General features: G+C 41.8%; 4 protein-coding genes across 8 annotated transcripts in view; 2 read left to right on the plus strand and 2 right to left on the minus strand.

Moving 5' to 3' along the window:
• Positions 1 to 2480: 2480 nt before the first annotated feature.
• On the plus strand, positions 2481 to 3861 carry LOC125985249 (cystatin-B-like). The gene is made up of 3 exons (XM_049747923.2): positions 2481 to 2645; positions 2727 to 2828; positions 3594 to 3861. The coding sequence occupies exons 1-3, from the start codon at positions 2562 to 2564 to the stop codon at positions 3717 to 3719; spliced, it is 312 nt and encodes a 103-aa protein (XP_049603880.1). The 5' UTR covers positions 2481 to 2561; the 3' UTR covers positions 3720 to 3861.
• Positions 3862 to 35623: 31762 nt separating this feature from the next.
• Positions 35624 to 39119, plus strand: si:dkeyp-117h8.4 (uncharacterized protein LOC572032 homolog). Its single transcript, XM_049749837.2, has 6 exons — positions 35624 to 35840; positions 36001 to 36064; positions 36145 to 36194; positions 36497 to 36566; positions 36962 to 38855; positions 38935 to 39119. Exons 1-6 carry the CDS (start codon positions 35763 to 35765, stop codon positions 38981 to 38983), a joined length of 2205 nt encoding a protein of 734 aa, XP_049605794.1. The 5' UTR covers positions 35624 to 35762; the 3' UTR covers positions 38984 to 39119.
• Positions 39120 to 40199: 1080 nt separating this feature from the next.
• Positions 40200 to 43897, minus strand: LOC125982063 (GPI mannosyltransferase 3). 3 transcript variants are annotated; one of them, XM_049742273.2, is made up of 12 exons: positions 43646 to 43892; positions 43424 to 43571; positions 43117 to 43234; positions 42926 to 43030; positions 42721 to 42851; positions 42501 to 42641; positions 42366 to 42417; positions 41534 to 41745; positions 41388 to 41452; positions 40933 to 41137; positions 40482 to 40659; positions 40200 to 40412 (listed from the first exon to the last, which is right to left on the minus strand). In XM_049742273.2, exons 1-12 carry the CDS (start codon positions 43752 to 43754, stop codon positions 40296 to 40298), a joined length of 1581 nt encoding a protein of 526 aa, XP_049598230.1. In that variant the 5' UTR covers positions 43755 to 43892; the 3' UTR covers positions 40200 to 40295. The 3 variants fall into 3 exon arrangements, with proteins under 3 accessions (XP_049598230.1, XP_049598238.1, XP_049598240.1); XM_049742281.2 differs by having other exon boundaries at positions 43424 to 43547; positions 43646 to 43890; XM_049742283.1 differs by lacking the exon at positions 40200 to 40412 and having other exon boundaries at positions 40513 to 40659; positions 40799 to 41137; positions 43646 to 43897.
• Positions 43898 to 64137: 20240 nt separating this feature from the next.
• LOC125980157 (cytoplasmic polyadenylation element-binding protein 4) overlaps positions 64138 to 71175 on the minus strand; it is an 11359-nt gene continuing 4321 nt past the window's right edge. Inside the window, exons 5-13 of one of the 3 annotated variants that reach the window (XM_049739257.1) lie at positions 68916 to 68966; positions 68737 to 68760; positions 68399 to 68575; positions 68225 to 68314; positions 68026 to 68144; positions 67496 to 67610; positions 67234 to 67415; positions 66809 to 67037; positions 64138 to 66172 (exon numbers count right to left, since the gene is read on the minus strand). In XM_049739257.1, the coding sequence (XP_049595214.1) occupies positions 66810 to 67037; positions 67234 to 67415; positions 67496 to 67610; positions 68026 to 68144; positions 68225 to 68314; positions 68399 to 68575; positions 68737 to 68760; positions 68916 to 68966 (986 nt within the window). In that variant the 3' untranslated portion in view covers positions 64138 to 66172; position 66809. Of the gene's footprint in view, positions 67038 to 67233; positions 67416 to 67495; positions 67611 to 68025; positions 68145 to 68224; positions 68315 to 68398; positions 68576 to 68736; positions 68761 to 68915; positions 68967 to 71175 lie in introns of all 3 variants that reach the window. The other 2 variants (XM_049739258.1, XM_049739267.1) reach the window with 2 other exon arrangements.

Here is a 71175-nt window from a genome sequence, read left to right on the forward strand (position 1 = left end):
CTTGTTCCCGAGCACAATTACACGGTACGGCCCGCTGCCTTGCGCGCTTGCTCTGCTGTACTCTCCGACAGGTTGGTTCCTGCTACCTGCCAGTTTGCCGCTCCGCGGTCAACCAACGACTGCGGCGCCGTCTCAGTCATCCGCTGGTCCCCACTCACCTGCCCAGCTGCACCAGCCAAGCCAGTGATCCAGCCTTCCACTTCCTGAGTAAAAGTTCGCCTCACACTTGGTTGCCCTGCCTCGTGAATATTAAATGTGAAATGAAAATGTTGTCATAGATGCCCATAGAAAAGGTACAAGCCTATCCTAGCATCCAGATATAGGTCCTGGAACCAAGGGATAGATTTGAAGCGAATGTTATTTTAAAGTCTTCAACCCAGTATTCCGTTGTAATCAGAGACATCCTTACCCAAGAGGGAAAGCTCCAGCAAACATGGACATCAATTGTCTTGGATTGTGAAGTATTCAAAGTCACTTGAAGAAGGAGAGATGAAATCTCCTGATGACTTTAGAAACATTTGACTGCACCCATTGTGTCCACAGAGATAGTGCACATATATATTTTGCAACTTTGAGCAAGTTATTAAATTATTCAGAAGACTTGGGACAAACGTTTTGATTTTTGAAGACAATTTAGGGTCTTAATTTTGAGCACTGGTTAGCATGCCCGCCTCACAGTTAGGAGGGTGAAACAAATGAGTTTCCCCTGACCTTATAGCAAGCAGCAAGCTCAACCTATTTAGCATTTCTGTCACATCTGTTAAAAATGTGAGGCGTCACTTCCAATGTGGGTTGATCAACCCTGTGACTGTTTTTTCTTTTGAATGAAGAAATAGTGTGTTGTGTCCTATACGTCCATGCTGTCATCCAGTGTTAATGAAAAAAAAAAAAAAAACATATATATTTTTTTTGTCTTCTGGGAGAGGTGGGTCTATACATTTCCCCCGAGTTCTTCGATGCATGTGGTGATTGTACTCGCCGATAAAACTCATAGCATTAAAGACATCTTTCTTTTTGGGACACACCTCCGCCGCAACAGCATTCAAACATTTCTTGACGAATTCTCAATCAGTGAATGGTTTACCGCTGCTCGCCGTCAGATGAGCTACGTGAAAGCTGGCCCAAACAGATGACTGGTTCAGCTGAGCTTGGCGAACAAATGCATTTTGCTAAGCTAACAGTCCACTTTTCAGCTTGAAGAGTCTCGCATTTGGCTTTGAAAGATATCTCCATAAGATATCCATATATTACAATAATAAATTATATGAAAGGTGTTGGTTATTAAATACAATTGAATAGTGTAAAATGTAAATAATTTGGCTGGATTAAGAATCAAAACCAGATCTGCCCCACTGAAGGCAATTAATCCACCTGGAGCAGTACATATACAGTATATATATATATATATATATATAGATAGATAGATAGATAGATAGATAGATAGATAGATAGATAGATAGATAGATAGATAGATAGATAGATAGATAGATAGATAGATAGATAGATAGATAGATAGATAGATAGACAGTGAGATTGAGAGAGAGACAGACAGACAGAGAGAGAGATAGAGAGAGAGAGAGAGAGAGAGAGAGAGTTGGAGGGTGTTGCTGAATGGTTGTGAAAGAACATCTGACACAATGACAGGGTGTAGGGAGTATGTGCAGCAAAGGTGTGTATGTTGGGGGAACAGGGTGTACTGATGATTCACAAATACATACTAAGCATGGAAAGCATCTTTTGTGTCGGCTGTACCGTATTGGCTCAGATATAAGACAACCCTTTAGCACACAATGCAAACGTTTGAAAAGTTTAGCAACATGTATTCATTTTTGCAAGAGAAATAAGATGTTTATTTTCACATTTGGTTGAAAGTTTTGTTCTTTGCGTGAATTGTTTCACAAAAATAGTTAGGTTACAAAAGACACATCAGAAAAAAACAAATCAAAATACTGTGTTTAGTGGGACTGCACAGAACAAATTGTTAAGAAACTATTAGGAATGACCTTTGGCATTTTTAACATGTTTTTTATGTGTTCTATACAAAATTTAGAACAAACCTGTGAGAGAAATAGTGAATTTACAGAACTGTATAAAAAAGTGTGTACTTTTTCTCAATGTCAATGTTCCTGGAATAGCATTCTCATAATATATATTACAATTCTTACAACGTACTGTATATATTGAAAAATGCAAAGGTATTCTCCACTTGCGAGTTAGCTGTTTAACTGTTTAAAGGACCTTGCCGTACACCACAGGTACGGGTTGAGGTAAGCCAGCCAAAATTAGTTATAGTGATAGTAAAGGTCAGCTCTAAATAGGGGAACAAGACGAAATAAGAGGAATAAACCAACTCAGGGCAGTGTCTCTGATCTCCACCCAGTGAATAAGCCGGTCACTGACGGTCAACTGTGTCGAAAGCAGCACTGAGACATAGCAGAAAAAGCATTGAGCCCTCCCCTTCAATTGCTTTTAAAAGCAGGTCACTTGTTTCTCTGGCAGTGTTGAACATCAACAAACGCACCACAGTTCACAGACTTCTGCTCTGATCCTCGTCTCTCAAGATGAACAAAGTCGTCTGCGAGCCAATGGGAGGTTTTTCAGATGTTAAAGATGTCGACGAAGACATTCAGAAAATCTGTGACAACGTGAGTATTAAAATTTGACACTTGCGTATAATGTTGTTTGCTTGGAAGGCTAAAATTGCAAATTCCCAAAATTCTTTCCAGGTGAAGTCTCAAGCTGAGCAAAAAACGGGGAAAACTTACAAAGTTTTCACTGGCATAATTTACAGATCACAGGTTGTGACCGGGAGAAACTACCTCATCAAGGTGAGCACAGCCCAAGTAATCCTATCATGGTTTGTTTTGTATTATTATGAATATTATAATTATTATAACTATAATACATATAAAAGTTGCTTTATATTCTTTTGATATAAATCTAAAATATGTTACTTTAAATAACTACATAATAGAATACAAGTACACAATACACAGTATACTATATTTCAGTGAATTAAAATGTAATATCAAGAGTACTGTATCTTTTTATTTTATAAATTGAACATAAAAATACAGACAAAACAAATAATATCCTACATGTTGCTCTTCTTAAAGAATTTGATCTTTTTTTTAACTTACTGAAAATGTTATTGATATACAAACAGATTTCCAAATACAATAAATAAAAATGCACTGAATTTACTCATTTTTATGGTTGCACAAAACAAAATAATTTGGACCCAGATACATCTTTAAGTAGCTGTAGCTTTTAACTCAATAGTAATTTTTTCAGTGTATATATTTTCTGCTTTACTTTTGAAATTTGATGATTTTCCAATTAATTGAACATTTTATCAGATGTGTAAAATTAAAATACACTATAGTAATATATTTTGAATTTTATTTTTTCAAGAATTAGTTCTGATTAAAATGCACATTTGATATATTTTGCGTTATAGTGTTTCTGGATATTGATGTCATGGCAGTTCATGATCTTTTTGACGATGTTTGTGTCCATTTGTCTGTTGAGGAAAGCTGTTCCTGAGGTGAGAGGCTTTCCTAAATGTTGGTGTTATCACACTCCTGTTGCAGGTGCACGTGGGAGGAGATGACCACGTTCACATTCTTGTCTACCAAGCTCTGCCATACACCGGGAAGGGGCCAGAGCTGGTCAGCATCAGGGAGTGCAAGACATCTGCTGACATATTGGATGTGTGACAGACACTGAAAGAAGCCGCCCGCGCTCTGTCTGCATGCTGAAAATAATGAATTGTAAAGCACAAAGACAAAAGAAAAACATGCTATGTACTGAAGATCATGACCATTCTAATGGCAATAAATATAATTAAAAAAACAACAACATTTCCCCATTAACTTATATCAGGGGTGTCCAAACTTTTTGCAAGGAGGGCCAGATTTGATAAAGTGAAGGGGCCAATAGTTTTTTAATTGCAAAAATTTCATGCAAATACACACTGTTATAAACTACTGCTTCGTGTGTGCGCCGTTTGATTGACAGCTCTGGCGTGCTCCTTTAAATTTGCCTTGCATTGTACGAGTAGCCATTACGCAACGGCACGGCGACTAACGGTCGCCAGCAAATGTATTTTGTTGTCTCGATGACTTATGTTTGGTGTGTTGCCGAAAGTATTTCATTTATGGTTGTTTAGTATAACGGAAGCGTTACGCGCAGTTAGTTATGTAATGTGTGCCGTCTACTAGTGTTGTGTAACATCAGAAGTTGAGCGTTGACTTACGTGCTGTATTTCTATCTGTTGCAGAACCACACATACACACACACCCCACACACCCTTCACACGCTTCATACATTAATCACACACACAAGAATCACATTCACACACCCAAAGACTAATGCAGTGACTGCAATTTAGTTGTTTTATCACAGTAGATTAATTTATTTACAAAAATGTAATAGACATTTTTTGCATGATTTGAATGAGGCAAAATAACATGTTTTACTGTAGAATATATTGTTATAATCATTTGTTTCAGATGTTATCATTTTCTGTATAAAAATTAAATTTGGTGTTCAAAAAGTATTTTTTCAAACTTGAGTCTTGAAAAAGAGGGGGTCGTCTTATAATCAGGGTCGTCTTATATTCAGGCCAATATGGTATTAACTGAAGTCTCTGTAAATTGTTTTGAGGATATTAAAAGGTCTGGTTGGAGCAGGTCTTTGGAGAATATCTTGATAATGGCATGATGATGATGCCGAAAAAAGTGACTATAACAAGAAAAGAAACAAAGGGCACCAGCTATCCTTTTTTCTATCCTGAAGAACATCATTATTGTCCTTTAAAAACAGGGAGCACATCTCAACTCATTCTAACCTGTGTCCTTGGACATCTGCCTTAAAGGTGGGTGAATGTGAATAACAGTCCAGACATTAATTTTAAGAATGTCACGTGTCGTCCCCAGCCGTTCCACTATGTGTTTGTTGCCATGGTTTCTGTCTGTGTGGTCGCCCCTCCCCTCCTGTGTGCCCATGACTAGTTTGATTATTCTCACCTGCCTCTTGTTACCTGTCGTGTATATAAGTCCTGTCTGACCCTCACATCATTGTGTTTTTGTTGTCTTGATGTCTTTTTGGTTCATGTTGTCGTTTAATGTCTTCACGTCCTTTGTGTCACGTCTCTGTCGGTTAATCCTCTAGTTATTTAGTTAAGTCATGTCAGTTTTCTGAGTCTGTTAGTTTTTGTCTTACTGAATAAACCCTGGTCCAAGCTGCATTTGGTCGCCCTGCTCCATCCGATCCATGACAAAGAATACACAAAGAAAATGGAATTAAACTGCGTAAACAGGTAAGGTCTAAATAATTAACAGACATGACGTGGATCTTAACCGTGCACTTCGTAAGTATAGTGCGGCACCCACACTATCCTGATGCTTTATGTATGATCTTAACGTATTCTGTAGAACTGCTGAACAACATACATTTGTGATTTTTATAAGGGACCCTTAGGTCAGATGTTCAAGTTTAGGGTTTCAAAAAACAATGAAAAATGAAATGATCCAAAACCTCATGCTCATTTTGGCTCACAGATTTTTCTATCTAACTTAAGTAGATAAGTAATATGACTTTTGGTCCAACATGGTAAAAGCAAGGCAATCTTTCCATTTAAAGATACATTCTATGTTCGTAGTGTACGTATATTTATATGTGCATTTAATTACGACAGGCATGCAGACAAGCGGAATCAGCAATATACATAATTGCGAATGTATTTACATAATTTGATCTCTTTCCTGATATTGTACAAGCTTTGCCCATTGCAGTGGTTCTGGGTCTGTCTAGCATAAAACAACAACAACCAGTGATTAAAACAGTGGTAGAAACATTTAAATGGCAAAAAGCCCTTGCTACTTAAGTGTGAACACTTGATGTGTATACAGACAGAATGACAGTCAAACCTGTTCTGTATTAAAACCAGCGCCTGAAGTAAAAAAGAAAAAGAAAACAAAGGTAACCAACATGCAGTTCCTTTTTTTAAGACAACAATTTCAGGATGCTTAAATGGTTAGCATGACTTGCTGTGCCTGTTTCTGTGAGCCTGAACTTTGCGTAAACCATTCTAGTGAAGTAATACAAAGACTCATCTTAACAGTCATGAGACGCTTCAGGCAGGAATTGTCAGTTCATGTGGGATTGCAGTCTTAACACTGCACTGGAGAATAATTTATGTGAGGAGACAGATGATGTGAGGTCAATAGGAATTCAAACTGACAAACCAGTAATCGATTTTGTTTGCTTGCCATAACTGTCTATGCTGCCCTTTCGACTATAAAACGTTGTGCAACCGTATTTCTACATATTTTCCTTGAACTGCCTTCCTTAGGCTTTTGTTCAAATTGTATTTCATACTTTGATTGCCATTATTTTTCTACCTTTTCTATCCCATCCTGTCATTTTATAAAAGGATTATCTGTACCAGAGAAATATGCAGCTCCTCTGTAAGTAGCTGCATCACTGGAAATCTGGATGGGAGATACATTCTCTCGCTTCTTCTCTCAATAGCTCACACTGATGACTTCCACTCTTTTCCTCTGACTAATATTCTTTGTCTCCATTCTCCTCTTCCCTCTTTCTTGCTCATCTCAGCATGCAGATTATGAGGCTGCCAGGTATTGTCCCCCATTCCACCTTCATCTTCACTAAGGGGTTGCTTCATCCATCACCTTTACTGGTAATGCTGTTCTCTTACGGTAATCTTTCCATATACTGTAGCAAGAAAAAATGCCACAAGATGGATATACATTCTCAGCTATTAATGGCACTCCCACTTCTGCCAAACCCTACCTGTCCAGATACCCTCAACTTAATAGTCTTGACCTTTGGATGTGAATAAGGTCGTCCTCAATAATGGGAACTCCTCAACTAATCATCAGTCTAGCAGGAGAGTAAGTGAATTTCAATAAGTTCTTCAGCCAGCAGCCATGCTAACTTCATTACTGCATAATTCACAATTGGACAGTTTCGCACATAAAACTCATATAGAATGACGGGTTTTTGGTTGTAGGTTCAGTTGTAGTTTGACTTTATTTGTAGTATTGGTCAAGTGTGACCCATTCTGATATTTGAAAGTAAAATTAGCAGCATCAAAAAATACTCAAATGCCATTCCTTTAACTCATCTGTACATGCAAAAAAACAAGTGGAAGCAATTGAGTAAATAAAAATACACTGTCATCCATTTATGTCAGGCATGTCCAAAGTCCGGCCCCCGATCAGATTTCATACGGCCCGCAGCTTCGGTCTTATAATGTATTATTTATGGACCGTGCTGATAAAGTGAAGCAGCTCCAAGCTGAAATGGCAACACAACAGCGATTCTTCACGCAGGGCTGTGAGTCAAAATTAAATCAAAATTAAATATTACTCAATATTACATATTAGAAAGTGGCCATGTTAATACTGTTGATGTTATAAACCTGTAGACATGACACGAACTATTACTTTCTGAAAGATATTGTAAATGACAAGCGCAAAACTCACTTGTTCCAAGTTTTGATAATAACAGACAAATGTGCATTATTTATAACTCCTGTTTTAAAATGTTCATGAGGCAAAAATAATTTTAAACTTATTTAAATTTAAGGTATTTCATACAGTTTGTTCAATGTTATCTGACTCTTCAGATATGAATGAAAGACAGAATTTGTGTTTTTAGAGTTGTTCACATCTGCCTGAGTGGCTTATAGTTGGTTATTTTGTCATTTGAAAAATAAAGACAATTGTGACAATGAAATTTGTTTTATAACAAATAAGTGTGTATTTGGATGAAATTTCTGTAATTAAAAAATGTCCGAAAAAACTATTGGCCCCCCGGGCCCCTTCGCTTTATTAAATCAGGCCCTCCTTGCAAAACGTTTGTCACATTTCTGTTCCTCTTCAATTTTTATTCAAATTTCCAGTTTGTTACTGCTGTGTTCAAATCATGTTGAATTGGTCAAATTTGTTTTTCTTTTGTTACTTTTCTCTTCATGGTACGTATATGGTGGTATATAGGTTGCACTGTAGTAATTTAGATTGTGTGTCTGGTAGTGAAACCTTGGTTGTAATCGGGGCGGGACTAGATAAGCAGAATTTTCTCCCGCTTCCATTTTTGACAAGCCATGTCAAACAAATGTGAAATGAATCTGTAATAAGTGTTTTCTTTATGTACTTGCCGAAATAAACAAATCAAATCAAAGTCCATAAAGTTCCATTTATGGAACGCTGTGATGAATGCAGTGTTGTCTTTAATTATATTCAGCAATATAACATATTTCACCACTTTTAACTGTTTAACTGACTTTAATCCACAAAGGTTAAGGCTATATACCTAATTTCTGATAAGTGGCCCACTCCTTCCTATATGTTTATCTATTTGGCCTTCATTGAAAAACGTTTGGACACCCCTGGTCTACACCCTCATTGTTGCCAGTCAGTAACAATGCAAATATAGACAATAAAATACAAACACTGCCTCCGAGTGAGAACTGAACCTGTGCTGTCTGCACTGAAGTCAGGTAAATGAGCCCAGTGCCATGATAAAATCTTGGGTCTTAATGTCAATGTTTCGACTTCAGGGCACTTGATCCTTTTGCACTTAAGGGCACTTATAGCCAACCAAGGTAACCAGATTTCTCCATCGAGGTCTGTCGTGGGGCAAGGAGCTGAGCTTGGTCTGGTGTCACATGGCAGGCTTTGAGGTCCTAAGCAACAAGGTACAGCAAGCCGGTGTGGGTGGCGGTGCAGCCTCCAGCCTGCATGCAGGAGAATTAAAGTCCAAGAAAACTATTAACATTTTATAGTAGCACCATTTCCAGTAGATGCTTTTGCCAAAATGTTACCTCGCTATAACTACTATAGTTCGTAGATATCAAACCAATCAATAGTCCAATGATTGCATGAGCAAGCTCGCTGTACTTTGATGCTGGCTGGCATACAGCCAAACAATGAAGATAAAATCAACTCAAAAAATATTGGACAAGTGAGGCCAATTCACCCATCAACCAGACCAGGGCCTACCCTGCCTCTTGGCCACTATAAAAAAAAAACATAAATATAAAGAGAGCACATTTCAGTTTTCAAGTCCAGGTATTTACATTTGGACGTGAAGAATTACATAAGAATTATACAACCTGTCTCAGAAGAAGCCTTGCAAGCCCAAGCCATGACATCACTTCATTGTTTCATAGATGGGCTTCAGCATGAGCAGATCTTTCTCAAAACATACCGTATTGGCCCGACTGTGTTCTTTGCATTGAAATAAGACTGAAAAAATCGGGGTCGTCTTCGGGGTCTAGGCATTATACCCATTCACAACGCTAGATGGCGCCAGATATCTTTAAAGCGAATGCTGAACTTAACTCCCCAGGCCAAACCCTAACCCTGTCATGAAGAATATAAATAAAAATAGCGGTAGCACGAAGAAGAAAAAACTTTTTTTTTCCTTATTCAGATTTGTTTCAAGACTACAGTTAGACTTCACTTTGATGCAGCTATTGCAATGTTGTTGTTTTATCACAGTAGATTGGCTTCTGGTTTTTGAAATGTAAATAAGCCAATCGTTTACAAATGTGATTGCACTTTAGTTTACATATTTAAATGTTCAGATATTAAGATGTGATATAGTTTTTGCATGATTTGAATGAGGCAAAATAACATACTTTTTCTCCCGAATATATTGTTATAATCATTTGTTTCAGATGAACTGTAATTATTTTCTGTATGAAAATTAAATTTGGTGTTCAAAAAGTCTTTTTACAAACTTGAGTCTTGAAAAAGAGGGGGTCGTCTTATAATCAGGGTTGTCTTATATTCGGGCCAATACGGTAAGTCTTTCTAGTCTTTTAGTCTTTATTCTTTTCTTTTTTAAATTAAAATAGGGGACTGATTTATTGATTTGTTGCGGTGTTGTTTAGTTTCTTGTAAGGTTGATGTTTATCAGGTCCCTCAAAAACTGATATGATACGCCCTCCAAACACTAATGCCAGCTTTATAATTGTCCAATTTTTTAGTTAACTGGTGAGAACGTCTCTGATAGGGAGGAGACATATATTGAAATAAAAATAAGAAAATTATCTCCCAAGAAATATTATTAAAAGCCACCTTGAGTTAATTCAGTTGCTTGCGGACTTCCAATCAAAAGCTTCTAACACTCTCTCGCTCGCTCAGTTACGCAAACGCACTAACACTTGAAATTTACATTTCAAAGGCTTTTGTGTTGCTGAATTACCTGATTTCATGCTTCACATCTTAGGACACTGAAACAGAGGAATAAAAACAGGAAAAACATTCAACAAGAGATCAAAGAGTGAAACATGGCACAGAAGGAGCCTGAGGGCCGTGATGGCAACAGTGCTGAAGAGCCTAACATTTGGGATTGATTCCTCCTGAGGTTTATGATTTTCATTTACACACTGTATATTTACATGACTCTGCTAATTTTTGGTAGTTAAAACTTGTGCAGTGCGGAAGAAAGTGACAAAACTTAGGTGGAATGAGATGTTTTCAAAATCTCCCAGATGCAAGTATACCTTGGCACTGGGACAAGTCGTGTTTTTTTTTAAATATTATACAATTACTGTCATTGTATTAAGAGCACATATTTACAAATATTTTGCCTATTTTTGTCATACATTGCGTTAGGAAGTGGGGTGTGGCCCCACAGTAGTAAAATTGTGCCCCAAGTAGTCCATACCTGCTCTTGAGTATATCTTGGTTGCTGTCGTTTATAAATTGATACTTCTGGCATGTTACAACAGAGACAGTTGTTCATTTTCAAAGGATGGAAATAGTATTTTCAGATTGTTTGAATTCCAAAAACAAGTATAGAATAAGCTGTGGACTGGTGATGTTTTTTGTGTGACATCATCCTGAGGGTTGCCATCAGTCATGACCCAGTGCTGGCAGAGCATGTGGCAGCATTGTCTTTAGGATGTTGAATTAACAAAAAGTCATCCACAGCAGTCACCTCCTGACAGGCGGAGAGGGGTATAAAGAGAGAGGAAGATGTGACCCTCGACATAAAGACGAGATTAGAGGGAGTGAGGAAGCGGTTTCGCCTCTAGCCAGAGGAAGGGGGAGCGTTGAAGTGACACAAAAAATGGTACCCCAGAGCAAAACGGAAGAGGGCTATATTTGAAAAAAAAAAAAGAAAAAGGAACCGTGAGACAGAAATGAAAAGTTCTCCCCAGCTCGAAGGGAAGCGAGGCTTTGAGTAGGCAACCCTTGGTCAGAAACACTTAATCAATCATAGCAGACAGGACTGTGAGAGACGACAGGAGAAATGCAGCGTTCGGACTTGGGGCACTTGGATCACTTATGTAAAACAAAAGTGCTGTTTTGATGTTATGAACCACTCTGGGAAGCTTCTCGTTCAAGATAGTGGTTGGAAAGGATCAACGTAGAACTACCCTATGATAATAATTTTCATGATTTGCTCTTAAAAATCCAAAACACTGTATACAGCAGCAATGACACATTTTTCTTAAAGTATGCATTCCACTGAGAGTTCATTTTCAACAATTATTTACCCTGTTCAGACAGTGAATTTAAATTGTAGAAAGAAAATCTAAATTAATTTAATTATAGAAAGTCAAAACACTTTTTACGAACAAAAATAAGCTTAATGAAAACATTTGTCCAGTCACGCGAACATGAAGAATTTGCGGTATTTTTAAAAAATGTTATGCTTGGTTTCATATATTAATCCAATACTTTAACATTAAGCATAATTTTAAAAAGTGTAATTGAACCACAAATTTTCAGATTATTTTTATAACTATTTTATAGATTTAACAGCCTTTATTTAATGTCACATGTTCTACACTTTTTTTGCGGGAGAAAGTTCATATATACACAAACGTCTTGCGTTTCATAAATTATTCTTGAAATTTTTGTTCGATTGCAACTGATCCAAAAATACACTATGTAGGATTTGGGGAATTGAAAGTTAAAACCACGATCAGCTAATACTAATTAACATCAGTCAGGTCAATGGAAACAGATTTTCATTTTTATTTTCCCCCACCAGCATGAGTTATATTAAAACTCTTCAGTCAGTGACTCCTCTGCTTCAGCGGCAAATACCCCGCAGCCGCCTTCCTTCCTGGCTTGTCGACCAAGACCTCCAACCGGACCTACACAGCCTGGCATCTCAACTGTCCCCTTGAAAGGCCCTGAAGGGCTCTTTGTTCCTGTCATTCTGGTCGGCCCCAGGAATGACCTGAGCTATCTCTGTTCTTTGGCCCAAGCCTTGTCTTTGTCTTCCTGCGTTTGCCCTGCTTATTGTGTCTCCTCCAATGTCACTCACTCCCACTCATCTTCCAGTTGTGCCTCAATGTGTTTTTAATTTGCTGGTTTCTATTCAATTTCCCCTCTGGGCACTGTTGGATTGTATGGATTGTTGTAAGTTATTTAATGTGGTGAGTCTTTTTTAAGTGTCAGTTTTTGTCTGTATTTCATTTAGTATAATTCTGTGGCTCGTTCTGGGGCGCGCAGGTCCCCGCGACAGTGCCAGCGGGCCACTTATTGTTGATTTTATGACACAATGATTCGGGCCAGTTCAAATTTAGGCCAAAGGCTGCCCGCGGGCCTGACTTTGGACACACCTGACCTAGGGCATACAATGTCTTCCGGCTGGCCAGGAACATATTGGGATCCCCGCGGAACAGCTGGGGAGACCGAGGCGAGGGAAGTCTGGGCTTCTGTGCTAAAGCTTCTGCCCTTGTGACCCGACATCGGATAAGCATGAGATGGATGGATTAATACTCACCAGTTCTGTCTACGGAGCTTGTATTTTTATCAGTGTGCTTGTGTGATTTTTGTTTTTTGCCCCAAGCGTGCCAAATCCCCGCAAAATGCCAGGTTGTTAAAATAAGCGTTGTGACTAATTGGTAACCAGTCCAGGGTGTTCTCCCTATCTCGCCCAAACTCTTCTGTGATAGGTTCCAGCTCAGACTCAGAGGACAAGTGGTAAAACAAATGGATAAAACAATACTGTTTTAAAGTTGGATTTTTTTGGATGAATGGTAGACATCTTAACTTCAAACTAAAAGTTGTGTTAGAGTTGGTGTGTAGTGATATGTTCTCCGCAACTTAAAACTGAAGTGAGCATTTTTAATTGGTGGTTGTATGAAAAGGTCGGTACGAAAAAAATTGAAAGGGTCAGGCAGTTGAAATTGCAATGCCTGGCAGGGCACTATGGAACACTTAGTAACGGTAGTTGAGCTTTTTCATCCATGTGAAAGCTGCATTGTAGAGGTCAGACAGCTTCATTTATATTCTACAGTTGCAAATGGAACCACTGAATTAGTTGTGTAAGGTCAGTGTTGATTCTATTGTCATTTAATCTTGACCGATTGAAAACTGGATGATTAGAACAGTTTGCAAATTTTGATCTTAAAGCTTGTTTACATTAACTGTCCCTGTCATGTGGTTGCTTACCATACGTGGGGGAAGTAGCTGCAAACAGATATGTCTGCTTTAAGCTTAATAAAACTGTCTACCCTCTTTTAACAAAATGCGAACAACTTTAATTTTGTGTAGGTATTGGTATCTAAGAGCTATTCAGATTCATCACATCTGAAGTGACGTAGTCAGACGTGACTAACTTGTCGCTGGCTACTTTTTTTGTTATTCTTCTGCCCCGCTAGATTAGCAGGAAGCAAGATTAAAAGATGCAACACAGTGTTGACTTTGTTACTCTAATAGAAAGTGGAGCATTGCCCATGGAAATAAAATGCTGGTTTTGCTATACCGAAGGTCCCTCCCACATTTCAGGCAAAGGCTTATGGGTCGTAGGAATGAGGTGAAAAACCTTATCCTTTGTTGATTTGTTGATGTTCAGTAAAGACATGAAAGAAAATGGTCACTTGTTAAACGTGACAACAAAATAATTGTACTAAGTTCATTTTGTTTTTCCTTATTTAATCACTTCACAGGTTTCTTTTATATCAAACAAATGGTTTAGGTTATTCACCTGACATGTTTCGGCGGTTTCTTCCGCCTTCATCAGAGTGTCACAGATGTGATGGTGACGCGTCTTTATCAGCTGATCGATCGACGAAGGCGCGGCTCACCTGTCAGATTTGACAGGTGAGCCACGCCCTCCGCTGTCCATTCACCTCTCCAGAATGCTGTTCCAGGTTTGAGAGAGCATATAGGCTCCCTCATCCCTGTTGATGGTTCTCGGGCCCCGCTTGCGGATCTCGATAGCCTCCCTGATCCAACGCTGATGTTTATTTTCTTCAGTGCGGATGACTCTGGCCTTCTCCCAGTCCATGATGTGGTTTTCTCTTTTACAGTGATCGGTTATGGCTGACTTGTAGTGCTCCTGTTCTGCTTGTAGTTTTATTGCTCTTGTTTGTCTTGTTGCCGTCTCCTTCTCACACTCCTTCTTGTGTTCTATTTTTCTTGTGATGAAGTTTCTCCCTGTCTCTCCAATGTATGATTTATTGCATGATTTGCATGGAATTTCGTATATGGAATTGCATTTGTTATCCGGGTTGACTTTGTCTTTTGGGTGGACCAGTATTTGACGGAGTGTTGTATGTGGTATAACCACACCTATCAAACCACATACAACACTCCGTCAAATACTGGTCCACCCAAAAGACAAAGTCAACCCGGATAACAAATGCAATTCCATATACGAAATTCCATGCAAATCATGCAATAAATCATACATTGGAGAGACAGGGAGAAACTTCATCACAAGAAAAATAGAACACAAGAAGGAGTGTGAGAAGGAGACGGCAACAAGACAAACAAGAGCAATAAAACTACAAGCAGAACAGGAGCACTACAAGTCAGCCATAACCGATCACTGTAAAAGAGAAAACCACATCATGGACTGGGAGAAGGCCAGAGTCATCCGCACTGAAGAAAATAAACATCAGCGTTGGATCAGGGAGGCTATCGAGATCCGCAAGCGGGGCCCGAGAACCATCAACAGGGATGAGGGAGCCTATATGCTCTCTCAAACCTGGAACAGCATTCTGGAGAGGTGAATGGACAGCGGAGGGCGTGGCTCACCTGTCAAATCTGACAGGTGAGCCGCGCCTTCGTCGATCGATCAGCTGATAAAGACGCGTCACCATCACATCTGTGACACTCTGATGAAGGCGGAAGAAACCGCCGAAACATGTCAGGTGAATAACCTAAACCATTTGTTTGATATAAAAGAAACCTGTGAAGTGACAACAAAATGCCCACTGTCCTTAGATAATTGGTAACAATCTACTGGAACTCCCATCTCGATTGCCACTCTGATCAACTTTGTGAAGAAATTGGACTTCATAAACCATTAAAGGACATTTTAATGTATTTCATAAACCATATAGTGATTAAAAGAACATTCTAAACTGAATCTATTTGAAGATTTTTATCAGATGCCAGTTTGTACAGTTTAAATGCCAGGCAGAATATTCTTTGAATTTTCCGTGAGTTATCCCAGGTAGTATTTATTTATTTCCTTTAAATTTGACCATTTCATTCAGGCTCAAAGCTGTAGTCTTAATAATGGTGAGACTTGAGCTGTATTGGTTTGCTATGACACTTTTGACATTTTCAAGCTCATGATCTCCTCTGAGTCATGCTGATCTTTTGTCAATAAGGAGCCAAACAAAAGACCTTGACTTTCAGTACCTCACAAGCAAAGAGCTAGATGATAGCATCATTGATTGTGTATGTGTGTGTTTTTCAAATACGTATGGAGTAAATATGCTTTCAACTGTCTGACCCATTAATGAATTAAAGTAGTGTTTTTTTAATAAGAGTAATAAGAAGAGGTCATTTGAAAAGCACCTTGTGCTGTTGTAGGTTTTTTTGTTCTGCTTATAGGTTACCAAAGTCATCTCATTATCAACATTTCAATAGACACTAAAGTGGACGGGACATTGGAATTTATATAATAGATCTATATATAAAAATGATGTCAGAATTAAAATTCATGCCACCAAAATAATCTTTCATGATATATAGGCTTTTAGAGGATGAGATTTATGACAAACCACTTTTGGAGCTTGCTTCTTATTTTTTGGGGGGGGGTGGGAAGGTTCATCTCAGCCTGTCTGTCACCGGTGGTAGCCAGGCAAGCATTGTTTCCTGGCTGGGTTTGTCACGTTCTGTTGTCACCAAGTGTCTGAAATGGTGATTACCGTATTTTCCGGACTATAAGACGCTCCAGAGTTCAAGTTGCACCAGCCATAAAATGGTGGCAAAAAAATAAATATAATTGCACCGGAGTACAAGTCGCATCTTTGGGGAAACTTTATTTGACAAAATCTATCACCAAGAACAGACATGAATAGGCAACAACAGGCTATATTAACGTTACATAAACACAAACGAGGAATTGAGATTGTGCCTAACGTAACATATTAACAGTTATTCAAATAATTATAACCTAAACAACACGTTTGGCAAACCATCCGTGTCACTCCAAATCATTAAAGCCATTGAAATCTTTGTCATTTGTGTCACTTGTAAACAGCGGCGCTGCTGACTCAGGAAGTGCATGCGGCGCTGACGTCGAACTCATCGTCAGTTGTGGTTCCAGTTATTCCACGAGCCTATATAACTATACAGTAATCCCTCGTTTATCATGGAAAATTGGTTTCAAGACCACCCGCGATAGGTGAAAATCCACGAAGTAGTCATCCTCCCATTTTTAACATACATACATTTTTTGTATATCAGTAAATGTATATTAAACCATGCAATACCATAACCATATGAATGTAGTTTACTATTGGGTGGTGTTTTTGAATGTGCTGGGGCCATGGACAGTGGGTTCGTGTGTTGGCACTGGATCGGTGGGGCATGGTTTCCATGAGGTTGACAATTGTCACACAAGGAAATCAAAATTGTTTCTCAGTCTAACTTAAGCCTTTGTGATTGTGTCCAGCCTCACACATTTGCTTCTCCAATATAACAGTCTTCCTCGCTACGTCCGGGTCAGTCTGCACGGAATTCACACAAAGTTTTTTTCTGTAGCTTTTCACTTCTGTGGCTATTGAGCCTTGTCTTGAAAAAGAGCAGGGAAGAAATTCATGACCTGAGGTTTGTATTGACAGTTAAAGCAAAAATATATGGTTGAATACTCTTTGAACAGTGGTCTATAACCTTCTTGAACTAGAGAGCTATTTCTTGGGTACTGATTAACACTAAGGGATGAGGAATAATAAATTCAAAAATTAATCCGAATCTCGATGCCACGTTTAATGTTGACTCGGATTTATGTATTTATTATTCCTCCCTTGGACGTTGAACGTGGCGTCTCGACTCGGATTTATGACGCATCCTGGGTCTGACTCTTTACGCGCTGCACCTGTTTGTCTGATACGGACAGAGTGACAGAGAGAGCACGTCATCAGTGACAGATCGACAGACCTTTCAACAATATTGCACGAATAACTCAGATTTGTTAGAATCAAGTGTTGTCCACTGACTGGGTGGATCCCATGGACATCTCATGTTGAATGACACTTTTAAAAACAGTCTTAAGACATTTCTTTTTAAAAGAGCGTTTCTGTAGCACTTTGAGATTTTTTGCAATGTAAAGTGCAATATAAATATAATTTATTATTATTATTATTATTATTTATGAGCAAGCAGACAGCGCCGGGTGGACGTGTGTGCCTGGCAGGCAGTAGTGGGGGTTTTTCATGGTATGGAGGCCGAGCGGTGCCCATCGCAATCAAATCTGTTTTATACGGCTCAGTGCTATCCACGCTCTGGGGAAATACAGAGCGCAGATGGCGACGACATCGAACGCCGATGCAGCATCTTGTGTGGTAGACTCAAACATGAACGAAACAGCAAAATTAATCAAATACAAGACAGGTAGATCTCTGAGTGTGTAAAAAGAAAATCACTGAGTGGCCGACCTGAACCAGGGAAGCAGGGCTGAACTTTTGAAGCATGCTTAGTGCACAAAATCCACAATCCTATCTCTCGTTCTGTTTTAAAATGCCATTCCTGGTTTTTGAAATTTGAGATTCCCACTTCTGCATTGTAGATCAAACAAACAGGCTATAATTTGAGAATAGACAAAAAATACATACTATGTCTCGATGGCTGATTGCTTTCCGCAATTCCAGACTGCGTTCTTCTGACAACTTCCTGTGATGCAGGTCATGTGCCTGTAAATTAAAGGTGACCTACTTTTTTATTTTATTATTAAATACTTTTTTGTGGACATGGGACGGATGGGATGCGTATGATGTAGTCAAGCACAAATATAGATTAATGTAAAGACGGACACACACAAAAAGCTCTCTTTTTTTGTGTGTTCTTTTCCTCCTGCACCCCTCGCAATCGGCTTAGGAACAGTCCATGAGCTAATAGTCAATGGCGATCAACTGGTTGGGCACTCCTGCGCTACGCCATGCTAATAGTCATTTTCCTGGTTATATTTGGACACAACAGGGCAGACCCATCCATGTATTTTCGGAACCGCTTTTCCTAATGAGGGTTGCACGTATGCTAGAGCCTGTCCCAGCTGACTACAGGCAGTTGCCGTCGGACACCCTGAACAGGTTGCCAGCCAATCTCAGAGCACACATTGACGGACAATCATTCACGCTGACATCCACACCAACGGGAAATTCGGAGTGCTCAATCGGCCTACCATTCAAGTCTTTGGAATCTGGGAGGAAATCGGACCACCAGGAGGAAACCCACGCAGGCACATGGAGAACATGCAAACTCCACACAAGAAGGCTGGAGCTGTAATCGAACCCACAATGTCTGCACTGTGAAGCGTATGTGCTAACCATTGTGAACAGGGCAGAGTTTGGTTCGCTTGCCAACTGTAAGTTGGATTCGTGTCTGGTGAGAGTTGGACTCTGCCAAGGCTGCCCTTTGGCACCAATTCTGTTCATAACATGGACAGGCAGTGTTGAGGAGGTCCGGTTTGGTGACCGCAGTATTGCATTTATTTGTAGTTTTATGTTTTATAGTATTGCCTTGATTTTCAGTGAAGTATTGTAATTCCCATTTGTCTTGAAAGCGACAGCCCTCAATGTCAACATTCCTCATTTTCTTTGCAGTCGCCAAGGCAGAAATGAAATGAGAGGAGAGGGGTGGTGCTGCCACATTGTGGTAATAGGAGGAATTACAGTTTCAAGTTTCATGATTTTTTTGATTCAGTTTGACAGTGCAGGCGGGCCATAAATAATACATTAAAAGGCCGAAGCTGCAGGCCATATGAAATCTGACCCGGGGCCAGATTTGGCCCGCGGGCTGGATTTTCGCCTTCCATGACAAGTCACGTTTCCAGCAACCATCACAATAACATATGAGACAAGACCTTGCTGAGCTCACTGTTAAATTGTACAACAAGATGGAATAGGCCAATCAGAGGAAGAATGCCAAAGATACCGAGGCGGTACGTTTTGTAGTTGGCTGCAGAAACGTTATTGTGGCTAAGAAGGAGCACACCGTGGAGTAGTGCTACTAGGACACAAGTAAGGGCCTAATCAGCTTTGGTTGGGTTGCCTAGGGGAGAGTGTATGATGTTTGCTTCAAACAATCCTGGGTTACATCACTGATATGTGTGAGTGCATCAGATGATGCTTCAAAAATGTTTATATCACTCTAAAGGGCCAATATAGTCATTTGGGAATAAAGCTTTCCACAACATTGTCCAATGTGTTGTGCTTTGGTTTTGTCTTTTTCATCATCTGATGCCTTCCATTAAAGCTTGGAACTGTCAGTTTTAATCATCTCCCAATTTCCCTTGACAGTGGAAACAGCTCTGACATTCACTATTCCCCCCCATGTCTGTACTCTGATGTTGAGCTGCAGTGTCAACCTTTATTAACTCCGTATTTGATCACAGTATCTTTTTCCTTTTTATATATATATATATATATATATATATATATATATATATATATATATATATATATATATATATATATATATATATATATATATATATATATATCTCATAACACCTTTTGAAATGTGTTTCATCTGCAAAACTGTGGGTCAGTTCTGAGGTGAACCCATACTATATAAAGCGGGGACGTGCGGTCAGTAGAGGCAAGGGAGGCCCCGTCCCTCCCCTGCCATCATGAAAAGGGGAAAAAACAAATTCAATTGTTTTTATTATAAAGTCATTTTCCTTTTAATTTCAGTAGTTGTGTATCATTTTGAACCAAAATCGCTGAATTTTTATAGTTATGTTAAAACCGAAGACGAGTCGCTCGGAGGAGCCAACTTCCTGCCTTGCCTCCTCTGAGGATTGCGTAATCACACGTCTGCCTATGCTGACAGGCTATGCAGTTAGACTGAACTGCTGTCTGTCTCTATGTCGCTGTTTAAGTCTTCAAACACTGTGGGCTATATTAACTAATTTCCGTAGTTAAGCTGATGTATATAATATCTAGTGTTTTTTGTCATCTGTCTCTAACGTTGTGTTTCTTCAGATCAGTGCTTCTCAATAATTTTTTGTCATGCCCCCCCAGGGAGAAGAAAACATTTCGTGCCCCCCCCCATTTTATTAACATTAAAGAAAACAAAATATAAATAAAAAAGAAATATCAACATACAATAAAGACTAACTATTAATAACATTGTTTTTTAGTCTGTAACAGAACAGATTCAATGTGCATCACTTTGCCTGAAATTAAAAATAAATTATAATCATTTAAACTATAGACATTCCTGACCAACTGCCATTTTATGCTGGAAAAAATACAATAAAATAATAATAAACATACATAATATTAAATAACAGCAATAAATATTATTCAATTCAAAGTAATCAGCAACACTAACTCAGGAGCACAATATATAAAACATTTTAACCTACAAAACAATAAGGAATAAAACAATTTGTGCTCAAAATGAGGCAGCATGAAGGAAATGAAATTTGGTACGCTGATGCTTCCAGTGCTGGCCGATTGACTGAAGTAGCATTCACAAAGTGGGATGATTGTTGGCAATATTCAACCCATTTTCGCTGAAAAACGTCAAGCATCTTATCAGCGTGATTGGGGTGCAATGACTTTATAATTGCCGCCTTAATTTATTTGGCTTCATACTGTCCACTGCCAACATCGTAAGCCACAATAAACACACCGGTCTTTCCTCGTCTCCCATCGTAGTCGCACTGAAGCCGAGCGCTACGCACGCATGTCTTAGCTTTCGTGTAACTCTCAAATCTCTTATCTCCGTCTCTCTTCGCCGTTCTTTTCAACCCTGTTCAATATTTTTCCATGGTGTCCCACTGCACTTTTTATCGCCTGCTCTGTGCTGTGTGTGTGTATGTTCCGTGCACTCTACACTGTAGAGCGACTACTCCTTGCGCACACTCTTCCACTGATACCACCACTCCCACCGACTGCAGTGGATGTCTAATTACCCTTTAATCTAGTACAGCCAAAAGAAAAGCATGTTCTCTCATGTCACAAGTGCCCCCCTTGGGGGCGCGCCCCACTATTTGAGAAGCACTGCTTTAGATGAACAAAACGGCTTTGAAAAGAGACCTTACGGAGGCAATGAAAAAAAGGTTCTCCAGCCTTATCAAAGTCAAAGTCAGCTTTATTGTCAATTTCTCCACATGCCAAAGACACACAAAGAAACAGAAATTTCGTTCCCCGCTATCCCACGGTGACAAAACATGGCCCACAATAGACAATCAAGTAAACAGCGTGCTGAATAAATAATGAATAAATAACACAACAAATAAATAAGAGGAGCAAAAAGGAGGAAGTGAGCGTACAGCAGACATTCCAGAAAATAGCGCAACAGTGCCGCACGCTACGCAGGGGTAGCGAGTTCAGGGTCCTAACAGCCTGGAGAATGAAGCTGTTGCCGAGTCTGGTGGTGCGGGAGCGCAGGCTCCTGTACCTCTTCCCAGAGGGCAGAAGGTTAAACAAAGAGTGAGCTGGGTGACTCACATCACTCACAATTGCGGTTGCCTTGCGGGTGAGATGGGAGGTGTAAATGTCCTTCAGGGAGGGGAGCGAAGCACCAGTATTCTTACCAGCCGTATTCACTATGCGCTGCAGGGCCTTCAAGTTCTGTTCAGTGCAGCTACCACCCCAGACAGCGATGCAACTGGTGAGGACACTCTCAATGGTGGCACGGTAGAATGTAGACAGGACTGCCTGAGGAGCACATGCATGCCTGAGCTTCCGCAGGAAGTACAGGCGGCGCTGAGCTTTCTTTGCCAGTGACGCGGTGTTTGAGGACCAGGAGAGGTCCTCACTGATGTGCACCCCCAAGAACTTGGTGCAGCTCACCCTCTCCACCACAGCACCGTCGATGATCAGCGGCAGGTGTTTTGTGTCGGATAAATTTTACGGGGGGGGTGACGTCCATTCATTTTGGAGAAATAATGAAACTAATAACCAAAGCCTTCTGAGACAGCCACTTTTAATGGGGACGCTCCCTCCCCTTCCTTCATGTCTTAGTAGAAGTCACTCAAGGGTTGGAAATTATTGCACGGACATCGCTTATATTATTAAAATAACAGGGATCAACCAGCCTCAAAATATATGTGGACATCTCTACTTAGGCCCACTTCAAGATCTGAAAACCTCATAAAAGGATTTGGCTTTCCATGGCTGACATAAAAGAGCAAGAAATGAGCAGCCTCCCTGCAGCTAAAGTTCTCTTTCTGTCATGTCTGTCTCTTTTCTTTCATACGTCACTAAGATAGGCAAACACAATGCTGTTCCGAGAAGCTTTTTGGAAGTTGAATTGTTCATGAATGTTTGTATAGTCAACTGAAATCAGTAAGGGTTCATTTGACTTGTATTTCCCTTGAAGCTCCTTGGCTGCTGATTGACAGTGGGTGTCTGCAACGTAAAGCCCCCGTAGCAGGCTAGTAAGAAGCTGAACTCATTCTGCTAATCTTGTCTTTCATAACCTTCACAGGTTGAAAAGTGAGCAAGAATAGCAATGTGCATATGAATTTTGGTGACACTGGGTGACAACATAACGCGACAAACCAAGCCAGGAAACAATATGCTTTGGAACGCTGTTGTTTACTTGTTTACTTGTTTACTTGATTGTCTATTGTGGGCCATGTCTTGTCACCGTGGGATAGGGGGGAACAAAATTTCGGTTTCTTTGTGTGTCTTTGGCATGTGGAGAAATTGGCAATAAAGCTGACTTTGACTTTGACTTTGATGAGATTAGATGGGAAAAAAAACAGGAACCCAAAAGTGGCTGGGCCAGTTTGCCATAAATCTCGTCTCCAAAAAGCCCCCAAATCACTAGAGATTCTTTTAGTTGTGCGAAATTTAAAATTCAATTTTTACATATAGACCTGAATGCCAATGTTCAGTCCAGTTTAGTGTTCCTTTAACTTCTGAAGAGTTTTCACCTCACCCCCAACAATAACTTCAACACAATTCAATCCTTATTTGTAAAATAGTCCATTTTAAATTGCATTGCAGTGCAGTTGCCACCTTGACAGACGTATCTTAATACATATAGTATTAACTGTAATATTTGTTTCACCTTTGTAGAAACTTGAAAATGGATTGTATGCAATACAATAATATCAATTCAAATCTTCCTCTGTGCCCCACTTTTGACATCAACACAAACTTTTAAAGTATACAGCCAACTCATAAAAATGGTAAATGGTACCATTTAAGTGTGCTTATCCGATGGGGGAAAATCCTCTCTACGCAACACAAACTCCTAGCTGAATAAAATGATTTATACATAACAAGTCCTTGCCATAATGATAACCAGACATGCTTCACTTTGAAAAAAATATTCATGTGCGGTCTTGAATACACAAAAACACCAAAGTAATTGTTCATCTCTCCAGAGTGGAGTCACAGAAAGGCTAGTAGAGAGGAAGTTAAAGTGATGTAATATTCTAAACACGTATTTTGCCTTTGGCCTGTGACTACCTCTACTTCCTTCCTCATTTGCCCCGTTTGTATTAACAAAACTTCACTTTCAACTATTTTTTACCCTTGAAAGAAAGCAAAAATTGTAATCATTAGATTGGTAGTGTTTTACTTTTCATTGTCTTGAATAATTAAAATAAACAAAATCAGTGTCATGTGAAAACAGAATTTGGATCCAGAATGAGAAGGACATGATGATGGAAAAACTGAGTTAATCTATTAAAAAATACAAAGTAACAAAAGTTGCTGATGGTGTAGGGTAGGGGTACACTCGCCTGACTTGTAGGTGGGCAGCGTGGGATCGATTCCCGCTCAGTGACTGTGTAGGCATGTGGGTGTGGCTGGTTGTTGGACTCTGTGTGCCCTGCGACTGGCTGGTGGCCAATCCAGGGTGTCGTCTGCCTTTCGCCCGATGTCAGCTGGCATACGCTCCTGCACTCTCCGTGAGCCTTAACAGGATAAGTGCTGTCAAAAATGAATGGATGGACAAAGTAACAGAGAGTAGGTCTCTGTGCAGAACCCCCAAAAAAGTAACAACAGACAACAGGGCTGGAATCAGAAGGTAGGAAATTTGATATTCACGCTACTGAGCAAAAAGTGTTTAAAACAAAAATGCTCAGGATATTTTACCAGTCTATCAATGCCTGCATAGTGTAATAAGACACAATTTTTAACAACTCTGATAGCTACAAATAGCCACCTGTCATTTCTAAATGCAGCCATTATCTGCTAAAGCAACAGGAGTTAGGAGTGAGGGGTGGAGGAGTATTGGGGGTGGAGGAATGATTTGATGGGGGGGCGGGGAGGGGGGTGAACAAAGCGGGGCTGGTGGTAGCTCAGGTATAAAAGCCCAACTAGAATTCATTGACCATTATTTGGGGGGAAGCTTACATTCAGTAGCCCAAATCAAGTTTGTACATTATACCAGGTAGTGTAAATAACTCGCTGCACACGGTCTTTTACTTTACAACGTTCTGTGCAAGAAGCAAAGATGCTGAAGATATACACAACTCGAGGCACTGGAAAAGACCCTGAGCGAGGTTGGCCCTTGTGAAGAAATCAACCTCCAGCTGAGTTGAGTTTCTCATATGTCTTCGGGTAAGCTTTCCTAAAGATCCTATTTTAGCAGCTGACAGGTACCGTATGGCCAAGCAGAACGCGGCTTCAGCAGTTGTTGAAGCAAAAACCCAGGCCTGGAAAGAGTTTGGCGAGGCCATGAAAAATGACTTCCAGACCGCTTTGAGGAAATTCTGGTCCACCATTGACTCAGGAGGGGGGAGCTGTGAAACAGTTAATACTGTGTATAGAGAAGACAGGTTGCGGCGGACCTTGACTCGGGACATTGTGAGTCAGTGAAAGAACACAAGGATCTCCTCCTGAATTTCCTCTAATTATGAGTACACTTTATTGAGTTACTGAGAAAATACTTTATACTTTATCTGTCCATCCACTTTCCACATTGCTTGTCCTCAAGATAATCACAGATGAGCTATTGCCTATCTCAGATGGAAAAAAATGTGAATCATTGCCATTCAGTCTCAGGGCACATTCCATTTTAACCATTTACACACATCCTTACAGTACGGGCAATTTATTACTTAGTAAACCTAATATGCCTATTTTTTAAGAGGGATGCAAGCACAGGGATTTGGGAGTTCACATGAGCTCTTTGTTCAATTGCCTGATAATATTTTTGAGATACAATGAATAAGTTTGATGAGGTTTATTAAAAACACTTCAATTAAAATATTAATTAGGATGAACCCATTTACCCAGTCATCTGTGACAGGAAACTTTGTCAGACCTCAATTTTCTGGAGCACTCTGTGTATACTTTGTCACTTTTTTTTTAGGTGATAGCCTGTCTGTATTTTCTATCTCTTGCTTGCCTTTCTAAAGTTGAAAACTCCAAAGGATTTACGGGTGGTGTAAGAAATTATACTGATTTAGGTGTACAGTGTTTCACTTGATTACCACGTTGGTTACATTCCAAAAAATGCCCAGAATAAGTGAAATCTGTAGTGAAAAGTAAAGGTTGACTTTTTTATTTTATTTTAATTTTTCAATTTTTATGGGGTTTTTTCATTTACACCTCTATTACGCTGTTAGAAGCCCTCTCCAGCTCTCAAACTTTTTTTTTTTTAATTTAGATTTTTTTTCATTTACACCTCTATTACGCCGCCCCCCCCCCAATCAAACAGTTCACTCCCTTCTAAATACTTGTTACACTTGACAAAACTTTTAAAAATGTAACTTTTAAAATGAAGAATAAATTTTGAGCTACAGGCTGAGATAGGAGCATGCTCTGCCACAACAACATACAACTGAACATTGGTTAAAAAAAAAAAAAAAAAACCTGATTTTTATCTCGAAATTGCTTACCTTGCCTAGAATCTCAGGATGCATTTCAGCCAAAGATACAATCTCGGTGGATTAATGGGATCACTCTCTAAAATGGAACACAGAATGTCAGTCATGATATAATGATTGTAAGGAGGAATGTAATTCCCATTCAAATTCCAAGGAGCAATCACTCATTTGATAATTCTAATTGCATGAAGCCTACTTGGTTTGTCATGGTCCTGTGTTCCGTTACTTGGTTTGTCATGGTCCTGTGTTCCGTTACTGACTGTCATGTATTTTTCCAGTCCCTGAGACTCGTTGCTGGGCAGCACTTCCAGCACATCTATTTGGCATCCTTATCAGCTGACTATTTAAGTGCTGGGTTGATGAAAGCTGGTTACTGTATAAACACAATATTTCTTGTCAAGTCAATGGCATATTGGTGTACATTTGCCGATGATAGGGCATGGTAGCAAAAGATATCAAGCTAGAATTTTTGCTTCAACCTTCGACTGAATAAATACACGAAAAAATGCTCCAGTTTGTACACAATTAAAAATAAACAGCTCCATTGACCTAAAATTGACAAACAATCTTTGATCTCCACCAGCAGCGAGTGACTGGCACGGTATGTGTTTTCTACACGACTGAATTTTATTTCATGTGTTGTCAGTACACATGTAATCCTGGAAAGCTCAGCGCTGACATAAGATGATCCAATCCACAATGCACAATGTCATTTAAATCAGTGCTCGCCACGAACACTAACTAACATGATTGAGAGTTAAACCCCTCACCCCCTCTCTCGCTCTCTCTATCTCTCTCTCTCTCTCACTCTTACTCTCTCACTCTTACTCTCTCACACTCTTACTCTCTGACTCTTACTCTCTGACTCTTACTCTCTCACTCTCTCTCACGCTCTCTCTCACACTCTCACTCTTTTGTCTCTGGGTCTCTCTGTCTCTGTCCGAACTGTTGGTTATGGAACATTTGTAATGACCACCAAAGTCCAGTGACATAATAAGCATAGCGAGCCAGCCGATGATGAAGAAAATGAGGATGTACACATCTTTGACATCCTCCGTGTTCAACACGTCAAGGCATATGACGCACGATTTATTACATCCACACACCATATCCTATCGGATTGGTTTGTTTTGTACCATAGCAGTGACCACAAATTAATCATGAAGCGATTGAATGAGTTAACCTCAAAATCTAATGATGGTGTGCTATAATTTTGGTAATTATTCCCATAGGGACACTGTTGAAAGACTGCAAATATGCATAGTTTAAATGGCAATGAAGGTTTTTGACAGCAGGAGGGATTGTGTGCATATGAAGCTGCAGGAGGTAAACCGTATGGGCTGAAATTTTTGCCACCGGAAACGTGCGTTACAAATGTGCGAAAAATCCATAAGTGCGACAGTGCGTATTCTGTCATTGACTTGTGACACTTTATTCGATCTGAGTTGTCAAACATGGCGGCAACAGTTGTTTTGCTTAAAATTTTTATAAAAATCAATAAAGCAGTTGTAAAGACTTGACTATTATAGAGCTTATTATAGAGCAAACATTTGTTTTTTCTAGTCGACTTTTTGAGTATCATTTTACCGTTTTTAACAACCATACAAGTGTAAAAATTAGGTAACCAGTGTACTATGTCTCATCATACATGCAAAACTCTTTCACCACATGAGGGCGGATTTCCTCATGAGGTATCAGTATACCTGAGGTTTGACATCCAGCAAGGCAACAATGAACACATCCAGTATCTGCATTGTTTTGTGTGTTCTACAGTTGATTAATTTTGTTATTAATCTTAAATGGTCAGAAATTCATTCATGTGCAGAATTTGTTTCATCATTGTGTCAGTCTGTGTCATTCATCCTTTTACTTCATACATTGTAGAAAGCACACACAGTGACACACTCTCAGTGGGAGACAGTGTTGTGAAGCCAGATGCTGCTGTAATGGTTGACAAGCACATTTCAACCCCCGAGACACATTTGGATTTATGCAAATAAACACACCTACCTACCTTAACAAAGACAGTTGGTTGGACAGTGATGGTGAAATAATAGCACAGAGGATATGGGGATTGAAAGCTGTGAAACACAAAGTTGGCAGCTGTCTGATACACATTCGAATCTTGCCCATCCCAAAGGAAAGTGCATTCTCTGCACCATTTCTCAAACCTCCTGAAGGAATAGTGTCATTTTCCACTACTTCATAAACAGGGGCCAGGAGGATGAGCTGCAATGCCACATATTATATAGAAGTCTCGTGACAGCAGAATGGGTTTGGCTCTTGCAATAACATTTGCTGAGACCCACTTGACCACAGCAGTGAAAAAAAGTCACAGGCAAAGTCGTTTTCATTCAAATGTGTAGAGGTTTATATTATGGCTCCCTATTGCTGATTGCCTACTGTGATCACTGACATTTTGTACATTGAACATTTATGTCCTGATTTACTAAGATCCCAAATAGTAGCTGCAGGCGTGAGCAATTACACACTGCTCTCACCATCCCGGTGCACACAGTGAGTCTGACCACATTTCTACACTCATACCTTCATTTCCACCCAATTCAATCGACCAACAGGGCACCTCACCATTGCAACTTCAGTAGTGCGAACGAGGGTGCACACTCGGGGCCGAATCCCAAAAAAAATAACCACGGCGACTGATAGCACCTTTATTTGCTCTTCATCAGCACCCTCAATTTGCTCCATCTTACAGAGGTACTGCAGTCTGTGCCCCCTCAAGCACGCACTGGAGCAAGCGCAAGTGTTTCCACTTGAGACATCTGATGACAGGGAGTTGGAAAGGTAAAGTAACTAGCCATCCATCCATTTTCTGAACCTCTTCTCCTCACGAGGGCTGCGAGCGTGCTTATCCCAGCTGAATTCAGACACCAGGCAACCTGAACTGGTTGCCAGCCATTCGCACTTACACCTATGGGCAATTGAGAGTAGTCAATCAGCTTACCATGCATGTCTTTGGACCCAATGCAGGCATGGGAAGAACATGCAAATTCCACAGTCTGGAGTTGGAATCAAACCCACAACCTCTGCCCTGGGATGCCAGTCGACCAATCAATTGAATGTAGAATATTTGGAAATTGTATTCTATTTTTATCGAAAGTTATCACTATAAATTAACTTCATTGGAATTGGGGTTGTAAATAAATACATTGAAAAGTGCTTTATAATGCAGTCACTTTAATCTTGTATGTACAGTACTTTTTGGGTTTTGTTTGTTTTGTTTTTAAATGATGTAAGTTTACTAGTTGTGTTTGTGATAAAACAGAGGACACAATAAACATTTCCTCCTTCAATTTTCTGAAGACTGAGTGTTGAATCATACATATCAAGTGCTGAATTATATAAAGAAAACTCCAGTGGTTGTTTTGATCCAAGGATAGAAAAATACTCATTACAAGTCAAATGTGCACCCCCATCTCCTTTGTCGCATTGTGAAAATTGCTGAGCTCTCCGGTTGGTGATAACATCTAATTTGATCTACAGCAAACACGGGGCTTGTTGTTTGTTGATGTTTTTGTCTTCTTTGTTATTCATTCAAACATCAACACTGACATGTCTTTTGGAGTAGGAGCAAGTGAGGCAGATGGAATCAGTTTCTGTAACGGAACAAAAGCTAAGATGTAGTAAATAAACTGTGAAATTACCCTGTCAACAGCATAGCTGACAAGTAGAGCCGGACCACAGAATGTGTACTGTTGAACCTGCTAAACAATACTAAGTCTGTGTACCTCATTCGTTCACAGACTTGTTGAATTGTCTTGTCTAGCGTAAAATTATGTTTCAGAACCACTGAAGTATAGAGAAATAGGGGAACCAAACAAAACCCAGGAACTACTTTTGTGGTAAATTTATGCTTCAAATGGTGACTATAGGCAGTTATTTAAGGGTCATCAGAGAGAGATGCTTGGAAGTTTCATCCAGGTTCCAAACGCTGCCATCTGTCTTGTCAAAACGTTCAGCAGAGGCAGTGTCGTACGGGTTAAAAAAAAATATCAGTCCTCCCATATACCAAGACCCATGAATTCTAGATTAATTGAAGGCTCTGAATTGACCATATCTGTGGAAGTGAGTGTGAATGATCGTGCCCTGTGACTGACTCTTCCAAAGTCACCTGGGATAACGTTCTGCTCCCCTGTAACCCTGAAAAGAATAGTGCATGGCAATTCTGGGAATAAAAAGCCTGGCTGTATTTACTTGGTATTGACATGCATTTTCAGCTGGCAGATTTCTAAAGTCTGCACATTGGAAGTAACCCGCATGTGGGTGCAGTGTGGGTTGCTATTATACTATATAATGTGCTATAATTGCCCCATCAGTCTTGATTATGCCAAAGTAAATGTTACATTGATTAATATCTTGATCAACATGATCTTGCAGCGTGTGTGATGAATTTTGTTTGAATGGCAAAATGTAAGACAGATTTCTTCTCTGTATTTTCATGGCTTGGCTCATCATAATTGTTCACTACTCTTTGTCTTAATTGCCATATCTATCATCATTTCCTCAAGTTATTTCATCCCTTAAACTCCCTCTTTCTAAGGATCATCACAGGCCTCACACAGTGGGGGTTCTACCGGTGTGTTCGGCCATCCGCGGACAGTGGGCAGGGCAATGACATACCAGCTCTGCCGAACCCCGGAAGCCGACTCACCGAACCCCTGGGGTTCGATCGAACCCAAGTTAAGAACCACTGCTTTAAAATAACAACATACCAACTGTTAGCGCAATAGCTAATTTTTATCCTTACGTATATAATAAGACTGTTGTATCAGTCTTGCAGTCACTTTTAAGCAAGGATCTTTAAATGTTAAACTGAAATCCAATCAATTAGCTACACAATTGAATATAAATATATATAAATATACATGGGCCAAAACAATACCATTTTGTTGAATAACAGTACACATTTACCACAATTTTATAAGGACAGTGCAGAAGATTCAAGGATGACAGCAGAAGGCCAAATGTCACAATTGCTTTGAGGTTAGTCAAATGCAATTTGGAGCTCAGAGAGCATCCCTTTCACAAGTGACTCCCAGAATTCACAGTATTTAAAATGGCAATGGAAAAAAAAACTCAACTCTGACAAAGATGCTGTTTACAAGCATGGTGTAAAACATTTAGCATGGGATTGCAGCCATCAAGTTCTCTCAGCTTTGCTTGAATTTGTATACTTGTACATGACAAAATACCTTGAGAAACACAACAGCTCATTCCACTTTCTTCTTCAGACTCCACTCTCGCTTGACGTTCCCCACCAAGTTTACAGATGGCATCCCCATCACGAGGACAAGGCTTCAATCTGACAAGTAGTGGCACAGCTATCATCTTGCTGCACTTGCAACAGCCTGAAGCCTGACAACAGTACACCGCCCCCCCATCCTGTCATCCATCACATGTGGTAGAGTGCAGCAACCACGTAGGGCCCCACCAAAGATGCTTTAAATGTCTTTCCTCAGAAACAAAAGTGAGTTAGTGTGTATAGTTTTTTTCCTTGCATATATTATTTTAATATGTCCTGATAGTATATTTGTAACAGTACAGTATGTAATCTCTAAAATCCTCCAATGTTCACAAATGCTGGGCCCATTTTATTTGAGATTTTTACTTCTACTAACTCATAATTAAAACATTCACTGATAAATAGTTGCTTTTACGATAATATCTCAATCAATTGATCCCCACTTACAAGCTGGAATTTGGTTAAATAAATAATATGAAATCAATCAAGGCAACAATTACTTAAAGACATTCAAAGTATACATGGAAATATAAATCCAGGTTCATCGACTTTAGCTTGTGCAAGGTGTTCCTTGAATTTATGGTGCATTCCATCTGCTGCAGAAATCTCACTAACAATCCCTGCTTGGTAGAACTCGCTCTTCTTGATGGCCTCCTTTACCTCTGGCCACTGTGGGGTTTACTGGTTGTCATAGCAACAGGCACAGGTCTCATATCAGCAGTCTCAGCAATAGATGATGTAAGTAACAGCACATTCACAATCAATATGCCCAACGTCCCTCCCCTAATGTTGGGCCAACAGACTGCTGAACTCCTTTGTTCCTCATGCCATCAAACTGTATAACTCCTCAATTACGGGTAGGAGCTGTTAGGAACGGGAACAAAGGGGGATGATGGCATACCTTCAATATTCTATTTATTTATTGACAATTATTATTTACTAAAATAACAATTGACCTTCAATTATTTTATTTATTACATATGTATTATTGTTATTGTTATTTAGTTCTCACTTAACACTATTTATTGCTATTGCTATTCACTTTATTTTTCTCTCGTCTTTGTTTGTTACTCGTGCAATGTTCTCTTTTGTACTATTTCTGTGTGAGCTACTGGGAACACCATTTCCTGAGGGAGCAATCCCAAGGGATGATTAAAATTGAGTCTAAGTCTAAGAATTCAATACATCTATGGGACTGACAACGAGTGCAATGTTGGCAACGTGGGCGTTAAAGTATCTAAACTATATAACACCTTCTAGCCACCTGCCAAGAGGTCTCCGAAATGGCCTAGTTGACTCCGAGACACATAAATTCTTGGTGATTTTCACCTGTTTCTTTGGCACAATAAAAAAAAAAAAAAAACACACGAATGACATCTTATTCACTTTTGATTGAGTGGTGGAGGATTATAGTTGATCAATAACAATCAGTTTACCTTTTTTTGTACTGTATACATTGGCCATTTTTGCCGACCTCTGAAATGAATAGATGTTGATGAGGAGCTATGATCTCAAAAAGACACGATTGAGGTTACATGATTTTTATTGACATCATTGCATTCAAAAGGAAAGTAGGTCACATTAAAAATAGAGAAATAAATACTAAGCGAGACCCTATATATTTTATTAAGCAAAGCTTTTCCCCTTGACATTGTCCCAGAAGAGCAGTGAATGAAGCAGGAGTGCCTTCATTTATTCATTTGGCTGCCAGTTGATGAGGCTTTCAGCAGATGGGATTACACTGTCACAGCAGTTCTTTAAGTGGAATTTAGGGTAGTGTGTGTGCGTGCGTGCGTGCGTGCGTGCGTGCGTGCGTGCGTGCGTGCGTGCGTGCGTGTGTGTGCGTGTGTGTGTGTGCGTGCGTGCGTGTGTGTGTGTACACACGTGTATGTGTGCGCGTGTGCGCGTGCGTGCGTGTTTTGTCAAAGATTCCTGTCCAACATAATCTTTGACATTTGTGTGCACCTATTCATGCAGAGCATGGAACGTTGACGCAATGCTTTGTGTGACGCAATGCTTTGTGTGCCCCTTTAATCTTCTAGTCTTGTCTATTGTACTTACCATTGGCCTTCCTTTCCATGTGGTCAGTTTTGTCTTTTCTAATTCACAGGGGCATCTGTGTATACAACGTTTGACAAAGGACCTTGTTTTCCTGTTTCATCTGCCTTTGAGCTGTCATCTTTAACCTATGTTGTTTACTCTTATCATCCCCCTATTTTAGTCTTCAGTACGATTGCTTGCATTTCCCTTTACCATTCTTTGTTTGCTCATTCTCAAAGCACCAGTGCCACCCAGTGGTGTGTAAAGAGAGGCCCCAAACCACAAAACTCCTACTATTCAACCTCTACAAATCAACTGTATGCTTCATAATAGCAGAAAATATACAACAACCAGGGCCGGCCCTACTGTTAGGCGAGCTAGGAGGAATCTAGGGGCTGGCAAAATCATCAATTCCGCACCGACTATGTCTCTCAGCTGGCCTGGGAACGCCTTGGGATCCCCCGGGATGAGCTGGATGAAGTGGCTGGGGAGAGGGAAGTCTGGGAGTCCCTCCTAAAGCTGCTGTCCCCGCGACCCGACCCTGGATAAGCGGAAGTAGATGGACGGATGGATGAAAACTGTTAATGTTTTGCATATATATGTTGCAAAACATTAACAGTTCTCTGATATATATATATATATATATATATATATATATATATATATATATATATATATATATATATATATATATATATATATATATATATATATATATATATATATATATATATATATCTTGTTATCAGAGAACACTCTTGGAAATTAATTGTGAAAGATAGATTATAGAAAACTCTTCATTTTCTTATCATAAAAATGCGTAAACTGAGCTTGCTAGTGGAAAATGGATCATCATGGATTTCCCCTTAATCAGAATCCCTTGTGAATGTTTATTTTTTGTCATAATTTTTAAATGTTAGTTGTAATATTATGTCACAATTATTGACGCTGATCTGCTCCAAATGATGTAGGTGTCAGATTGGGGGCTCTTATTTTGCATTTTTGTACAGTACCTATAGTTTTCTAAATTAAAAAATAATGATGCGACAGTGGTTGTATTGAGAAGTGGTGAGTCCCCATTGAAAACCGAGGTACCAAACACCAAACACTAGCAACAATAAATAATTTAGGACTTTGAGTGTTACTGAAACACTTATGTTGACAATTTCCATTAGTTCCATTACAAGTTTCGCTATTTAACATATTGTTTGTAAGCATGACTTATGTTCTTGCCAGCAATAAAATGCATTTCAGTGTGTTAACTATGCCTCTAGGTCATTAATCTGTCATCGGACCAGCCTTCACTAAATAGCTTTCACAATGTAATGGAAATGGGAGGGAACCTGAACTACAAAATGATCACACTAGGCCAGTATTTAATAATTAGATTGACTATAATGGTGGATCTGAGTGGAGTTTTGATGGTGTTTTGTTCAAGAAATTTGATAGATCCATCCATTATGTATAATAGATACAACTTAAGTGATGACTGTAATAAAGCTCAGCGATAACCCTCAAGTCCCTACTCAGCACAAACACTCTAAAGCAGAAGACAAAACAAAAATAACAAATCAGCACTGGGACAAGTAAATTTCCCCGCTGTGGGATGAATAAAGGTCTATCATCATCATCATCACCATCATCATCATCACCATCATCACAACAACAACAACAACAAAAACATCCAACAGGGCTGTGTGGACAGTGTAACGTTGAGGAGTCAGTGGAGCGTGTTTTGTTTCACTGTTACAAGCATGAAGACCAGGGTCAACTATTAAGAAGATTCAAGATTCAAGAATCTTGAATCTTAATAGTAAAGAAAATAGATGGAGACATTGGAGGCAGAGATGACATTAAAAGTTGCAGTCACGATGGGGAAAAAAAGATGCTTTTTAAGATTAGATATCTTATTGAGACAGGTGTGGTGGAAAGAATTTAGCTAAAGTTGTAAAACTAATGATGGGGCGGTAAGTACGCTGGTTTATACTCCAACACAGTAGGTAGCGGTAATGTATGTTGAATCTGGTGCCCCCGCCGTGAAACAAGAGAAAGAAGAAGATCCCTTCGTCCAATCACCGTCCGCTCACAGACAACGACCAAGTTTTGAATATCGCAGCGCTTTCACATGTTTTGAATATCACTGCGCTTTTGCATGTTTTGTTTCTACTTCGGTGGTCACATTTAATTCGTTCTAATGGCCGAAAACATCAAATGGCAATTCGCCGCCAACGGCCAGATATACCAACAGTCGCTGCGTCGAATTATACAAAAGGTACGTGTTCTAAATGGTCGATGGTTAGCTGGAGCTACAAAGTTGGCATTTTGACAACGCAACAACAAAAATTGATGTGCAAGATAGAAAACGCGGTTTTCTACATTGCACATCAACTTTCATATCCTTAAGGCAACATTTTCATTCTCCCCAAAAACAGTATTCCAACCTGCCCGATCCCGACGCGGCGATAGAAGTGGACCTCAATAACACCAGTACAGAAAGTAAGTCGTTGCTTGTTATTTATTTTGATGTCAACCTCTTGATTATTATGTTTTTGATTGTGTTTTGTATATTTTTAAAGGCCTGCTGGACTACATGAAGCTGTCTAAAAAGATGATAAAGGCGAAGGAGGTGGGCAAATCGCCTTTTTTTCCTGCTCACCCATTGGTCTTAAAAATACACATCTCATTTTGAATTTCAGATGTTGGGCTTTTCGCGCTATTGTTTTATTAGCATAAGATGCACCTCTAAGCAGCTCTATGAATGAATTTGGTTAATATGTGTCGTTCTTTTCAAAGCATTGAATTAATGAATTACATGTTATCGCTGTCCTGTTTAGTTTTTTTTCTGCAGTGGAAAAGTGGCTTTTGTCAGCATATGGACAATTTTATCTAATGAAGAAATGTTTTGTCTGCATATTTTTTGTTCAAAAGCTGGACCAATCGCAGCAAGATGGCGGAGGCGATTCTTGCCAGATGTTAGTGGATGGTGACAATGATGATGGTAAGAGCAGCAGTTTCTAACTTGATGACTTGATGGGATGGAGGCTTAATGGGGGCCAAATCCGGCACCCCAAAATGAATTTGACAACCGTGGTTTGTGCCGGGCACACAATATTTTCCTATGGCAATCATGCAAATCCAATAGCTTCGTTGTAAATACGGCAAAACATTTTCGATTCATCTTGGCAACAGAAGCTGTTCTCACATTGAGCCAACCCTACCCTTCTTTACCGCGATTTTGCCAATTGATAGAGACGGCACCGGCCTTTCGAAACAGGCTCCTTTCAGGGAGACTTTGGAAAGGATGAGAAGTGATGTCAATCTTGATCACAAGGGTATTTAATAAAAATTGTTATGAAGTCACTCTTTATTTTTATTTTTTTTAACCCCATACAGGTGTGTCCGACCTGCATTCCTGGGAGAGCTCTCTGAACAGAAGTCAGAGGAGCATCCCTGAATTTGATTTCCTCCCTGAGGACCAAGACAAGGAGTTGGAGTTGAGCCTGAGAAGTCAAGGCAGCAATTTGTCAGAGCTCTTCCCCAGCATGATCTGTCGAATCGGTCGAGCACGGCACCGGTGGCGCATTTCCGAGATTGGGAACCGTGTACTCATGAAGTACCGCAAGTGGCGTCAGCAGTCCGGCAGAACCAACCGCATTAAAACCCTGGGCACAAGCCACAGACGATCCACGAGCAAGAAAACCACAAAGAATCCTGCAACCACTTGTTCCATGCTACAGTGCTCCTCTTTGAGGGACAAAACTCTTCTGGGCATGGACCTGTCTTTCATCCCACAATCTCCTGAATCCAAAAGGATCAAAGTAGATGAGACCTTCATCGTGACAAAAGAGCCACCCTTTGCCCTCAGTCCTTCTAGTGCCTCCTCTAGGACCTTGTTGGACCAGCCCTCCAACCCCAGAAGGTTGTTTGTCTCTGCTACCAGAGATCAGCCATCTACGTGCATTCTCAGTCTTTCACAATCTTCTAATTTTTCCTCCGAGGCTTCCTTAAGCAGGTCGCGAAGATCCAGAAAGCTTATGGGAGAGCAGCTATTCTCGTGCTTCCCCAGCCCTTCTGGTACCTCTTCAGGAGTGTCTTTGGACTGTCCCCGAAGCTCCAGAAGGCTATTTTCCTCAGTTGACAGAGATCAGCGAGCTTTGGGCATGCCTAGTCCTTCACAGTCTTCTGATTCCACTGCAAACCAGTCCCCGAGGGTCAAAAAGCTTTGTAGCGCTCCTGCCGGTGAGCAGCCATCTTTGCGCGTCTTCAGTCCTTTGAAGTCTCCCGGTCAGCCATCGTCGTGGGTTCTCAGTCCTCCTCGCTCTTCTGGCCCCACCTTGGATCAGTTCCTGAGGTCCCAAAGGCTTTGGAGTAGTGGTGCCAGAGAGCAGCCATCTTCGTGGGTTCTAAGTCCTTTGCGGCCTTCTACTCCTTCCTCAGACCGGTCTCTGAGATCCAAAAGATTTGCCCGTGCAGCTGCACGAGAACAGCAGCAGCAATCCCCGCGGGTCCTCAGTCCGTCACGGTGTTGTGGTCGTCCCAAAAGGCTCGCTGTCTCTGCTGCCGACGAGCAGTTCTTTGCAAGTTCTTTGCAATCATCTGGGTCTTTCTCTGATTTGTCTCATAGCTCCAAGAGTCTTTTCGCCCCTGAAAACAGCAAATTTAAAGCGCAAACTGATATTTGTGGTTTTCCGAATAGGCCCAGTCTTGGAAAAGTGGGCATGGTGAACTGGGAAGACCACACAATATCTCAGCAGGCCTTCTCCCGAAGCCCCAACCCTGCTCAAGTGCAACGCTACTCCAGGTCCCCGGCTTGCACACGCCAAAGGCCACTGACGCCCCAGCCAAAGTCCTGCCTGGGGTCCCCCCCACAGGCCCGCAAGAGTTTCTGTCGGCACCTCTCCGTTGATTCCTTGACATCAGGCTTCTTCCCATACTCCAAAAAGGAACTGGACGAGGATTTCGATAAGCACTTCCACAAGTTTGTGTGTCAGAGCAAACTCTGTCCAAGTGCTGAGGCCCGCCGGCCTCATTCCTCCCAAACGCTGGGGGCACTGGCTTTGTCACCGCACTGCTTCAAGCTGAGGAAGCGTCACCGGGAGTTGGACTGGGACAACGTGTCCTGCTCCGACCGGTGGAGCCCTTTCTCTCCAGGGTCGAAGTGGCACAGAAATGAGAAGCTGAGACGCCGCCTCCGTCTGCCCGACTGCGAGGCTGCCGAATGTGGTGTCTTGGAGCACGACATGTTTCGAGGATCCCAGTCAGGTGAACGGCTTGGAATCCCTACTAGGTAAGCATTCTTTCTACAACGCTGTTAAGACATCTGAGAATCGCTTCATTGATTTCATCATGTCTTTATTATTCAACAGGAAGTCCAAAATAGGTCCCGAGTCATTAAGGCAACTGAACTGTGTTTAAGGATTGGGATACTGATATTATGGAGGTGTCCAGTTCAGCCTTTGATAAACACTTAATACTTTTTTGTGCTATTTCCACAACTGATCCCCCCATCTCCCTCAGCAGAACAGAAAATTATGACTGCCTCCTGCCTGGCCTTGTTCAGTGTCTAAAATGGTGTTGCTCGCCTCGGCTGGGCCATTCTCAAGGTGTTTTAGTTAGCGCGGCTTCAATTTGCCTGTTGCAAGAAATTATTGTGTTGAAGTGTATTTTACCATTGGTGTGTGCTTGTTTTTTTACCGATGGTGTATGCATGTTTTCTGTGTGTTCTTGAAGTGTGTTTTACAGATGGTGTGTGCATGTTTCATTGTTAATAAGTAAGTTAAAATAAAACAAGACTTAAAAAAAAAACGATGAATTCACTCAGTTTACTTCATGTGCAAGGAAACAGAATATTAATGGATCGTGTTCAGGACCACAGGGACATTTTACACAGTCGCTCATTTTAGTACAAAACTCTAATGTTCTTGGGGAGGGGAAAAAAAAAATATATGTGTGTGTGTATATATACGTATACACATATATACATATATATATGTGTGTATATATAATATATGTACGTATGTAGTATATGTGTATATATATATATATGTATGTATGTACGTATATATGTATACATATATATGTATACATATATATGTATATATATACATATATATATATATATATATATATATATATATATATATATATATGATATTAGTAAACTGTGAGAGCTCAGAGGCAAACGATCCAATTACCACAAATAAGTTAGAGCAGTGTGTGCTTTGGCCATCGGGGGGCAGTATAATACAGTTTCACAACTCGCTCGGAAAACTGCAGACATTACTGTCGGTATAGAATATGAGTTCAACATGTTTAAATTACTTTTGACTTTTAAAAGCGGGCATTAAATTAATAACAATGATTTTTGACACTTTAAGAGGAAAATGCTAATTTTGCCACCCTAACATACCTGGTAATGTTAAATTATAATGAGGATCTTTAATGTGATAGTGTGGGCTATAATGTTAAATGTTTTGACGCTATGGTGGGAAAACATTACCTTTGCTTAACGTTTGTATTAGTATAATTTATTTTATAATATGCATATCGGAACTGATATTTGGTCCAACAAATAATCCCAGACTGTCCACCATAGAAAAGAAATTAACACTCAAAACAATTTACACACAAATAGTGGTAAATGGAGTATAATTGGTCTAACAAGATTAGATATTCTTGTCAAAACATTTTGAACATACAGTAGGTAAAATCAGATGAGTTCCTGCAGTCATCGGTGCCTCTCATAAATAAAGATTCTTCTTCCAACTCCTCCGTCGGGAAAATGAGTGTGAAATATGTCTGTCGTTTTCCTGTAGTTGTTTTCACGCAGAAATGCTGTGATCTTCTACAACATAAAAGCACACCAGCATTTAAACAAGGATTTTAAACAGATTTGACTGTACTTTTCCTTTACCTTTTCCATTACGTCAAAGAGAACCAAGTGAGTAGGAAGTGAATGCGCAAGTGGATACGTAGTTCGGAGCCAGAGAAGTGGGTCATTGATGAATCTTTCTGATTCGGTCTCATGGTCCAGCTGGCTGAGATCACGCAGGCCCTCGAGGAACCTCATCTTTAGTGGGCAGTGGACGTGGCTGCAAGGGCAGGAAAAATAACTGAAAATCTCCATACAGTGCATCCAGACAGTATACAGTGCTTTTGCTCACATTTTGTCACATTATTACCTTACTCAAAAATTTAATTACCCCCCCATAATTGAATATGATTAGTTACCTCAGAACATTGCCACATCCCCCATTATAATTGGGTGTGCAAACTTGTGCAACCTCATTATAATTTTTCTTTTTGCAATTGAGTTGCACAGTTCATAGAGAAACACTTTCCGGATCCCATGGAGCATTTGGCACCTGTAGTAAGGGGTTGAGTGGCAGGACATTGCAAAGAGGACGTCCGGCTGTGAGACATTGTGACAAAGTGCATGGATGTGGCTCATGACGTCCAGAGCTCCACGCTGGTGAATCAGGCCTGTGTAGAGAGCTAGGGCCAGATTGGAGGCCAACAAACCAGCAGTGGCTGCTCGTCGCCAAGCTTTCATACGAGCCATCGTTGCCCCTGGTAACACACGCAAATGCTTAAACATGAAATGGTTCAGCCATCCTTTATTCCAAACCCATCAAGCGCTTATGTTGTCAAGAGAGAATTCACAATACATTATAATGTCCATCATTGGCGTTTGAAACCGTATTAAGTGACTACTCATGTACTATCCATAACAAAACAGAAAATACTGCAGTAAACAGTCAAGCTCAAAGAGAATTTACACACTAGATTGTGTGAGTAAATAGTTGTAACAGGAACTTACCACAGAAGATCATACAAAAGGGAAGCACTGGGTAGATGAATCTAAACTCCTTGTGAGGAAGCAGGCTGAAAACAAATTGAGTATGGTGCAAGCTGACAAGGATTCCTACAAGTAGTAAAGAAAGAGAGACAATTATGATGCTTTACCTGTATGCCCCGATGGTCCAGGCAATGGCCACCAGCAGGATTTTGTACCTTCTAAAAGCCAGGAAGCATCCACATAAAAAGAATGGCAGATGGGGGCCAATTATGACCGGGAAGCCCTGAGTGAGGTACCAGTGCCATGGGTGGGTGCCGAAATAACTGGCCAATCCGTCCAAAACGTTTACCTTCAGGAAGTTGAAATGTACGAAGACCCACTACACAAAAGAAAACAACTGATGAACCAAAAGCATCCTTTAATTCGCACCCACTAGACACTGGCGCAGTGGAACACTGGACAGTGGCACCTTCAGAAATGTTTCATTCGGGTGGACAAATATGGAGACCCTTAAATTCCTGGGGTGATATACCAAAACTAAAAGCCATACTTTCAGGATATAATTACACCAGTGGAGTCAAACTCGTTTATCGAAGTTATGGTTTCTTTCAAAGGGCCATTATTATAACTGTGAAAGCAATTAAGGGTGACTGGTAAAAAAAAAAAAAAAAAAAAAGCTTGCAACCAATCACGGCTCAGCTTGCGAACATCAAGTGAGCCACGATTAGTCGATACCTAAGCCATTAGCACATGGAATGTCATTTTCGGTTGACAACTAACTGTATTTCACTGCGAATATTGATTAATAAATGCAAAATATGTCCTTTAAAACGCACCCTCTTCATAGAATACATTTCTATGGAGTCCACATCTCTGGAAAACTCAACATTTCGGGATTTGCAGGAATCTTTGGATTACAGATCTTTAGTCTTTTTACAGGAGATGTGACGACATCATCAACAATTGTGTAGTTGTGTTCAGCGAGTGTATATATTTCACCTTTTCATAGAAAATGGAGTCAATTATGGTTGGAATCACAATGGCCAAAGCGCTACAAAGGAGACAAAAGCATTGTTAGCCCTAAACAGGCGCGAAAAAAAAGAAATATGATGGTCAAATTAGAAACACAATTACCCAATGGGAATGTAGTCATGCACCACCAGTCTCAGTTTGTTGTCTTCTTGCCAGAAATGATAAATCAACAGCGGAAGCCAGAGAATCAAGGCCGTCGGACGAACAATAGCCGCCAGTGCAACGAGGCTCAAATATTTTTTGCTGAAGGGGTAAAAACACGAACGAGGTGTCAACCAGAAATTCGTGCCACATCTAGAAATGTTGATGACATGAAGTAGACCTGCTGTGTGTTTTGGATCCAGGCAGGGGGAAGTAACAGAGAGCAAGGCAAGTGATGGTGGCCTCCACACTGTTACTCAGCGTTCTGCTGCAACAGTACCATGTGAACCACGAGCACAGGTGGCAGAAGAACTGCACGCACAAACGCAATCAAAACATGATGGAACGGATATTTCCTCAAGAAAGAAACAGGTAGGGCTAGGTACCGTCCATTTCGCAACATGTTGATTTTCCAGCTCTTCAACAAGGAAGAGGAATTTGAAATCTGCAAACGCCGTGAATAGTGCATGAAGTAGGCGGGGCAGCCATATCTGCAGAGAAAACAAACTAATTTAAATAAAAAATCATATCTGAACTAAACATGACTCAATGAACAGATGAAAAATAATACACTTGCCATAATATACACAGAGTCACATTGTATCCAATGTAGTACTTTATAGATGATGGCGAAGAAGAAGGGATAGGTGAAGCCTCTTATGCCTTCCTTCCATTCCCATGTCAGATGGCCATAAGTCACATTGTTAAGGTGTTCACAAAAATGGTAATATAAGTTTACTGAATGTGACTAGCTGATTTAACCACATTTTTGGTGTGGCCTAAGTTTGAGACCAAAGTCCACTGGGATAGACTCGAGTTGAAAAAAAGGACACGGCTGAAAAAATGCATAGATGCTGTCAAAATGAATTGAGTTTAAAGAATATTTGAAGGCCATATGGTGGGCGACTTCCACAGCCTGCCAGTACTCATCCGGAACGAAGCTGCTCTGAACCAGAAAACAGTTCAAGACGCGGAAAATAACACAAAATGCAGCAATCCTCAGCACATCTGTATAGAGAAAAGAAACAATAACTTTACACTGGAGTGAATAGACAAAGCTATCACAACCTTCTAATGAGATCACACTATATAGGGAACTAACCCACCTGTGCTGAGAGGGGCATTGTCTTTGGGTTTTAACGGTGATTCGGTTTTCCCAAGTTTCACCTCCATCCCATTCCTCTCGAACCGTGAACGCTGTCTTAAAGTCTCCATGTGGATGTTGCGTCCTTACACCTTTGCAGACGCGCGGCCAGAGCGGGCGAGGAAATCTACTTGGTTTACTGTCTGCGTGGAAATGAGCCGTGTGTAACCTGGCTCGCACGCAACCTCCCCAGATCGTACAAAGTAAAAAAAAAAAAAAAAAAAAAAAAAAAGGCATTTATTTTGAGAAGACGGAAAAGCCACAAGCAGCGACCTTATTTAATCACGTGCAACTGACATACATGTCCAAATGAACTAAATCCAAAGGATCCTTTTCTTTCACGGAATTTTGTGAATTATTTCGTCATTAAAATAGCGATAGTATTTATTTCTTGCTCAAGTACACGGGCAAGTAGTGAGGAGTCACAGCGTTCTTCGTGCCTGCCTATTTCGCACACATTGTTTGTCTTTATGTCGAAAAATATTGATGTTTATATGTACTACACATGCTTACGTGCATTCTACTAAATATGTGTGCGACATTTAGTCATTTAGTCAGGCCAGAATACCAGTGAAATTGATTTTTATGGGGGGTTCAAGTCCACAATTATACTGTATGCACAATATACATACACGTGTTTTTTTTAATTGTGTGTGCAATTTATGACTTATTAGGTTCAGATTCAGCACAAGGATCAGCAGACAAAAACCAGTGAGACAGAATGTTGATCTTTTCTCGCGAGGAGTGCATCCAGACTTACAGCAATCCAAAATACACTAAAGGTCGTGGTTACACCCCTCTCTTTTTATTAAGGAATGCCCTACCTACAATGTGAGACTAGCCCCTGATAGGTGGGGGGGAAAGCGTGGGCTAGTCTCGAGAGTGAAGAAACGAGATTCTATGTGAATACTAGAAGTCGCGGACAGGATCCCATGAGAAACGAAAAGTGAATGTTATGGGAAACGAAGTAGTCAGGAGAAAAGAGTGCATAGACAAAATGACATGTGCAGACATCAACAACTTTCTTGGATTCCCAGATGTGTAGAAGGTCAGGAAGCTCCAGACAGCATCGTTTGACTTGCTGTGAACTGGGTGATGTCTGCAAGAAAAAACAGCAAGCATTCTGCGCAATAACTTTATTAATAAGTACTCATTAGGGAACGCATGATAACATATATATACAATTTATCTAACAATTCCCCCCTGTGTTATCATAAGTTCCCGGCGAACAACTCATCACCCATATGGCCACTTCAAAAAGATTTTCAGCCGAGGGATCACACTTCGCAAGAACTAACTTACACACGGGAGGAAACTGAGTCATAATCGGCAAAGCTAGGGTTAAGAAACAAACCGGACAGGTTTACCACAAAAGAGTCGTCGACCGGGTCGTCACTAGAGAAGGAACCCGCGCCGATCGAAAGGTCATCCCTTTGGAGCAACGGGAAAGTCTCAGCTGGTGGAGAGATAGCAGTTGTAATTAGCCTGTTAATTAGGGATCGGAGACAAGGGATACAACAACATCCACACAGGGTCAAAATGGCAGAGAAAACGGCTATGGAGACCAGGGCAGAGGAAACCAGGGTGCGGTACTTTCCGAACACGTTCAACCAGTCGGTCCAAACCTCTGTGTTCACCCCACTGTGCTCCTTCATCTTCCCGTTCAAGGTCCTCAGGCCCTCAAGGGCCTGGGACAGGCTTCCGCCGGCTGCAGTATTATTCGGAATAAACGTGCAACATTGCTCACCGAACATGGCGCAGACACCGCCCTCCTTTGAGAGTAGCATGTCAAGGGCCATTCGATTCTGGAAAGCCATGAGGGAAGTAGCGGCCAGTTGGGAGTGGACCGCCCTGAAACCCGCCTCGGACCAGTTTCCAAGCCTCTGCACGTTGTAATGGACGTAGTTAATCCTGTCAACATTTTTGTTAATAGTACACCACCAACACAGGGCGGATTCAAAACCAGCTGCTATCTGATTCACCAGCTTATACTCATCCGGTACTCCTCTAGGAACACCAATGGCGTCAATGTATGTTGGATTAGCCGCGCCCCGCCATTCGGCGCTTCGTTTTGTTCTCGGCCAGAATACGGGAACCACGGACTTAGCAAAAGATGTTAGATCATAAGAGGACATCGGTATCAAATGAACGGGCAGCAATAGGGTTACCAAAGCGCAAATTCCGGAGCTGTCGAAAGGCAACCTATCATAAAGTTTGTTACTATTACACCAAAACCAAACATCACTACGAGCAATGGGCAAAAAAGGGGCAGTGACATTTGTCACGGACCCACACCATAGAGGAGGCAGGGCGCCGAGCCTCCCACCGGTACCAGGTAATCTAAGACATGTAAAATTACCCTTAGCTACATCGGACGAAAAAAGGGGTTTATATTTTGTCATAGAGGCAACAGGGTAAACCTTATCCCATTTAAAACAATCATGAGCGGGTGAAATGGACAGGCTTAACATCAAAGTAACAGCACACTTAGGACCTATATTCGCAGGTATGATTTTCAAAAGAGGTCTTGGACCCATGCATGCAACGCAACTGGCGCCAGCCATCTTTGCGGCCTGCTCAGCCATAAGAAGCCAGTTGTTAGTATGACCGCTTATCCCTGTGGAGGCCACAAAATAGCTATCTACATCAGTGAGGAGCGTACTTGTGATTTTTGCTCCTGCTGACAGGGTGTATTTATTTGTAACGGGACGGTTTGCGACCGACATTGATCTATTAAGACAAATAGCAATAGGAAAGCGAGGATCGAATCCAGAGGACCAAGCCCACAGTTGAAAACCCCAACAAGAAGTGTTAAACAAGGTGACATTTGGAGGACGAATTTGACCATCAGGGAGTGTAAGAGTCAAAAGGAGGCTTGTGCCCCGATTTATCAAAGTCACCCGTTTAGCAAAGAACACAGCCTCGTCACTGGAACCAGAGGGCCAATACCCTCGCATTTGTGTGGTGACAAGGGTGCCCCAGCCGGTGTTAACCGGGTGGCCAGTTAAATACCACCAATACCCGAGCCATTTATCTCCAGTAGTGGGGCGACCATTACGAAACCCTTTCAAACTTTTCAAAGGTAAAATAATAGAAGAAGATGTATTGGGAGCCACAGTAAACATTAATGAGTTATTATAAGCCCAAGACAAAAGCCATGGTACACAGGTTGGAACACGGACGGCACCTGGAACACAAACAACATGATCAAAAGGGGATTTAGTGTCGCGCTTATGTCTAGCAATTTCTCCCCATGAGCCATATTGATTAGAATTAGCGTTAGCAGTCGCCTGAGAGAATAATGTTCGAGGCTCATGGTACTCTGTCCCTCCAAATAAAATAACCCCCGAAAAAAACACAATGGTAACACAAACCAGCAAAAGCAACCAAAAACACATGGCAGACTTAGCGCAGGCCACAGCCTGATTAAAGCACACACCAAATGACTCTCTAATGCTCATGTTTTTTGGATCTCCTCAGAGTCAACACCCTGAGCTTCGGGTTGGTGTCTTGGAAATTGTCTTCTGCTAGCTTTCGTGTCAACCCTGGATCTTGGCACCAGGATCAGGCACTATTACCAGACTTTGCTCACCTTCCGTACTTTAGGTTGGGTCTGCAGAGATCACCTTTTTACAATGAGATAAGTGAATCCACGTGTTGCGTTCGGCTATTTTCAAAGCATTTGGTGTCGTGAGTAGTACCAAAAAGGGACCTTCCCACTTGGGTGAATGCCAATTCTTCCTCTTGATACTCTTGATCAAGACCCAGTCTCCCGGTACCACTTTGGGGTCTTCCTGCGGAGAAATGGGTTCATCATCAGTGTTATTGGTTAGATTCTTTTGACGTTCCAACATTTTTCTCATGTAATCAGCTAACGTGGCTTCCTCGGGGATCTCCCATGTGTTCTTGAACTGAGGAAGCCTGTAAGGCCTTCCAAACATTGTTTCATAGGGAGTCAGCCCTGTTGTACTGGTAATATTTATGTACATTTTGACCAGGTCTAAGCACTGAGTCCATGGTCGTTTGGTTTCCTCCATACATTTTTTTAATCTGTTTTTTATAGTAGCGTTAAAACGTTCAACAAGGCCAGCTGACTGTGGTCTGTAGGAACAATGGTTCTTTAGATTTATGTGGAACATTCTCCCAATGTTATGCACTATTTGATTTACAAAATGTGGACCATTGTCGCTGTAAATTGTTTCCGGAATGCCGTATCTTGGAATGATGTCTTTGCATAAGGCCTTTGCCACTGTGAGTGCATCAGCATGTTTGGTAGGAAATGTTTCTACCCATTTAGAAAATGCGTCTATTATGACCAAACAATATTCTTTCCCTTCACATTTATGTAATTGGATATAATCCATATGTAATGTCTGAAATGGATACAATGGAGTCGGGAATTTCCCTCTCCGAGGTCTTAAATTGCCTTGTGGGTTATGTTTAGCACAGATCAAACACGCTCTGCAAAATTGTTTTGAAAAAGCTGTAAAGCCGTACGTTGTATAAATAGCTTCAACTTGTTTCACCATACCCCCCGTCGAGACATGGGTGACCCCATGACTCGAAATAGCAGCCCATTTGAACAAATTACGAGGCAAGACAGGCTTGCCCAAAGGTCACACAAAATGACCAACAGCGTTTTTAGTTGCACCCCGTTTTTCCCAAGAGAGCCGTTCCTGGGAGGGGCTCTGAGATTGCATGTCAAGCAACACATCAGGGGGGATGTGTGTCATCGAATCATGAGCCGTGAGAGACGAGAGGACATGGAGCAGGCCCTCTGCAGCGGCCTTCGCGGATTTGTCAGCAAAAGCATTACCGAGAGAAACAGGATCAGAGCACGCAGTGTGAGCAGCACATTTGCAAACTGCTATCTTTAAAGGCAGCTGGACCGCGTCCAAAAGTTGAGCCAGCAATGTGGAATGGGTGACGGGCTTCCCTGCAGAAGTTATCATGCCACGGTTGCTCCACTGCTGAGCGAACACGTGTACTGTAGCAAAAGCATACTGACTATCAGTCCAGATAGTGACGGATTTGTTTGCAAACAATTTGCAGGCCCCAGTCAAAGCAATGAGCTCAGCGGCCTGTGCAGACATATTGGATGGCAGTCTAGCAGCCTCCAAAACCATGTCGGCAGTAACAATGGCATACCCAGTAAGGGTCACACCAGATTCATTTTTCTTAGAAGACCCATCAACAAAAACCACATGACCATCTGGCAGAGGCGTATCTTCCAAATCAGGCCGAGCCTTAGCAACTTGTTGGGCAGCATCGACACAATCATGGAATTCGCCGTCGCCAGGAAGGGGAATGAGAGTGGCAGGATTGAGTGCCGTGCATCTTTCAACGGTCAGATGTGGCTGAGACAGCAACGTAGCCATGCAAGAAAGATGACGCGCAGGCGACAGGAAGGTCATACTAGTCTGCAGCAGAAGAGCTGAGACAGCATGAGGAACTTTCAGCGTCAAAGGATGAAACAACACAACACCAGCACTGCTCTCCACAGCCATGGAGGCCGCCACCACGGCCCTCACGCACGGAGGGAGAGCACATGCAACACTGTCTAATTTAGAGGAATAAAAAGCAATAGGTCGCAACCTTGAGCCATGTGATTGGAGCAAAACGGAGGTCATGTAATGACCTTTGCAGTCAACAGTTTGGACAAATACCTTTTCATAGTTGGGCAAGGCTAGAGTGGAGCTGGAGACCAAAGTCTGTTTGATCAAAACAAAAGCATCCTCAGCTTCAGGAGTCCATTTTAAGTGAGTGGACATCGAAATGTCCTCCACATACATCAATTTGGACAGAGGAGCAACAATTTGGGCATAATCCAGTATCCAGCTTCTACAATAACCCGTGAGACCCAAAAAAGACATCATTTGCTTCTTTGTTAGCGGCTTAGGAGCTTGTAAAATAGAGGCCTTCCTGCTCCCAATTATGGATCGACCTTGGGAACTCAGATTGTGGCCTAGATACTTAATTTCAGCGGACCACAGTTGAAGCTTGTTCTTGCTGACCTTGTGGCCTTCACCTGCCAAGTGATGCAGCACAGCAAGCGTGTCTTTCTGGCAAGAGGCCAAATCAGGAGACGCTATCAAAATGTCATCAACATAGAGCAAGATTTGACTTCCCATCGGCGGGACAAATTTAGCCATGCTGGCTGCCATCACCTGTGAGTAAATTGTCGGGCTTTCGCAATACCCCTGTGGCAACCTCGTAAAGGTGTACCTGGAGCCAGCATATGTAAACGCAAACCAAAATTGACTTTCTTCCGCAATAGGGACAGAGAAAAAAGCATTGCTAATGTCAATCACTGTGAAGAATTTCGCATCAGGTGTCAATGAATTTAATAAGGTATGCGGGTCAGGGACACAAGGTGCCCTCTGAATAACCGCGTTGTTTACAGCTTGCAAGTCTTGCACCAGTCTCCACCCAACAGAAGGGAGTGCCTTCTTCACAGGGAAAATTGGAGTATTGCAAGGAGAATCCGGGCAAGGAACAATGACACCTGCTTTTAATAAATCAGAAATAACAGGCGCGATCCCCTGTAAGGCATCAGATTTTAAAGGATATTGCCTCACACAAGGGCGGTATTCAGTTTTAGGTCTTATGACAACAGGAAGCGCACCTTTCACTAAACCAACGTCAGAAGGACCCGTAGACCAAAGATGACTCGGGACCTCAGCGAGGACGTGCTCGTCATCTGACGTCAGCACAAAATCTCAAAATGAGGGTGTTTGCTCAACACCAGGATCAGCATGGATTCCACTAATGAATGACAAATTTCGAGCCATATTCTGTTTGAAAAGCTTGGTGGAAGGACTATAAAAGGAGTCAGAATCAACCTGAGTCCAGTCAGAAGCTGCCAAGGCTTCACCAGCCATAAATCCCAAACATTGCCACGCCGCGGTGTGAGGCCTGTAGAGTGAGATGTGGAGCGGAGTGGGAGACATGTGCAATCTTTGAATAGCAGGGGGAGCCGTTTGTATAACCACACAAGCACGGCTTTCACCATCATGCAGAAGGAAAGATGCCGTCAAAGTGGCAGGTGTAGCAGCCTCAAGCATGTTCTCGTAGTTGTGATCAGGACCAGGTGTGTCTTTATGCCACATAGTTAGGTGCAGTTTATCGGCCTCCATTGCCTGTTCAGGGCAACGCAAAAGAGTGGCCACTCGGGCCAAAAGAGGGGAACCAAATTCCATCACTTCCGCATCAGCCAAATCCAATGAATAAAAATAGTAGCAGTGAAATTGACCAAAAATCTGTAACTGGTGTCGCCTTTTGACAACAATTTGACCGTCAAGAGACACAAGGGAAAGCCCAAGGGCAGTGAGAGCATCTCTACCTAGCAAATTAATAGGGCAACTGGGCATCAGCAAAATGGGAATGCAACAACTTCCCCCTTCCAGGTCCCGTATCCAAACTGGTCGAGACTGGGGAACTGGGGTTGCCAGCCCATTTGCTGCTCTCACCCAAAAGGATTTACCGTTTGGTTGCACACCTGCCGGTATGTCACGACATGTGGTCACACATGCCCCTGAGTCACACAAAAAGGTTATTGGAGTCCCGTTTACCATTAGAGTTATTACTGGCTTCTCAATATTGTTCATTAACAAATCTTGAATGTTCAAATCGACATCAACAGGGGGAGCTGTTGACAAGACAGTTGGTCCAACTGTCTTTTGATCTTTGTCTAGTCATAAGGGAGGTCTACTCCCGCCCTTGTAATTACCTGGGCAGTTTCTTGCTATATGGCCTCTCTTCCCACATGACCAGCAAATAGGTTCAGAATTGTACCGCTTTGGCTGACCTGAAGCGGGCTGGTCATTTGTTCCGTAATTGGGAGAATCACGACTGTAACCCCCGCTACCTCTGCCACGGAATTTGGTACGACCACGCCCCCCTAGGCCGAAGGTCCTATTTTGATAGAACACTTCAGGCTGCCCTCCTTCAACAAAAAACACGGTGTCTTTTTTCCCCTTATCTTTTGCTCTTTTTGAATTGACAACTTTTTCGGCGTGTATCGCATGATCAATGAACTGTGGCAAGGTAGATGTCGGGAAAGTGATCATATGTTTAGTGATCCAGTTTTGGATAGCCGGATGCGAATTTGCATGTAGAGCATTTTTGAGTTGTTGGTCATAAACATCAGTTCCATGCTCCAAGCCACTATTGGCCTTGAACACTCTTTCGAGCCTGTGTCTAAAGTCTTCAAACAACTCATCTGCTTTTTGTTTGGTTCGGCCAATGTCTGTGTAATTTGCTCTACGTTCGAATTTAATTTTTATCCTGCCCAATAGGCGGTCAATTTCTGTCTGCAATGGCACCCCGTTACATTCCAATGGACGGCCCCGGGAATCAAAAGGATCCCAGGTGCCTTTAACGCTTGCCCAATGTTTGGTTAAGGATGCCATGAAAACCTGCTGTACTTCATCGCCTCTCAAATTATACGAAGCAATGAGTTGTTTCACGTCAGTACAGTATTGATCAACATCTTCAGTGGGCAACGCTATACCCTCAATTGCCGATTTTATATCAGCACTGGTCCATGTTCTGTACACTAAAATTGTGGGTCCTCCATCATCATGAGGATTTGCCACTTCAATCATCGGGTATGCGTCAGCCGAATGATCCAACTTAGCACGGCTCCGCGTCAACATACCACGAGCACGGCCCCGCGCCAACATACCACGAGCAGAAGCACTATACTCAGGAGGATGATCTTTGTCTGGTAATTTGGGGTATAAAGACGGAAAAGTTGGTTCGCCTTGGCGTGCCGCAATCTCCGCCTTAACAATTTGATCATTTTTTTTATCCTCATTCATCGCATTGTCAGCCTCGGCCCTCAAGCGGGTCCGAGCTGACACTGTCTCATCATCCTCCTGCCTGTGCAACAGCAAGTTCTTTTTTATCTTTTCTTCGTCTTCCTTATCTCTCAATTTTTCTCTTATCTGCCCACATTTTCTCTTTTCCGCTTCTAATTCCCATTGTACTATCAGATGATACCCGTCTCTATTCTTCTTTACACCACATTTAGCATCAATTGCTTGCTTTAGGTTATTCAACGAATTCGTTTTCAGCTGACCATCAAATTTGTAATCAGTTATCCATTTATCAAGATATCTTACATTTTCGGGGTCGCCTTCTTCCATCAATTTCCAATCTTTGCATTTTAATTCATGTCGGGGTAGCGGTCTTTGTTTGCTATTCGCTGTCCCCATGGTTTATTTTCTAAATTTCAGTTTTGACTTTATTCACAGGACAGTGTTTAAATGTTCGATGTGTGGAGGAAACGGAGAATCTCTGCTTTCGTCCACACAAAGCCACGGTTTACAGTCCCGTGTATTTTACACAAAGGAGAGCTCAAAGGAGATCCCCCTCAGTCAAATCACACACACACACACACACACAAACACACACACAATGCGCACTCTTATCTTCCCACAGGCAAGCAGGGGAGTCCGCCCTCCCGTGGAACTTAACAAAATCTAAACTCTCTAACCTTCCTATTGTGTAAGAAAACGTATTTTTGCCTTTTTCTCAAAGTAGATATAAAACCTATCTTTTCACGAATCAAGAAGCCAAACCAGCTAAACCAGAGTTAAGAAAACACCACAGATGGCAGCAGAAAGCTAGGAAGGTTAACTAGGAGGCCCACGACACCTCAGCGGAATTTAACTGCTCCAAATTACCTGTACTTCTCTAGAAAACAGATGGGTCCGCTTTCCCATGGAATTTAACTGACTCATCAGTCAGGGGACTCCAACATCCCAGCAGATTTTACTGTTTCTAATTGCACTTGATAGGGTCTAGAATTGTCAAGGTTTTAAGTGACCTCTTGTCACTGCACTTTCATTACTTCAACAGAATCAAGATTCGTACTCACAGTCTGCTGGGCCTTCTCCTCGGATGATCTCGTCAACCACTCCGGTGTCCAGCCAACTGATCGAGTCAGCCCCGTGAAAAGGGTTTCTCAATATGCCTTGGCCAAGGACTTGTCCTGCGTCGAAAAGTCGGCCGGAACCAGAAATAGTCCTATCGAGATCCCGGACGAGCCCCCAAAAATCTGTTAGGTTCAGATTCAGCACAAGGATCAGCAGACAAAAACCAGTGAGACAGAATGTTGATCTTTTCTCGCGAGGAGTGCATCCAGACTTACAGCAATCCAAAATACACTAAAGGTCGTGGTTACACCCCTCTCTTTTTATTAAGGAATGCCCTACCTACAATGTGAGACTAGCCCCTGATAGGTGGGGGGGAAAGCGTGGGCTAGTCTCGAGAGTGAAGAAACGAGATTCTATGTGAATACTAGAAGTCGCGGACAGGATCCCATGAGAAACGAAAAGTGAATGTTATGGGAAACGAAGTAGTCAGGAGAAAAGAGTGCATAGACAAAATGACATGTGCAGACATCAACAACTTTCTTGGATTCCCAGATGTGTAGAAGGTCAGGAAGCTCCAGACAGCATCGTTTGACTTGCTGTGAACTGGGTGATGTCTGCAAGAAAAAACAGCAAGCATTCTGCGCAATAACTTTATTAATAAGTACTCATTAGGGAACGCATGATAACATATATATACAATTTATCTAACACTTATCATTGGTAAAAATTCAATTCTGTGTGTAAATTGTTGAATATGCATTTGTTGAGCAGGCTTTTTACACCACCGTAACAGGGTTTTAAAATGTTTACACACATACTCAGTAGTGTTGGCTCGTGAGTGAACGATTCGTTTAAAAGAACAAATCCTTTCAGTGAACAAGTGATTCGTTCTTTTTCCAGTTCTTATGACTTCAACCAGTAGGTGCCGGTAATGCGCATTGAAGCTGGTGCCACCACGCCGTAAATCAAAACGAAGAAGAAAATGACGTAACTTCCCGTTCACGAACGAGTCGTGAATTGCTTTTCCCGTTCACCAACTGAATGGAACTGTGAGTGAACGAGTCAGTGAGTGAGTGATTTGCATTTCCAGTTCATCGCGTGAACGGATTAGTGAGGGAACGAATCCAGACTTTCCCGTTCATGGGTGAACTGCCTTCCCGTGCATCAACGGATCAGTCAGTGAACGTGTTGCGTTTGCCTCCTGGCGTGAACTATGTAAGCCAGAATTTAGATTTACGATTTGCCAAGGAAAGAAAGACCCACTCGCTGAAACACCACTTCTTTTATGCGCGTTTTCTCCAAGCTAACGGCTAACTTTCTTGCATGATTGATTTTATAACACTTATAGTAGTTTTTAAATAACGTGTATGCATATATACGCCTAAATATTGTTACCCAATATATCTACCGCAATTTCACATTGGATTGCTGGTTTGAAATTTACTTTTAATATTATTATTATTATTTCAATAAACATTTGTGTTAAAACTTGTCTGGTGTTTTATTCCTTGTTTTTATATTCAAACAAACCTTTTGAGTGAATCGATTCTAAAGATTCACTTCACTTAAAACTGGAATGCACATCACTAGTACAAAAGAGTGCAGACGGCCATTGCTTGCCAGGTCGAAATAGTCGACTGGTTAGTGACACAGTCTCTTACTCGTTAAGAACTTGGTGTGCGCATGTACCTAAATGTGCTTTTAGACTTGGAACATCGCTTTGTATGCGTTTTTTTCATTCATTAGGGAAAAAGGTTAAGTGAAAGTGAAAAGTACCACACCCACCTCCTGATTGGCTGTTTAATCTGTGACGTCATTCGAACACTCCATTAGGTACGCCGCCATTTTCAGGTGTACCTAATCACAGGCCACTTCATTAAGGAAATATTATGGTCAAAGCTTCACGGAAAGTGAAAAGTGCCACACCCACCCTCACACCCACGTTTTGATGGGCTGTTTGATATGTGACGTCACGCAGACAAGTGCCAAATGTCCCGATGATCGTGAGCAGCAGGGGGGGGGCCCCATTTCAACCCCTTACACTGAGTGCCAAGCAGGGAAGAAATGGGTATCATTGTTATAGTCACTGGTATGACTCGGCAGGGGTTTGAACCCACAACCTCCCAATCTCAGGGCGGACACTCTCCTCTTAGGCCACTGAGCTGGTAAACACTTGTATCGTAGAATAACACTTATAGTCGCTTTTAAATAACGTGTACGCCTAAATATTGTTATCCAATATATCTACTGCAATTTCACATTAGATTGCTGGTTTGAAATTTGCTTTTAATATTATTATTTTTAATAAACATTTATGTTAAAACTTGTCTGGCGTCTTATTCCTTGTTTTTATATTCGCCATAAAAATCAGACATTTGGTTAACTGCTTTATATGACAATATGTGTAGGTACACTACACGAGGTTAAAAAAAAAGAGAATAAATAAAGGGTTAATTGCGCAACAAAAGCATTTCCTCACACCTGGGATCGAACCAAGCTCTTGCCGAGTAAGAGCACGAGTCACTAACCGGTCGGTTATTTCGACCGGCAGTTTACAATTGCTTGCACTCTTTTGTACTAGTCATGTGCATTCCAGTTCTCAAGTGAGCTGAATCTTTAGAATCGGTTCGTTCAAAAGAATCGTTCACCAAATCGTTCGCTACACTTTCTTATTTATTTTATTATTTTTTTTACCTCGTGTAGTGTACCAAAATATCCCATAATTATCTGCCTAAATAATTGTGACTAATTTAAAACTATTCTACTTGTTTGCTAGGTGTTCGTGTACACAACGTGTTGTGATGACATCTGCTGTGGAGTCTTCAGCTAGTCGCTTGTGAGCTGCTCCATAAAACCATACATGTTCCATACCCTGAGAGCAAATCTTCCATAGGGTAGTGGTTAGTGCTCTGGGCTTTCATCCCAGCGATCTTGGTTTGAATCTCAGTGGGACCAAAAAATTTTTCACTGATCTAGTCTTCTTGTGAGCTGCTCCATAAAACCATACATGTTCCATGGCCTGAGAGCAAGGCTTCCATAGGGTAGTGGTTAGTCCTCTGGGCTTTCACCCCAGCGATCCGGGTTCGAGTCTCAGTGGGATCAATAAAATTTTCACTGATCTAGTCGCTTGTGAGCTGCTCCATAAAACCATACATGTTCCATGGCTTGAGAGCAAGGCTTCCATAGGATAGTGGTTAGTGCTCTGGGCTGTCACCCCAGCGACCTGGGTTCGAATCTCAGTGGCCGAAAAAATTTTTATCATAGAAAATTTGCAACACAGTTGCTAGTGTAACCATATAACGATATTGGTTAGAGCTAGGGTAAGAAGTAGAGTTAGATTTAGAGCTAAGGTTAGGGTTAGAGCTAGTGTTAGAGCTAGGGGTAGGGTTAGGCTTAGAGCGAGGGTTAGAGCTAGGGTTAGGGTTAAAGCTAGGGTTGGGGTTAGGGTTAGAGCTAGGGTTGGGGTTAGGGTTAGAGCTAGGTTTAGGGTTAAAGCTAGGGTTAGGGTTAGGGCTCGGGTTAGAGCTAGGGTTAGGGTTAGAGCTCGGGTTAGGGTTAGAGCTAGGGTTAGGGTTAGAGCTTGGGTTAGGGTTAGAGCTAGGGTTAGGGTTTGAGCTAGGGTTAGGATTAGAGCTAGGGTTAGGGCTAGGGTTAGAGGTAGGGTTAGGGTTAGAGCTAGGGTTAGGGCTAGGGTTAGAGGTAGGGTTAGGGTTAGAGCTAGGGTTAGAGTTAGTGCGAGGGTTAGGGTTAGAGCTAGGCTTAGGGTTAGAGCTAGGGTTAGGGTTAGAGCTAGGGCTAGGGTTAGGGTTAAAGCTAGGGTTAGGGTTAGAGCTAGGGCTAGGGTTAGTTCTAGGGTTAGAGCTAGGGTTAGGGTTAGGCTTAGAGCTAGGTTTAGACCTAGGGTTAGAGCTAGGGTTAGGGTTAGAGCTAGGGTTGGGGTTAGGGTTAGAGCTAGGGTTGGGGTTAGGGTTAGAGCTAGGGTTAGGGTTAAAGCTACGGTTAGGGCTCGGGTTAGGGTTAGAGCTAGGGTTAGGGTTAGAGCTAGGGTTAGGGCATGGGTTAGAGGTAGGGTTAGGGTTAGAGCTAGGGTTAGGGCTAGGGTTAGAGGTAGGGTTAGGGTTAGAGCTAGGGTTAGAGTTAGTGCGAGGGTTAGGGTTAGAGCTAGGCTTTGGGTTAGGGTTAGAGTTAGAGCTATGGTTAGAGCTAGGATTAGGGTTAGGGCTAGGGTTAGGGTTTGAGCTAGGGTTAGGGTTTGAGCTTGGGTTAGGGTCAGAGCTAGGGTTAGGGTTAGAGCTAGGGTTAGAGCTTGGGTTAGGGTTAGAGCTAGGGTTAGAGCTAGGGTTAGGGTTTGAGCTAGGGTTAGGTTTAGAGCTAGGGTTAGAGGTAGGTTAGGGTTAGAGCTAGGGTTAGGGCTAGGGTTAGAGGTAGGGTTAGGGTTAGAGCTAGGGTTAGAGTTAGTGCGAGGGTTAGGGTTAGAGCTAGGCTTAGGGTTAGAGCTAGGGTTAGGATTAGAGCTAGGGCTAGGGTTAGGGTTAAAGCTAGGGTTAGGGTTAGAGCTAGGGCTAGGGTTAGGGTTAAAGCTAGGGTTAGGGTTAGAGCTAGGGTTAGTTCTAGGGTTAGAGCTAGGGTTAGGGTTAGGCTTAGAGCTAGGTTTAGACCTAGGGTTAGAGCTAGGGTTAGGGTTAGAGCTAGGGTTGGGGTTAGGGTTAGAGCTAGGGTTGGGGTTAGGGTTAGAGCTAGGGTTAGGGTTAAAGCTACGGTTAGGGCTCGGGTTAGGGTTAGAGCTAGGGTTAGGGTTAGAGCTTGGGTTAGGGTTAGAGCTAGGGTTAGTGTTGGGGTTAGAGCTAGGGTTAGGGTTTGAGCTTGAGTTAGGGTTAGAGCTAGGGTTAGGGTTAGGGTTTGAGCTAGGGTTAGAGCTAGGGTTAGGGCATGGGTTAGAGGTAGGGTTAGGGTTAGAGCTAGGGTTAGGGCTAGGGTTAGAGGTAGGGTTAGGGTTAGAGCTAGGGTTAGAGTTAGTGCAAGGGTTAGGGTTAGAGCTAGGCTTTGGGTTAGGGTTAGAGTTAGAGCTATGGTTAGAGCTAGGATTAGGGTTAGAGCTAGGGTTAGGGTTTGAGCTAGGGTTAGGGTTTGAGCTTGGGTTAGGGTCAGAGCTAGGGTTAGGGTTAGAGCTAGGGTTAGAGCTTGGGTTAGGGTTAGAGCTAGGGTTAGAGCTAGGGTTAGAGCTAGGGTTAGGGTTTGAGCTAGGGTTAGGTTTAGAGCTAGGGTTAGGGCTAGGGTTAGAGGTAGGGTTAGGGTTAGAGCTAGGGTTAGGGCTAGGGTTAGAGGTAGGGTTAGGGTTAGAGCTAGGGTTAGAGTTAGTGCGAGGGTTAGAGCTAGGCTTAGGGTTAGAGTTAGAGCTAGGGTTCGAGTTAGTGCGAGGGTTAGGGTTAGAGCTAGGCTTTGGGTTAGAGTTAGAGCTAGGGTTAGGGTTAGAGCTAGGGTTAGGGTTAGAGCTAGGGTTAGGGTTTGAGCTAGGGTTAGGGTTTGAGCTTGGGTTAGGGTCAGAGCTAGGGTTACAGCCAGGGTTAGGGCTAGGGTTAGAGCTAGGGTTAGGCTTAGAGCTAGGGTTAGAGCTAGGGTTAGAGCTAGGGTTAGGGTTAGAGCTAGGGTTAGGGTTAGAATTAGAGCTAGGGTTAGGGTTAGAGCACGTTTTTTTTGTTTTGTTTTTTCAAAACAAAACTACCATTCACGGTAGATATTTTTTTAAACTACCATTAATGGTAGTTTTATTTTTTTAAAATGGTAACGCTTTTTTTTTTAACTACCATGTATGGTAGTTCCTTTTTTTAAAAAAAAAAACTACCATACATGGTAGTTTAAAAAAAAGAAAAGCATTACCACTTTCTTTAAAAAAACTACCATACATGGTAGTTTTTTTTTTTGGGAAGAAAAAAAAAAAGCGTTACCATTTTTTTTTTAAAAAGCGTTACCATTTTTTAAAAAAAACCTACCATACACGGTAGTTTTTTTTTGAAAAAAAAACGAACCCTAATCCTAACCCTAGCTCTAACCCTAACCCCAGATCTGAACCTAGCTCTAACCCTAACCCCAGTTCTAACCCTAACCCTAGCTCTAACCCTAGCTCAAACCCTAACCCTAGCTCTAACCCTAACCCTAGCTCAAACCCTAACCTAGCTCAAACCCTAACCCAAGCTCTAACCCTAACCCTAGCTCTAACCCTAGCTCTAACCCTAACCCTAGCTCTAACCCTAACCCTAGCTCAAACCCTAACCCTAACCCTATCTCAAACCCTAACCCTAGCTCTAACCCTAACACAAGCTCTAACCCTAGCTCTAACCCTAACCTTAGCTCTAACTCTAACCCTAAGCCTAGCTCTAACACTAACCCTTGCACTAACTCTAACCCTAGCTCTAACCCTAACTCTAACCCTAGCCCTAACCATAGCTCTAACCCTAACCCTAGCTTTAACCCTAACCCTAGCTCTAACCCTAACCCCAACACTAGCTCTAACCCTAACCCCAACCCTAGCTCTAACCCTAACCCTAGCTCTAACCTTAGGTCTAACCCTAGCTCTGACCCTAACCCTAGCTCTGACCCTCACCCTAGCTCTGACCCTAACCCAAGCTCAAACCCTAACCCTAGCTCAAACCCTAACCCTAGCTCTAACCCTAACCCTAGCTCTAATCCTAACCCTAGCTCTAACTCTAACCCTAAACCTAGCTCTAACCCTAACCCTCGCACTAACTCTAACCCTAGCTCTAACCCTAACCCTACCTCTAACCCTAGCCCTAACCCTAGCTCTAACCCTAACCCTAGCTCAAACACTAACCCTAGCTCTAACCCTAGCTCTAACCCAAGCTCTAACCCTAACCCTAGCTCTAACCCCAACCCTAACCCTAGCTCTAACCCTAACACAAGCTCTAACCCTAACCCTAGCTCTAACCGTAACCCGAGCCCTAACCCTCACCCTAGCTTTAACCCTAACCCTAGCTCTAACCCTAACCCCAACCCTAGCTCTAACCCTAACCCCAACCCTAACTCTCACCCTAACCCTAGCTCTAACCCTAGGTCTAACCCTAGCTCTGACCCTAACCCTAGCTCTGACCCTAACCCAAGCTCAAACCCTAACCCTAGCTCAAACCCTAACCCTAGCTCTAACCCTAATCCTAGCTCTAACCCTAACCCTAGCTCTAACTCTAACCCTAACCCTAGCTCTAACCCTAACCCTCGCACTAACTCTAAACCTAGCTCTAACCCTAACCCTACCTCTAACCCTAGCCCTAACCCTAGCTCTAACCCTACCTCTAACCCTAGCCCTAACCCTAGCTCTAACCCTAACCCTAGCTCAAACCCTAACCCTAGCTCTAACCCTAACCCTAGCTCTAACCCTAACCCAAGCCCCAACCCTAACCCTAGCTCTAACCCTAACCCAAGCTCTAACCCTAACCCTAGCTCTAACCCTAACCCGAGCCCTAACCCTAGCTTTAACCCTAACCCTAGCTCTAACCCTAACCCCAACCCTAGCTCTAACCCTAACCCCAACCCTAGCTCTAACCCTAGGTCTAACCCTAGCTCTAAGCCTAACCCTAACCCTAGCTCTAACCCTAGCTCTAACCCTAGCCCTAGCTCTAACCCTAACCCTAGCTTTAACCCTAACCCTAGCCCTAGCTCTAACCCTAACCCTAGCTCTAACCCTAACCCTAAGCCTAGCTCTAACCCTAACCCTCGCACAAACTCTAACCCTAGCTCTAACCCTAACCCTACCTCTAACCCTAGCCCTAACCCTAGCTCTAACCCTACCTCTAACCCTAGCCCTTACCCTAGCTCTAACCCTAGCTCAAACCCTAACCCTAGCTCTAACCCTAACCCAAGCTCTAACCCAAACCCTAGCTCTAACCCCAACCTTAACCCTAGCTCTAACCCTAACCCAAGCTCTAACCCTAACCCTACCTCTAACCCTACCTCTAACCCTAGCCCTAACCCTAGCTCTAACCCTAGCTCAAACCCTAACCCTAGCTCTAACCCTAACCCTAGCTCTAACCCCAACCCTAGCTCTAACCCTAACCCAAGCTCTAACCCTAACCCAAGCTCTAACCCTTACCCTAGCTTTAACCCTAACCCTAGCTCTAACCCTAACCCCAACCCTAACCCTAGCTCTAACCCTAGGTCTAACCCTATCTCTAAGCCTAACCCTAACCCTAGCTCTGACCCTAACCCTAGCTTTAACCCTAGCCCTAGCTCTACCCCAAACCCTAGCACTAACCCTAGCTCTGACCCTAACCCTAGCTCTAACCCTAGCTCTAAGCCTAACCCTACCCCTAGCTCTAACCCTAGCTCTAACCCTAACCTTAGCTCTAACCCTAACTCTACTTCTTACCCTAGCTCTAACCAATATCGTTATATGGTTACACTAGCAACTGTGTTGCAAATTTTCTATGATTAAAATTTTTTCGGCCACTGAGATTCGAACCCAGGTCGCCACTACCCACTACCCTATCGAAGCCTTGCTCTCAAGCCATGGAACATGTATGGTTTTATGGAGCAGCTCACAAGCGACTAGATCAGTGAAGATTTTATTGATCCCACTGAGACTCGAACCCGGATCGCTGGCGTGAAAGCCCAGAGGACTAACCACTATCCCATGGAAGCCTTGCTCTCAGGCCATGGAACATGTATGGTTTTATGGAGCAGCTCACAAGAAGACTAGATCAGTGAAAATTGTTTTTGGTCCCACTGAGATTCGAACCAAGATCGCTGGGGTGAAAGCCCAGAGCACTAACCACTACCCTATGGAAGCTTTGCTCTCAGGCTATGGAACATGTATGGTTTTATGGAGCAGCTCACAAGCGACTAGCTGAAGACTCCACAGCAGATGTCATCACAACACGTTGTGTACACGAACACCTAGCAAAGTACAATTTAAAATGACACTTTCGAAGTACCCAAAGTTAAACTTACAAAAGAAAACTCATAATAAATAAAACTTACACAAGAGCCCTAACGTGGCACTTGACAGCTGTCAGTGTCAAATGCAAAATGTAAACACGGACCATGTGAAAATTAGGTCAATGCAATCTCCGGTTAGCAAGTAGAATAGTTTTAAATTAGTCACAATTATTTAGGCAGATAATTATGGGATATTTTGGTACACTACACGAGGTAAAAAAAATAATAAAATAAATAAATAAGAAAGTGTAGCGAACGATTTGGTGAACGATTCTTTTGAACGAACCGATTCTAAAGATTCAGCTCACTGAGAACTGGAATGCACATCACTAGTACAAAAGAGTGCAAGCAATTGTAAGTTGCCGGTCGAAGTCGCCGACCGGTTAGTGACTCGTGCTCTTACTCGGCAAGAGCTTGGTTCGATCCCAGGTGTGAGGAAATGCTTTTGTTGCGCAATTAACCCTTTATTTATTCTCTTTTTTTTTTTTAACCTCGTGTAGTGTACCTACACATATTGTCATATAAAGCAGTTAACCAAATGTCTGATTTTTATGTTTTAATTGGCGAATATAAAAACAAGGAATAAGACGCCAGACAAGTTTTAACATAAATGTTTATTAAAAATAATAATATTAAAAGCAAATTTCAAACCAGCAATCTAATGTGAAATTGCAGTAGATATATTGGATAACAATATTTAGGCGTACACGTTATTTAAAAACCACTATAAGTGTTATACTACGATACAAGTGTTTACCAGCTCAGTGGCCTAAGAGGAGAGTGTCCGCCCTGAGATTGGGAGGTTGTGGGTTCAAACCCCTGCCGAGTCATACCAGTGACTATAACAATGATACCCATTTCTTCCCTGCTTGGCACTCAGTGTAAGGGGTTGAAATGGGGCCCCCCCCTGCTGCTCACGCTCATTGGAACTTTTGGCACTCAGTGTAAGGCAGGGGTGTCCCAGTCCAGTCCTCGAGGGCCGCATTCCTACATGTTTTCCAAGTTTCCCTCGTTAAACACACCTGATTCAAATGATCAGTTCATCCTCACGTTCTGCAGGAGCCTGATCATTGAATCAGGTGTGTTTAACGAGGGAAACTTGGGAAAACATGGAGGAATGCGGCCCTCGAGGACTGGACTTGGACACCCCTGCTCTATTAGGTACACCGTCATTTTCAAGTGTACCTAATAACAGGCCACTTTATTCGGGAAATATCATGGTCAAAGGTCATAGGTGTCAAGCTCTAGTCCTCGGGGCCACGTTCCAATATGTTTTCCAAGTTACCCTCGTTAAACACACCTGCGTGAAAAGATTTTGGTCATTTTCACGTTCTGCAGGAGCTAAAACTTTTCACGCAGAAGCACTGTTACACATCGGTCAGTCTTCGTCTGGTATTTTCTCTCAGATTCAGACTGTTTGTCGGAGATTTTAGCCGGAGCGGCGGTGCTATACAAGCTATAAGTGGATCAGATGATGGATGGATACAACAAACAGCTAACTACATAGCTTGACATTTGAAAGACAAAAAATGAGAAAATGAGCTGGAAATGCATAAAACATTATAAATATAATATATATAAAGAGACATTTCTTCACGGAAGCCCCCATTAAATTCAACGTACTGGATTCTTCCTCACAGCTCTTTTATTCATTCAACATCACACGTTACAAATACTTCAAATGTATGCAGACAGTTAAACAAGGTTGGCAGCTAATGAATGACATTGGATCTTTGTTTTTACTTCACTTCTACAAATCAGCAATCAAAACAGATGTCTGTATTGTAGCATATAATAATCAGGAGGAAAATATAAAAATTAGAACTTGCGTATAAATGTGAAATTATTTAAAAATCCAAATTATAAATGTGAAACTACGAAATAAAAATCCAAATTATAGTAGGTAAAAAAAAGTTAATAAATATAACTTTCCCAGCATACAATTAAAAACTATTGAAAATTTGCAATCAAGTAATACTAAGGGACATATTCAATTGCATCTGAAAATGCAGCGCACGAAACAGCAATTAGAAAAACTAGACATCAAGTTAAACGCACCCAAAAATATAACAAAAATCTGATCCAATTCATAGTCATACATTTCAATTGAAAATATAGCAAATGTAATACATTATCAATCTTGTTTATACAATGTTTTCAATCACAGTTGCATGGTAGTAGCAAAATAAGTACGTAAGCACAAAACTAAATGTTTAAAAATAAATTCATATATAAATTAGCTTTTTTAATATATATATTATATTTTCTGTCTCGCAGACATCCGAATGAGGGAACAAAAAGGAGGGAACGATAATATGACTGCATGATTTATGGATTGAATGACTGACTGCGAAGACTTGCTTTTGGAAAGAGAAATAAGTATTGCACGTAATGGCTCACAGTTAACTTGCAACATTACATCACATTCAGGATATGTCCCAAAGCATGCCACATCACAAAAGGGGTCAAATCATCAAGTCTTCTCACCTATGTACTACACTATGTGTTCTCTACATTACAAAAGTGTTGTCATAGTGTAGATTGCATAAACATTTCTGTGTGAGGAAGGCAGACTCCATCGTGTAGAGAGACAATGAAAAGGAAGGAGCGCCAGTGCATTAGATCATTAGGTCCTGCATTATCACTAGCCACGTAGTTTCTGTAGTACATAATTACCGTATGCATGCCAAGAAGTAGAACTTACAGGCAGTCCCAGAAAGAGGAGCTAAATATTCAAACCCACTCAGGTGATAGAAGGATGATTACATGTTGACCGTAGCCAAAACATTTATTTTACTCATAATCATATCAACTACACCTACGAGTGAAATACCAGAATATATATGTATTTTCAAGACTATCAAAATCTTTTACAAAGGTCTTGCCATGCCTTAGGATCCCGTAATAATGTTAATCAGGGCAGAGGAGAATCTACGCATGTATGACAGCCTATTTTGAAGCTCCAGAATCACACCAATACACCAGACAATGTTCAGATTTACCAGCACTTAAATATATAAAAGCTAATTGAAAATTATATTATTCATTTTCTGTTCTTAAATTAAGTTTACCATAATTGCAGATCTCTTAGTAACAAAGGTACAAAATTATTTTTCATCAAGTGAAAAAAAATGAGGTATTGCAAAAGGAGTTCTCCCATCTGTGAAAAATGTGCCTTAAATGACTATTGAAAAAAATATTTAGAAAAGTAGTGCATAATAAATGTATATATGTCCATGACAAAATAATCAGCTATAAAACGCTGTACAAAAATCAGCAGGCCATGTATAAAATAATATCTGTTTCTCTGTGACAGCAAATTTGAGCTACAACCATATCCAATCACAACATTAGTGAGAGAAGCTCCAATCCAGGTAGAGCGTGCAGTGGTACACCATGAAGACAGCTCAGGGAGAATGGACTGTGCATTCCCATAGTTTGTACTACATTAGCATGTTAGCTTCCAGTGCTAATATCCCTGACAATATAAAGCGAGCAAATACTACTGCCAATACCTGAGCCGCGAGGGCTGAGCCTTCATGAGCTTAAACTCCAGAAGACTACCAGTACTTCCTCTGCCGCGTGACGAGAGGACGCCATAACCCCGCGTTGACGTCTGCTCTCGACGATGCGTTTCATGCCAATCTTTGGTTTGCCCTTTCCTGTTACAAAGCGTCAACTTTAATCAGAGACCTCAAACAATTGAAAGCGATACAAGCGCAGCTTTTGTCAAGACGCAGGGGAGACTGATGTGACGTTGGCCAGCTTCCAGACAAATCAACTCAGCATCTAAAACAACCTTTCCTCCTCTATTCTAATCCAACTCAAACTTTGGTAAATGGTACTTGTTCTCAAATTCTGCACAAAAAAATTTAAATTAAAAAAAAAAATTAAAAAAACATGCTCTCTGTAATGTAGCTTCCATAGTCAGTATACTGATTTAGGTATTATGATGAATCTTAATTAAATTTTGTTACTCTTGATAACAAATGTAAGCAGCTTTGCCAGCTAACACCAAACAAAACTACAGTCAAGTAAGAAAACATCTAAATCCAAAAAGAATGCATTCATATGTTCATGCACACTTTAAGTCACAACATAAATGGGATTTTACTCTCTTCTTAGCAGTTACCATTTGGAGGCCCAATTTAAAAAAATACAAAAATTAAGTAGTTTTTTTTTTAACTTAAAAGAAAAGTGCATTTATATTTTTCATATCATAGGTCATCCAATAACCCCGTTCCTTAGCTACCCCTTTCTCTCAGACCCTCCCTAATCCTAGGTTCTCTCTCCCTTGCCTTAGTTCCAGCGGAAGGAGATATGCCGCGGTCGGTCGCCACCTTCCTTCACCAGGGGCTTGTGAAACTCGCGACCGGCCCGGGAGTGGATGGCCGCCCAGCAGTATTCACAGTAGTACTGCAAGCAGGTCACGTTGGCGCAGAAGAAAGGCGCAAACTTCCCCCCGCAGCGTGTGCCCTGGCACTCATCACACAGCTGGTCATCCAGCACATATGGCTTCACTTCCACCTGGAGACGTACAGTAAGTGTTAAAATGGAAGGACTACGCATATTGAAGCTGAAATCAGGAGGAACACCACAGAATGTCATTCAACTGAACTCAGGCCGCTCATTTATAACAGTACAGTTAATGTAGTAATTGACCAATCGCTCGACTCCCCCTTAGGTTGGTGTTAGGTCTAAAATTCATCACAAGTTGACTTACCCTTTTGTCAATCTCCCCATGCTGCAGTTGAACAAATCTGGCGCTAATGGCTGCAATGTAGCTTTGCTGATTGGAGAAAGCCACTCGCCCTGCCCCCTTAGGGTATTTCAGTTCAGGGTCAGTGTCAATACCAGCATAGCACACTCCACCATAGAGACGGTCCATGATCATGGCCAGCTCCACTGGAAGGATAGCAACACACAAATTGAGTTGGTGTAACGACGGCAGTGTACCGCACAAGGAGGCCATTATCCAAATGTACCTGCTCGTAGAGGGCGAGGGACACCTCCTACAAAGATGGTCTTCCTTGGGTCCAAAGGCTGAGAGCCATCCATCACAAAGTCACTATCATTTAGGTTCCAGGGTCTGATTTGGACCTGGAATATATCAAATATAAACACATTACTGAAATGCAGCAGGTTTAGATGGTGTGTGTGAGAGAAAGACCAGATCCTTGTATCTTCAGGTACAAATGTACATACAGTGGAATAGCATCTATCCCTTTTTAATGAACAATTTGGGTTGCTTACAACATTTTGTTTAAAAAAAAAAAAAGTCCTCATTTATATACTATTTTCAACATGAAGGTTGCCTTTGTGAAGGATGCAGTGAAAGAAGCCCAAAACTCGTTTCATTATTGTACAAAAAACAAATAAAACAAATTACAATGGAAATGTGGTATCTCGAATAAAGACAACAAAAGGTTAACGTCAGTATAATCACGTCAAAATAGCGGTCAACGCATGTCGCGAGGTGGAACGTACAATGCATAATGAGCATGCACATACTTACAGGCTTGTCTTTGATGGTGGGGCTGGAGACACACAGATACAGTTTGCCATCCTCTTGGATGCAGGCATCGATCAGAGCCTGAACAGAGCTCTCATCTTGAAAGAGCAGGAAGGCGTATCCTGGGAAGTGTGATGAGAAGAGCTGTGACCATCAAAGTGCTGTGGCATCCAAAAGAGAACAGGCGTGTAGCAGTACTTACCTTTTGGGGGGAAATAGGATTTGCTCTCTGCCTTGTGAGGCCAGTCAACAAACAAGTGACCAAAACGACGAAAACTGGCTGTAATTTCATCTGGAAGACAAATGATCACATTTATTTGCATACTGGCGTAGTAACCCTGACACTAGCATAGTGTCTTTCGGATTGTCGCTGTACCTTCGTCTATGTCTGGGGGCAGCCCTCCGACAAACACTTTGCGAGAGTAGCGTTCTATGCGCTCCCCATTCAGGTGGGGGAAACAGTGTGCCGAGCCAAGTCCCCCGAGCCCCTGGTCAGTGGTCTCATCCTCCCCAAAAGAGCGCTCATCCTCCATGGGGAACAGAGAGGAATGGCCTAGCAAGTGGATAAACAAAAATAAAATGAAAACTGAAGTAAGCTTAATTGAAGGCAGATTTCAAAGCAAACGTGGGGCTGCGATGCTGCCGCAGCAAAGTTCAATTATTTCAAAAAGCTTTTTTCTTTTTTTTTTCCAACAAGTACATTACAGGATTTACCTCGTCTTCTGCCATAGCTTCTCGCTGCATGTAAAACATCACAACAAAACCTTAAAGTTCTGGGGTTAAACAGCTGCCTCAAATTAAAAATTGTGCTCTTAAAATACACAAATGCATCGGTCTCTAAATTAAGTGGGAAGTGTTGCAGTGTCAGGTATCAATTTCAACAAGTTACATACCATTCATAGGCAGAGCCCCATCTCCACCCTGGTGAGAGAAGCTGAAGCGTCCTACAGTAAATGACAAAACAGGAATCATCGTTATCACCTACTCTCTCTCTTACAGAAGCCGCACTCGCACTTCAGATCCGCGAGGAGGAGGTGTGTCAGATGTTCCGGAGACAAAAGGTCAGGAAGGCACCAGGCCCAGACGGCGCGACTCCCTCCTGCCTGAAAGTCTGTGCTGAACAACTGGCACCCACCTTTACACGGCTCTTCAACCGTTCCCGGAAGCTGTGTGAGGTGCCCTCGTGCTTCAAGAGCTCCATCATCGTACCGGTGCCCAAGAAGCCCGGCATCACAGGTTTGAATGACTATAGACCCGTCGCCCAGACATCTGTGGTCATGAAATCCTTCGAGAGGTTAGTGTTGAACCACCTGAAGGACATCACGGGCCCCCTGCTCGACCCCTTGCAGTTTGCCTACCGGGCAAACAGGTCGGTGGACAATGCGGTCAACATGGGACTGCACTACATCCTGCACCACCTGGACACCCCAGGGACGTACGCCAGGATTCTGTTTGTGGACTTCAGCTCGGCGTTCAATACCATCGCTCCTGACATCCTCCACCAGAAGCTCATCCAGCTCGCGGTGCCTGCCTCCACCTGTCAGTGGATCACCAGCTTCCTGACCAACAGGAGACAGCATGTGAGGCTGGGGACCATCATATCCGACACCCGGACCACCAATACTGGCGCCCTTCAGGGGTGCGTCCTCTCCCCACTGCTCTTCTCTCTCTATAGTAACGATTGCTCCTCAGGCGACTCTTCTGTGGTTGCTCCTGAAGTATACGGACGACACCACTCTCATTAGACTGATCCGGGACGGTGACGAGACTGCGTACAGACAGGAGATGGAGCGGGTGGTCCAATGGTGCAGCCAAAACCACCTGGAGCTGAACCCACTCAAGACCGTGGAGATGACAGTGGACTTCAGGAGAGACCCTTCACCACTTCCACCCCTCACTATCCACAGTAATGCTATTCTCTCCAGACACCTTCAAGTTCCTGGGATCCACAATCTCTCGGGACCTGAAATGGACCAGCCACATAGACTCTGTCCGTAACACGGCCCAGCAGAGGCTGTACTTTCTGAGACAGCTCAGGAAGTTCCATCTGCTACAGGAACTGCTGAAGACCTTCTATACTGCCATCATCCAGTCTATCCTCTGCACCTCCATCACTGCCTGGTTTGGATCAACCACCGAACAAGACAAGCACAAACTGCAATGAACAATCAGGACTGCAGAAAAGATAACCGGGACCAACCTCCCATCTATCCAGGACTTGTACCTGTCCAGGACCAGGAAACGTGCAAGTAACATCTCTACAGACCCTTCTCACCCAGGTCGCAGTCTGTTCGAACTACTTATGAGTTATGATCACATGGAAATTAAATAATGTAAAAGTGTTTTTCCTCTTCTTTTCTGTACATGTGAAAGTAAATGTACAGTAATATGTAAAGTAAAAACTTTGTTACAGGTAACTAAAAATTACTTTTAAATTGGACAGGGGGTGGGATTAAATAACTTCTACTTCTTCCCACTCCTTTTCAGATATGTAAATACTGCCCATTATGTGCTGTATTTTGTATTGTTAGCATCCAGCACTCATACAAAGTCAGTGTACATGACTTTCACTTTGTTTTTTTGCTTTATTGATGTATTGTTTACATGTTTGAGACGAATAAGAATTCATTCATCATTGTTTAACGGTCCTATTTTATTCATAATGTATCTACTATAATACATAATATGTGACTCAAGTTTTTAAAAAGTATACAGAGCTCTGACGCCAATAGCGAAAATCTGGAAATAATCCCCCACATAAAAAAAGAATTGCCTTATAAATGTTACAAGATGGTGGCAAAGCATGAATTTAGTTTTAAATCCTCATAGGATGATAGTAAAGCACTAAAGCACTAAAACTCACTTTCACAAATCAAGATGTCGCCAAAGCAATACTTATTAGCAAAAAAAAAAAAAAACAAACAAAAAAAAAACAGCAAATCTCGCAAAAATCTGCAAATAAGTGAATTCCCAAATGCCAAACCGTGAACATCTGGGTGTTACCGTCAATAATTAAATACATTAAAAAAAACGTCCTGTACATTATGTACAAAATACAATTGTCATTTTCAATTTTTTCCTCTACGGTTTTTCTACACTTTGAACTGCATGCTATGCGAAGACACCTAGAACGTCTGTCATATAAAGTCTCTA

This window comes from Syngnathus scovelli, chromosome 1 (assembly GCF_024217435.2).
Source record: "Syngnathus scovelli strain Florida chromosome 1, RoL_Ssco_1.2, whole genome shotgun sequence".
In the NCBI taxonomy this organism is placed as follows: Eukaryota; Metazoa; Chordata; class Actinopteri; order Syngnathiformes; family Syngnathidae; genus Syngnathus; species Syngnathus scovelli.

Excerpts from the sequence above, each read along its gene's own strand:
- LOC125982063 (XM_049742273.2), bottom strand. The coding sequence starts at position 43,754 with ATGGAGACTTTAAGACAGCGTTCACGGTTCGAGAGGAATGGGATGGAG. Across the intron at positions 43,031-43,116 it reads GTGACTCTGTGTATATTATG|ATATGGCTGCCCCGCCTACT; the intron begins GCAAGTGTATTA and ends TTTTCTCTGCAG. Across the intron at positions 41,453-41,533 it reads TGGACCATCGGGGCATACAG|CCTGCTTCCTCACAAGGAGT; the intron begins GTAAAGCATCAT and ends ATTTGTTTTCAG.
- si:dkeyp-117h8.4 (XM_049749837.2), top strand. The coding sequence starts at position 35,763 with ATGGCCGAAAACATCAAATGGCAATTCGCCGCCAACGGCCAGATATAC. Across the intron at positions 36,065-36,144 it reads CAATAACACCAGTACAGAAA|GCCTGCTGGACTACATGAAG; the intron begins GTAAGTCGTTGC and ends ATATTTTTAAAG. Across the intron at positions 38,856-38,934 it reads CGGCTTGGAATCCCTACTAG|GAAGTCCAAAATAGGTCCCG; the intron begins GTAAGCATTCTT and ends ATTATTCAACAG.
- LOC125985249 (XM_049747923.2), top strand. The coding sequence starts at position 2,562 with ATGAACAAAGTCGTCTGCGAGCCAATGGGAGGTTTTTCAGATGTTAAA. Across the intron at positions 2,646-2,726 it reads TTCAGAAAATCTGTGACAAC|GTGAAGTCTCAAGCTGAGCA; the intron begins GTGAGTATTAAA and ends AATTCTTTCCAG. Across the intron at positions 2,829-3,593 it reads GGAGAAACTACCTCATCAAG|GTGCACGTGGGAGGAGATGA; the intron begins GTGAGCACAGCC and ends CTCCTGTTGCAG.